Source organism: Gastrolobium bilobum, unplaced genomic scaffold, assembly GCF_033153095.1.
Source record: "Gastrolobium bilobum isolate Gb01-03AN ecotype WA unplaced genomic scaffold, APGP_CSIRO_Gbil_v1 utg1076, whole genome shotgun sequence".
Lineage (NCBI taxonomy): Eukaryota > Viridiplantae > Streptophyta > Magnoliopsida > Fabales > Fabaceae > Gastrolobium > Gastrolobium bilobum.
The window spans coordinates 477,594-549,682 of record NW_026899578.1 but is presented as its reverse complement, the minus strand read 5'-3'; the positions used below and the strand labels follow the sequence as shown (position 1 = coordinate 549,682).

Below are 72,089 nucleotides of genomic sequence, written 5' to 3'. Positions count from 1 at the left end.
GAGGATACGCAAATAAAGCATGACCAAAATCACGAGAATGACTTAGCTACTAATTAGGGGTGATAACAAGATCTGTTTACACGATATGAACATAACACAAAAAACTTGCGTTCGGGTTATTTCGTCTACAAAATCGTATTGTATTTGTGTTGATAAAAAAATTAGCACAAAAAAATTTATATTGTGTCACGTGTTAATTTGCTAATTCAAAATTGACCCATTTTAATATTCTTACGTGTTATTTGTTATGTGTCATTTTCAAATTAAGTGTATTTGTATTCGTGCTGTGTAACTTATCTTTTTTATTTTTTTGTAAACTATGTAACTTACCTTTAATAGCAACTGAGTTGTTCTATATGAAAATATATTGCAAGGCAACACATATTCTCCGCGGAGTAACTCATGAATGTCATAAAAAATAAATAAATTTGTCTTATTACTCTATAAGTGCTAAATATGTCTACAATTAGTCTACCAAAAAAAAAAATGTCTACAATTAAAATCTCAAATATTCGTAAAAAATAAAATAAAAAATTGAAACACTAAATCCTAAACACTTTGCTGTAGAAATATTAGTAATATATTACTTAACAATCTTTTCAATACTTTTTATCATTAGGTTCATGCTCGTCTATATAAATAACCTAAACTATCAATATGGGTTTCATCAAGTTATAATTTAAGGTTTGGTTTATATCCCATAAGGGTATGGGTTCAAACTCTGCTGATCGATGTGAGTACTTTGTTGATGGATAATATGTAATTCCTCCCGAAAATTCTTAAAGAGGTTGGAGGTCTTTTATGATCCTGGTGGAATACTGTTATCTAACCTCTCTTAAACTTTTTATTTTCCAAAAAAAAAATAGTTATAATTATATCAAAATGCTGCTACTTATTACTTAACAATCAATTTTAAAAGAATCTTTAATTATAACTACTATCCATTTTTTATCATAATAAAAAATAGAAATACCAATTATTTAGTATGCTAATTGACATCTTATCTAGATGTCACTCAAGTTATTCTATAAATTTTGAACCATATAATATAAATTTTGTGAAAGCCGGCCGGAATTCGAAACCCGGCGAACCAGTTCAAGTTAAGTATCGGACCGGCCATGCATCGGACTCGGTCAAATTCGACCAAATCGGTAACCCAGTTGGGTCATGCATTTTTATATACAAAAAAAAAAAAATCAAAATTGTTTCATCTTGTCAAAAAAAAAATGCAGAACTCATTTTAAATTTTTTTGTAATTTTATTTGCTAGTAATATACTCTTCTACAATGACCTTAAATTTCAGCTTCCAATACTGAAGAAAATTGCGGAACAATAAATCAAGAGAACGTGACATATGTCATTTCAGTGTAGATGAATTTAAAAAATATGAGTTCACAATATCTGGCTTTTTGAATATCGTTGAGACTTGTGAGGTATGCTATGAGGATTCTGAGTTGCAATTTAAGTTGACATAGTAATAACGTGCATTTTTATTTATTTGTGTTTTATGAACTTGTTAAAGTGTGATTAAATAATTTTTGAGCTTGTTTAACTCATTTTAGATATAAAGAATATAATTAAAATATTTATATTTTTATATTTATATATATTTAATTTCGGATCCACCGGTCCAACAAGTGATCAACCGATACGATCAATGACCCAATAATGCAGTACGCCGACCGGGTCAATGTCCGGGTCGAGTTTAATAACACTGATCACAATCACAAGAGTAAACCTCACCATGCTCTAATAATATTTAGAGTATTACCATGCTATATATACATATAAATACATCTTTGTTCTCGAATCTTCCTGCTCATTATTGTTAAAAAATTTAAGCTTTATTCTTGAATCTGCTATTTTTTTAAAAAAATATATAAATGGAAAGTCTTTAATAACTTTATCATTAAATGCACAATTTTGCCCCATACTAATCAAATCAAAAGATTTCAAAATAAATCTTTATTGAACTACTACATCAAGCCTTTTTAATACTATTGTGCTTCATAATAACCGTAGATTTCATACAATCTAAGAAGTATCTTATTTTTTTCTTTTTAAGTTCGCGATATCATATAAATTTTGAACTTTACTATATAATATAAAATCACAAGGGTAAACCCCATTATGCTCTGATAAAATTTAGAGTATCTTAATCTTCTTCCTCTTTATTCTTCAAAAAAGGTGTGATCTTTATTCTTGAATTTACTATTTTTTAATTTCATTCTATAAATGAAATTTTTAATATCTTATGATTGAATGAATGTACCTATTTATCCACAACAATTAAATCCCAAGATTTCGAATTAAATACAAAGATTTCGAATTAAATCTCTTTTGATCTATTACACTCAGCCCTTTGAATACTGTTGGGTCCACACTTTCAAATGTATCTCTATTGGATGCTGGGTTAATTAGTTGTCTGAGGGTTTAAGCTTGTAATTAATTATCCATAAAAAAAACTCCCTTACAAAGAAAATGTGAAACGAAATGTATTTTGGACAGTTGAAATTTAGAACGAAGAGAGGCTTTCAAGATTTAAACACCAATTCCCTTCAATTCAGTTTCAGTTTCCAATCCTCGTTCACTTTCACGTATACTCACTTACTCAGAGCATTGCCAATGGCCACGGCGGAATCCTCCAACGACCAAATCCAATCTCTTCCGCTTATTGACCTCCGCCTCCTCTCTCAATCCGAACTCTACACTCTCTCCCTTTCCACTGCCACTCACCTCCACCGCCACTCCGATGACTACTCCGTTATCCCCAAAATCGATCGTTCAGTCTTCAACGAATCCGCTGGCAGCCGCAAGCAGACCTTCTCTCGTCTCCAACTTGCTCCTCGTAACAAACAAAACTCGTCCTCAGTTCCCGCCTCCTCTTCCATCCACATTGCCGAGCCCGTGGATGAAGAAAACTCCCAAATTATCTCTTCGCTCCAACAACTCTTCGGCGTCGAGTCGCTTCGCAACGAGAAACGCCACGACGATGATGACCGCCTTGTTCCCGTTCAGGTTGAATTTAAACAACCGTCTCCAGAACCCGCGGTCTTCCCCTACCAGAACATTCCGATCGACGTCGTCAACAGTGATCAGAGGAAGCGGAAGCGCGGGCGGCCACGAAAGAAAGAGAATTCGGAAACACGTTTGGTCAGATAATGTTTATTAATTTCTTCGGTGCTCTAGTATAGAGCCATGTTTATTAGTACATCCTGTTGCACAATTTAAATTCAAATACAAAAAAAATTATTATTAATCGCAAGAGTATTTTCCTAGTTGTGGTAAAAATATTATGTCTGCCACAGACATAAAATTATTATAATACGATGTTGTATTTTGATAAAAAAAATATTTAAATTTGTGGGTTCCTTTTTTTTGTCTCTGAGGCAGAATTTTTTTTTGCTGCTGCAGAAAAGTAATACCCAATTATAATTATCATTAATGTTATAATAGAAACACTCGTTAATGCTACAATCATAACTATTATCAATGCTAAAATCGTAATCATCATCAATGCTACTAATACTCCCCTAAGTTGGAGCATGGATAAATAAGATGCATAATTTGGCAAGTAGAAAATGGAACTCATTGCACCCTAATGCCTTGTTGAGGATGTTCACGTTGCATTATAGAAGGAATATACGTTGTAGAGATTATGTTGGCCATTAAACGATCTCGAATGAAGTGACAATTCAATTTTATATGTTTTGTACGCTCATGGTAGACGAGATTAGCAGCAATATGCAAAGTTGCTTAATTGTCACAAAATACTTGCATAGGCTTCATGTGAGAAATGTCAAGAAATGATAAGAAAGACTTTATCCATAATAACTTAAAAGTGGTAGTCGCAATAGACCTATACTCTGTTTCAGCAGATGAGCTAGATATTGTGACTTGCTTCTTTGTTTTCCATGAAATCGAAGATGAACCGAGTGTAATAAAATAACCAGTAAGAGAGCAAAGAGTGATAGGACAACTTGCCTAATTCGAATCACAATAAGCATATAATTTTAAATCACAATTTGAAAACAGAATCAAACCCTGACAGGGGTTTGATTTTAAATAGCGCAAAACCCACATAAGTTCATCAAAATGCTTCTGTTTTGGTGCATGCATAAACTGAGACAATGTGTAAACTGAGTAATTCAATTTTGGTCGCGTAATTGTCAAATACACTAAGCGACCAATGAGACAACACTAGCAAGCACGATACGGGAAAATCATCTCTAATGACAAGAGCTAGCCTATGATATTGTTCTATAGGAAAATCAACTGGTTTACAACCTAACATGCCCGCTTCATTAAGAATATCAAAGTACATTTTCGCTAGCATAAAAACAAGTTGCTCTCAAGTCCTTGATTTGAAAACAAGAATTGAGATAGGCTTTTATCTTAGTGCACACAGAAGAATCATTGCCAGCAAGAATAATGTCATCAACATACACCAATAATGCGATGAACACATCCTCTCGGGTAAAGGTGAGCAAAGTGTAATATGCTCTGGATTGTATGAAATCAAAATGTAATAGAGCATTTTACAACTTAGCAAACCAATTACGTGGTGACTGACGCAGTCCATACAGAGATTTTCGAAGTCGACACACTTGAGATGGAGAACCGGTAGAGTATCCTGGTGGAGGATGCATGTACACCTCCTCATGTAATTCATCATGGAGCAATGAATTCTTAACATCTAACTTATGAAGCTTCCAATGCTTAGCAACTGCAATAGTCAAGAAAGTGTGCACACTCACCATCTTAGCAACTAGAGCAAATGTCTCAAAAAAATCCTCACCTTCATCAGGCAAGGAAACCAAGCAATCACTGGTATCCACAACCTCTGGGTGCTGTGACAAGGCACCATCGATCAAAGAATAGAGCTTATATATGTCATGGAAGAGATCATGAGCATTGGACTAGTGTCATTGCACCACAATCGTGTTGTCGAAATGGAAAGATGTGCTCATGAAAAATTACTTCCCTCGAGACAAAGAGGCGACAAGATTCTATATTGTAGACTTTTTCCAACCTTTAATATTCATCGAATACCCCACAAATACACACCGGATGAAGCGTTCTACGAACTTGCCATATGGGTGAGGCCATGGCTGAACATGGCACAAACATCCAAACACCCTTATGTGGTTATACAAGGCTTAACTTTATACAGCAACTCATAAGGTGTGGAACATTCAGTTGTTGTGAAGGGGTGCAACTAATAAGATGTGTTGCGACAAGTATGCTCCCCCCCCCCCCCCCAAAATTCAGCTAGCAAGTGTCCCAGAAATTTCAATGCTTGTGCTACGTTAAAAAAATGGTGATGTTTCCTCTCAACATAACCATTCCGCTAAGGAGTATCCACACACTAAGTTTGATATATTATACCTTGCTCTTCAAACAATTGAGTCATTTTCTTATTCACAAATTTAGTTCCATTATTAGTTCGTATTTGTTTCAATAAAGTGCCAAAATGTGTACGTATGTACGTACCATAGTGACAAACTTGAGCAAAGCCAACAGAGTATCAGATTTTTCAGCCATAAGATAGATACATATATTTTTACTATGATCATAAGAAATAATGTGCGTCGCTAAAAGAGCACAAGGGATAAGGACCCCACAAATCATAATGAATAAATAAGATCAAAATACGCAATATTATTGGAACTAACAGGAAATACATTTCTTGTTTGCTTAGCCCAAAGATAATATCACAACCATCATCTACTATGCTACAATTATCAAAAAATAACGGAAGAAGAGAAATAATTTGACTAGAAGGATGTTTAAGCCGTTTATGCCACAACTCCGGGAATTCTTTATTTCGCATAGTAAGAGCAACACCATATGGTCGTTGGTCCCACACATACACACCTCCTCAATTTGTAGTCCTACAGAAAACAAATGTCATTAGTGAAACAAAAAGTGGAATTGGTATGTTGCAACAACTGAGCAACAGAGATGAGGTTATATTGCAATGTAGGCATAAATAAAACACCGTGCAAAATTGGCTTAGAACCAAGAGTCACACGTCCTTGTTGAACTGCGTGTATTTTGCTACTATCAGGCAAACCCACATGTACAAGATTAATCATTTCTAGTTTGTCTAACAATCTAGCATCTCTTGATATCATATGAAGGGATGCCCCACTATTAACCAGCCAAGCAGTAGTACCGTTAATCTTACCAATGAATTTTTTAGTCAACGATTTGGAAGTATCAACTAGTTGTAACAAGCGTTGAACCATATCGGGAGTTAAATATGCCACAACTTTAACATGAAACTAAGTTGGTTTCCATATATGTCGCGCTAGAAAATTGTCATGTCTAATGGGATACTTAAAGAAAGTAATTATACAATTATGAGAGGAGAAAGAAAGAACTCACATCATGCTCTTTTAAATTCCTCTCAACTCAACTAACACCTCTTGATGACTACGACAATCAAAGTTTTCACGCTTTTGATAGGAACCACCTGCATTGTTTAAAAAATTTCTAGAAAAATTGCCACATACCTCAGTGAAGGAATAACTACCACATCCTCTAGCATTATAATTCTTTCCTTGTCCATGCTTCACGCTTATTATAAGGGTAAATTTTCTAGTAATCAGAAACATCATGTCCTAATTTCCTGCAATGAATGCATCTCACATTTTCTCATGCATCAGATTGAGATTTTTACGCCACATTTTGTATTGCATACTATTTGAATATTCAAGTGTGAAGAGTCCCACATTAGTTAGTAATGAGCTAAGTGAAGAGTTCCCCCTCAACCGAGTCAACCGAGTACCTAGGGCCCAAGTACTCAACCCGCCTCCTAGCCAATATTCAGGCTAGCTCGAGCCCAACCCAGCTCTGATACCACTGTCAGGGCGGGTTCAGGGTGAAGTCCGTGGCGGGAGACCACTACTAATGAGCTAAGACTACACCAACCGTAGCAAGTGGATCCGACACCATGTCTCAACTCAAAACCTTAAGACATTGGGTTCATAGGTGCTTCCACTTATATCCTCTTCACTTATCCCATTACCAACCAACGTGGGACTCATCACACTTGAATATCTCAACACATACCCAACAACATCATGATCTGGTTGCTTGCGATCAATTGTATTTGTTGTTTCCTCCTGCACCGCGATAGCATACACTTTGTTCAAATTTGACAGGGGTGAGTAATTAAGGATTTGTGTACGCAATGCCCCAAATATTGCACTATCTAGTCCCGTGAGAAATTGATAAACATGCTCTCATTTAATTTCTTGTGCTACATTTTTCAACACAACACATTTGTCTCCTTATGCACAAACATCAATTTTTTGGTTCGCATCCTGCTCATCCCACACCGCTCTGAGTCTGGTGTGATATATAATTATTCACTGTTGACCCTTGTTGCTTAATAGACGACAGGCTACACGTAACTAATATATCCGAGGAATATTCTCCACTAAGTATATTGAGATATATAGTCCCACATTGGTTAGATGTGCAACTAATGTGGAGTTTATAAGGCCTTGGGCACTTCCACCCTTTGAGCTAGCTTTCAGGTGGTGTATCCCAAGGTTCTTAATATGGTATCAGAGCCTCACCGTCCCCCGCTTTAAGAAGTAGAATTAAAAAAAAAAAAAAAGCACCTTTGCGTGAGGGGGCGTGTTGAGATATATAGTCCCACATTGGTTAGATGTGCAACTAATGTGGCCTTTATAAGGCCTTGGGCACTCTCTCACCCTTTGAGCTAGCTTTTGGAGTGGTGTATCCCAAGGTTCTTAACAAAGTATCTCTCATTCAAGTCATCGCACAACTCCTTTGTCGTATCAAAGTAGTGGATATAAGACTGTAGTGATGAGTTATAGTACTGTGGATCCAGCCACTTACCATAGAAGTGCATGTGATCCACCCGTGCCCTTCCTCTAACGTAGGATCTGCAGGTTCTTCAATAGCTCTAATGACAAAGCGAAGTTTATTCTTTGCCAGCAGAGCATTTTGCATAGCTCTAGACGAGCAATCATAGTTACTCTCACCTTTGAGCAACACACTAGTAAGTAGCACACCTGGATTATCCGCAGGTGTCATGTAAAAAGGAGACCTTTGGTTAGTTATCTTGAACTGCACCCATGTACCCCCTTTTGAGTTCATCTAAGAGTGCGCTCTAGCACCTGAGTTGTTTGCTGTCTCCGTCATTCTTCAGTGCAACAAAAATATTTACTCCATGAAGATCAATTTGTCTGATACCATAATAAGTTGAATATCAGATAATTCTTATTAATTTCTTCAGTGCTCTAATATAGAGGCCTGATTGCATGAGTTACACAATTCAAATGTTAAGACCATTACACAGTTAATCCAATCCTAACCTACGATTACACAATTCAAATTCAAATATAAAAAACTATAATTAATGCTTCAATTATAACCATCATTAAATGCTATAATCGTTACACTCATTAATGGTACAATCCTAGAGCCAAGGAAGGTATCATGATAACAACTGTAGCAATGGTTACCTGAGGATTTTTGTGGCGGATGGGTTGGCGGATTCTGGGGATCCGTTTGGGGAGGAGTTGAAAAGGAGGACCTAAGGGTTGGAGATAGAGTTGTAGTTGAAGAGTTTGAATTAATGGAGAGTGGGGGAGTCAGAGGAGGATTATACAGGCAAGTGATCTTGGTGACTTGTTGCCTGCAGGTCGCGAATTCATAGTTTGTCGCCGTTACGTGAGGTTTTCTCATTACTCCTTTCGATATGATCTCTAATTGCATGGAACTATCGTATACTGCCTTTAATTTATCCTTCAAATTCAATGTCTGAATGCGTTTGGCAGATAAGAAATTTTTTTTATCCGAAAATCTCGATTCTCAGAAATATAATAAAAACATTATAATATTCAAAAATTAAAAATTAAAAAAATTTAATTTTCCGAGAATCCTGAAAAATACCAGCTATCAAACGCTCCCTAAAGATTTGCATTTACATTTTCGTTCTAACACTACAACAGAAATGACATTTCACCACGGCAATTTAGCAATGCGTAAAGCACGTTGCAATTAGTTAGCGCGTAGACCCGTTTAAACTGCTGGCCATCACTACCACTGACTTCCCACTCACTACCCCGATTTTCCTGGATGTCTAAATACCCAAATACATTTCGATCACTTATCGTTCCATCTATTTGAAAATATTTTTTAATTTAGAAGGTTTGCTTTCTCTTTCCCCTATCATCTCTCTCTTTTTGAATTTAATCAATATAAGGCGTAGCTCTATAAATTGAGCTGTGATTTTATGTTAATCTTATTGATCTATTTGATAATACAACATTGGTTAATTAGCGCTTCGTCTTCCATTTGTCTTAGTTGCTTCACTACATCATCCCTGTCCACACAACTGCTTCGGTTAATTAATGTTGTGATCTCAAGCTCCTACTCTGCGTTTTGCTATTCTTGCTTCTAGTTTTGCTAAGAATCTCATCGTCGGAGTCGCATGAATCGAAGGTAGGGATTTCTTTTGGTTTGTAATTTTGGATTATCACTGATTTAGCTTTAACTAGTGAAATTTCTGTTCTTAATTCAAATTGATTTAGCTTCAGCTGGTGAAATTGTGTTCTTATCTGAAAATGCTTGTTAAGTGTTTGACAAAAGGTTAATAGAATTGGACACTTGTTGGTTACTTTGGTACTTCTGGTGATTGTGTTGAGACATTGTTTATCTTGATAAATTAGTATGTTAATTCTTCTTGGCACATTATGAGAAAAAAGAAAGGAAAAAAATGTGATTGTAAAAGTTGGGTTGCTAGTTGACTGAACACGATTCTGATTTACAAATGATAGAGCATTGGTTAACCAGGTTTGGAGGACTGCGAGCACATATGCTACAAGGATCTTGTAATAAAGGATCAACAGTGGAGTGCTTATATTGATCGTTCTCCTGGAGCTGCCAGTTATTCAGAGGTATTTTCTATTATCGCCCTTGCTTCTTTTACTCACCATATTATTGATTGCAATCTGCAACTTAACTTGATGATGGTCTGATTTATTCTAACATTAAAGTTATTTTCTAATGATTTCTCTCTCTTAATTACTTTAATGTTTGATTCTGCGACCTTAAAGGAAAGGTTTCTATATGTTGAGTTGTTGTCAGAGAAATGTAGTGTTAGTTCTGAAATGAAGACAATGTTGGGGAAGAATGGAAATTAATTGCAATATGCTTGTAGCTTTTTAAATAGCTTAATTATGGAATGGTTGTCTTTACATGTTAATGATGATTAATCCCTTCCTTTAATGGAACGTTTCTATGCTTGTGTATCTGGCTGCGGTTACAAGGTCAGTATTGAATGGCTAATTTATTTTTCTGTTGTAGCAAGTAGTAACAGCTCGGAAAATCAATAAGCTTGATTTAAAAACATGTAAAGCGCATTGGTTGATAAAGAGTATGAGTATTTAGGAAAGAATTAAAAATATAATATTATTACAGGTATTAATTTCACAAGATATCAATATTCTCTATAAAATAATTTACAAAAAAATAAATAAATTGTAAAATGAACAAGATTAATTTTACAAAATAAAAAAATAATCAATTAAAAGTTTTGTTTACAGTATATATTTTTCCTCGTTCGTTTGGTTTCTGGTATATTGAATTGTACTAGCTTGTACTTCATTAGTCATTACTTGGTTCACTTAGCATTTCCAAAGTGTTTTTTTCTTCTTTATTTTATTTTAATCAAATTTTGGTAGCTTGTAATTCGTTGGGACGTTTTTTTTGTGAGTTAAATATATTTTCCTTCTAAAATATTTTAGATATTTTAAATGGATACTTGGCAACTGCAACTAACCTGAAGAATCCTGTAAACAAGTGGCGATGAGGGGCTGCTCCAATTGCAGTATGTCTATGTTTTTTTTTTTCATGTTTTTGCTTGAAACCCCTGTTTAATGGTTATTTATTATGCTTTTGTATTATATATCAATGCTTTTCATGGTAGAGAATGTTCAGTGTTTTGTCTGTCTATTATGAACTTCAGGCTATGATGACAGTGAAGCGCTGGTCTCCAAATCCAGGATCCACATCAATTGGAAAACCTGCTATTCATCCAGCTACTGTTGACTTGAGAGGAAAAGCATGAGTAAGACTTTTTGTCATGTTGTATGATGTATGTGTATATGCCTGCACATGGATATAAAATATAACTAGAGATTTTCATTTGTACTCTTCTTGGTCAGGTATGTGTATATGTACTTACTCCTTTCCTCTCACTATTTATATACACATTTTGTTTTTTTACCTCAGCTTGCTTGGTCTCATTTATTGGTTGTAAATTCAGGGCATGCTCTAATTCATGATCTTGTTTGCAGCATGTTGAAACTAAATGCAACAAGCTTTCTTATGGACGATATTTATAGAAATCCAGGTCCACTTCAGTTTGATGGTCCTGGTGCAGATGCCAAGCCTATAACTCTTTCTGTTGAAGACCAGGACTACATGGGTCGCATTAAGAAACTTCAGGTGTACCTTGAACAGGTCTTGAAACTTTCTGATATTTTAACAGCACAAGAGCCTTTAAAACATAAATAATAAATAAATATGTTGCATTCACGAGTTAGTTAGAGTTTTGTAAATGCTTATGCTATAGCCTATTTAAATAAAAAATTCTCTTGAAATGTCTAAACTTATTTGTTAAATAAAAAATTATCTTGATATCTGGACCTTATGTCGCACCTTGGTCTACGTTGTTCATGGTCATGATCTGCTGGCATGCTTGGGGTTGGAGGAATGTGGCAATACATAAGAACCAAAATACGAACGAATAACAAAAAATTGAGGCAATAACGAAGTTGGTGAATTGGATATGTATGAAGCGTACTAGAATGGTAATAATACCGGGAAGGACTAAGCTCAATACAAACGACGCTGCTATGGGTAACCCAAGTCTAGTTGAGTGTGGTGGGATAATTACAGATTAGAATGACAGTTGGTTAATTAGCAGGGTTTTCCTATCGAATTGGCCATTGTTTTGCTCTAATGACAGAGTTGGTGAGGATCATCAAGGGACTTGAGTTGGCCTAAAGTCGGGGTTGGAGACACCTTAAAGCGGAGAATGATTCTATAATGAGTTGGCTCAATGAAGATTAATGAGAAAGGAGAATCCATACTACATTATGGGCAAAGGTACTATAATGCCTGTACCAATAAGAACTGTCGTGATCTTGTACCCTCCTTATCTTACCTCCAAAACATATGTAATATAAAATTGTTCGTGTTACCTATCAGTTTAAATTTTTAAGATAATTGATTCGTGATAGACCCAAATCAATTGACCAGTTGATATACGATAGGGACGTGGATGGTAAGATGGCCAAAACGTCCTGGCATTGCTTAACACAGTAGATTTATTCCCTTCATGGACCCCTCTCCCCCTACCCATCCACTACTATTGTTCCAAAACATTATTATCTTTTTTTTCTTTGGTACACTTTATTTTCTTGAGTTATGACTTAAAAATTCCTTCGAAGTTCTTCAATGGTTGCAGATTCTTAACCATCAAACTGACCCAGTAGTCATTTGTAATAGAATCTTGAAAAGCAGCAGAGTCTCATAACAAAGATGTTAATCGCTCCTTTAATTATGTAGCCTAAAAAATAAAATAAAATAATTTTACTTGTTAATTCTGGTGGATATTTCATACATATAAACTAACGACTAACAAGCTTATATTTGCTGTTGTTTTACCTATGCAGGAAAATCATGTGTTTGAAGTTCCAAATGGCTACAAACTGAAGATAATACCAGAAGCCCAGGTCTCTTATACTTTAGAAATATGTTTTAATCACCTAAAGTAATATAAGTTAGTGTTGCTATAATGAATATTATGAGAATGTTAGTCTTGTAACCCCTAGTCAAGTTGTTTTTGTTCTGTTTATTTAAAGAATGTTACTGATTCAAGTTCATGAATCTCAGTTTGGATTAATTCAGGTTTAGCAATCCAATTAGATCTGATTGAACAAGGTATGATGGACAATGGAAGTTTCCTGGAATTACAAGATAAAAGATTCTCACATTCAGCTAAATTTAGTAGAATCATAGACCACTGACCACTTCAGATGTTTCCTGCGTAAATCATGGTTCACAGCTTGTATTGGAGTTCACCTTAATAATTGTGATTACTAAAATGACAGGTTGAAAAAATGTTACAACCTATGTCACATTTAGTTGTTTTAGGCTTTTATTGTATTACGTCGATGGCCTTATAAAATCTGTGTCCCTTCCCCCTCTAATCTTCGAGTTTTCCTTCACCTTTTTTTGACTTTTTTATTGGGATGATGTCCTTGTAATTGACATTGTAACACTGAGAGGAATTCAAGCAATAAATACGGATCTATTTAATTAATTACAAACCTCTTTTGTAATTATATACATATACTGTCCTTTAAGATCCACCAAATATCTATAAGCTTACACCCTTGGCTATATTGTAAAATGTATTTTGTTAAATTGTGTACTCCACTTTATTATTTGATTACTTCCCTTAATTTGGTTCTTGCATCAAATGCAATTTTTATTATTTGTTTTTTATATGATAAGATTAATTTGTAATATTTTTTATTTAAAAAAAATTCCTTATATTTAGCCACGGTTTTGTTTGTGGCAAAATAAAACTTTTTATCATTGAGATCTAAATCATTTAGCCACAAAATAATGTGGCTAACATAAGTGAAACCGTGGCTAATTCAATGTTACCACGCTCGTTTTGCCCGTGCTTACATGCAAAAAACACCGTGGTTAAAATAATGCAACGCCCATTTTAGCCACGGTTTTGCAAACAGTGGACAATTTGTTTAGCCACGGTTTTATTCATATTTTGCCATGATCTTTGTCGTGGCTAAAAAGCATTTCTGTTGTAGTGTAACTTTGTTTTGTATATGCTTGGGAACCAAGAATAGTTGTGTAATGCTTCTACGTATAAAGGATGGGGGGATAACAATTAGTAGGTTTATATACTTCAGCTTTAACTTCACATACTATGAGAGATGATTGCTACATCTTTCAATCAGATGGGTCTAACTTTTAAATCTGGCTAGCTTTGGGAGTGAAAGATTGCGCAAATATCTTTTCTCTGATTTTTTATGTAAATCGTGATGTTTCTTTCCACACGTGCTATGAAAGCGGGAAATAATGGCAATAGGGGTTAAGATTCTTATTTATTTTATTTATTTATTTTTTGGGGTTCAATCACGGCACAGTGCATGAAACTATAAGTCTTTGACCGTATGCAAACTGTGCAACTCCTCATCACAAGTCCACCCTACTATTTTAATGAGAACTTAAAAAGGTTAATTAAATTCTATGAAAAAGCAAAACTTGATATGAGGAATTGATTCATTTGAAAAAGAAACCCACTATGTTTGTGAAGTTTATAAGTGGGTTTAACTTAAATATCAGACATGATGAACAGTGTAGTCAAGGCATGCCTAAAACACTGAGATGATGAGGAGCTAGAAGGGGTCTGCACCTCTTGACGCTTCATGCAGTGCGTGCGTTTTTGGACAATGGTTAATTAATCTCTGAAATATCATCCATCTAACTTGCCAACTATGATATATTAAAGTGGGTAAAATAGTTAGAATGTTAAAAAAAATAACTAGTTGTCGAATTTGGGACTCTTAGCAGCATTGAGTTTAGGGCTTTATAATGGAACAACATATTTTTTTATTTCTTGTGATGAATATATATGTTATGCATGAGTAGTTAATTCATATGGAAAATAAATGCAAAAGATTCAAATATTTAAATATTCTCTTTGTCTAACGTTGGTTTCTTTCTTTTTTTAGTAAGGGTGTGCTTTTTGGCGTCTCTTGTAAAACCCCAAGCTATTAATATATTTTACCAAAAATAAATAACTATATTTATTAAATTTAGACTGGTCATTTACTCGGTGGGGGGATTGGATCATGACTCGTTTGTTCAACTAGTTGTTAGACTGTATAAAATAAAATAAATAATAAATATTTAATTTAAATATATGATACAACGTACAAGAAAGATTAAGATATTTCACTATCATAAGTTCAAATCATAAACGGTGTGGATATTGAACTCTTTCTGGTAGTGCATGCTTGATGATGGCTCCTTCACGAAGACTGTAGGTGGCCGCTTGAGAAGGTGGTGGTGCACTCATGTTAGTTTGTCAAGAGAGTGAATAATGAAGAGTATTAGATGTGTACATGAGGGGTTGGCCCATATATTTATAGTAGGAGCAAGCCATTGGATACCTATGAAGGCTATGATCCCATCCTATATATTGTCGTGATTATGAAAATTAGAACACCTGATATTCCTTAGTTGCCAGTGTTAGCAATTAACCACCATATGATTGGATCATGATATAAATTATGAAATATATATATACATTACAAAAATAAACTAGCATGCTTTAATAAAAATATGACTAATTCACAATGCTCTAAATATAATATTATATATATATGTATATATATTAATTCTCTTGCTCTTTATTTTTTAAAAATTGTTTTTAATCTTGAGCCTGTTATTTTTTTTTAAATTTCATTTTATAAATTTAAAATCTTTACTACGTTTATTATTGAATATACCTTTTTACACCATGCTAATTTAATCCAAATATTTCGTAACGGTCTTTATTGATCTACTATACTTAGCCATTTTAATACTGTTGGCGTGCCTCTCCACGCTTGACATAGCTAGTTAGTAAATAATGGTATCTATTTAAGATTGAATTCATTTGTTTATGAAAGTATTATATTCAAAATTGACATCACATATAAATATTTTAATTTTTATTTATCATGCAATGGGCCGGTCACTGTGATTAAAAGTAGCTGTTTGAAATTTGAACCCCAGATTGTAAGTTCAGTCCTGCAAGAAGCACTTTCGATAGACTTTTGATTTTCATCACACCGGGATGAAATTGTGAAAACAATGTATATATTTAAAAAATTAATTAATTAATTTACCTATAGAAAAAGTTTCCTGTTTTGATAGATGATATTTTAAAAGCCATTACTTTAATTTCAAAATATAATCATAAATTTATAAACACTTATTACTTTCTATTTATAAGATATTATTTTTAAATTACAGATATCAAAATTACAAACACAATTTACTTTATATTTATAATTACTTCAAAATATTCATTAAGTACAATTAATTTCATAAATTCATTTATCATCACCTCTATACATTTTTTTATCTAAATAATAAAAGAGAAGAGTTATACTTACCACCAGACAAATTTATCATATTTACAATCAATTTTATCACTGCTAGATTAGAATTAAATCTAACGGCTCATAATTACCTCTTATAATCCTAATTTTTTCTCTCACATTCCCCTCTCTCCAGGTTTGGGAACTGCACACCTCTCTCTCCAAATTCCTCTCTTCATCGTTATAGCGCTCTATTGAAATTGAAGGTGAGTTTCGGTTGCACGGATTCATGGCAAGATGATCATATTCATGGAAATAAATGAACTCATAATACCCTCCACCATTATCATAAACGGATTCATGAAATCTGTCAAAAAGCACTTTGATCATCTTGGTAATTCACGAATATATAACAGATTCATTAGAGAAAGAATTATCCCACCAAGCGTACATATATCTCACCAAGGCACTGATTGATATTATAGAGAGAATTATCAATCAGTATTAGAGAATATATTTGAAACTGAAAATCAAAGTGTTGTAACGATGAAGAGAGATGTGCAGTTTCAAAACCTACAGAGAAAGGGATGGAAACTTAGAGAGAGAATATGAGAGAAAAAATTAGGATTATAAGTGATAATTATAAGCCATTAGATTTAGTTTTAATCTAACGGTGAAAAAATTAGTCGTAAATGTGATAAACTTACCTGACGGTAAGTATAACACTTCACATAACGAAATGGATTAATATACATACAACACCAATATATCAATACACCTATAATAGTGCAATTAATAAAAGTACATATCATTATAGATAAGATTTTGTTCCCAGAGTTATGTTACATGAACCCTTAAATATAAAATATAAATTATTGCAATAGTGTAACGAATGTTAATCCTTATTTTATATAAGATTTATTTTAATTTTTCTTCTAAATTCAGATGTTAATTTACCTAGATCTCACTCATGTTTTTATATAAATTTTGAACTATATAATATAAATCACAAGGGTAAACGCCATTATGCTCTAATAAAATTTAGAGTATCAAATTTCCCTAAATATGTTAATGTATTTATTCTTAATCTTCTTTCTCTTCATTCTTCAAAGTTCAAAAAGCTGATCTATAATAGGAAAACCAAAGCAAACTCCCTTTGTGTTCACAATGTGTGTTCACACTAGAAACCCTCCAAAATGTGACGTGTCAAGCTCTGATTCGTGTGTTCAACTGTGTGTTCACATTGTGTGTTCACACTTGTTTTAACATTTAAAAAAAAAAATTCGTCATAATGACATTTTATGAAAAACGAAAATCGAAATGGATCATTAATGACCCACCATCATTAATTGTTGTATTGGGAGATGAAAGATTTTTAAAAATTGTATTGGAAGACGAAAAGTCTATTAATGATATTTGAATACTACCTAAAATAAAACTTTTCAGTTCCTCCTCTTTCTCTCTCAATTACTCTTTTAAATACCAAATTCCAAAATGGCATCTTTATTTTTCTCAACGCCATTCTCAGCTCTGATTCTTCACCCAATTCCCATCCTTTCCTTTCCCTACATCCACTCATTCTATTTCTCATTTTCTTGAACATTAGTCACGGAGCCGGTTACCTCTTTCTAGCCAAAGAGGAAGCAAGTTGGGGTCTTTAGCAAAGAAGGGATCAGACTGAAAAATTACTTGAAACAGCTCCAGCAACACCCTTTGAGAACCAAGGTCCCTCTTCTTCATTATTTACTGCATCTACCTCATTTTTTAATTTTCCTTTGCATGGCTTGCTTTCCTTGCTTCTTTTTTCATTCATTTTCATTGACCTGTTGTTTTGTTAGTCCTAAAAGAGCTACCTTTAATGGTTTACGTTATAGATTGTTGTAGGTGGCTAGCGACTAGAATCTTGGAAGATTGTGTTGCTTTACTGTGAAGGGTTCAATTTATTTATGCTTGCATCATTTCAATTGTTTCGATCCACGACTACCAAAAATAGATATTTATTCACAATGCTAATTCATTCTTCTTCCACGACGACGGCAGTGAGGGTCTTTATGCTTCCAGAGTCACCTCTTTCAATGACACTCAACCTTTCGAAGAAAAGTCACCCAATGGTAAATCTTTCATCAGGTATTCCTTCTTATCTCTTTGTTCTTTTTGTTCCATCCACAAAATAGGATTGTTTGATCCATTTTTTTCTTGAGAAACAGATTGACTTTCGTCCTTTTCTCTTGGAAGTGAGTCGAGGAAATTGAATATATGACTTTTCTCTTCATCATAGAAAGAGATGAACATTGTAGAGGACAACACAACCGCACAATAAAAAGAAGACAAGGAACAGCGCAGAACTGAGCAACTCAACAAAGAGACGAGCATTGCACAGCTGTGAAGACTGAAGAAGATATGAGTTACCCTCTTTTGATTTTTCAATTTTGCAGCTTCCCTTTTTTTGTTTCTTCTTTTTATTTTATTTGAATATGCACCATACAATTGTGGCTTCATACTAGCGAAAAGGATATATTATTATATATTTTTTCCTTTTCTTTTTTATTTTTTTATTTTTAATTTTTTAATTTTTTTCTCCACCGACATAATTACTAATATCCTTTTTATATCCAAAAAAATAATGATTTTCCTTTATGTATGACTTTTATGATGTATCCTTTATATATCCTTTTTTTTCTCCAGCGAAATTAAATATTATACAAAACTTATTTCGGTAAAACTTTCAAAAAATTAATATGCTTTAAATGTGAATAAACTATTGAAATTTCAAAAATATCTCATAATAAAGGAAAATAACTTTTTAAATTGTGCAAATTGTGCAAACAACCTAATACATGCAACCCAAAAATACGATCCAAGTAATGCATCATATGAGATATCGTTTGGAATTTCTATTGTAAACTTGATTGAGTTGAAAATTTCAAGAAATTCTTATTCTTATTCTAATTCTGATTGCGTGGAAAATTTCAAAGGTAACTATAGACGTTTTCAAAACACAAAGTAATTATATTACTAGGAGTTTTTTAACAATTAATGAAAATAGCAATAATTAATATACCTATTAGGAATAAGTCATTTACTATGTGTAATTGTTGTAATTGCTTATGTTAATAATGATTTGCCTATTCAATGAATAAAAATGAAAAATTGTTAATGCTAATATGAATGGAATCCTCATAAAAATGGGAGTTGTCAATGCTCATAATAATAAGATGAAAAATGAAAAATAATTATACGAGATATATAATTTTAAAATAAAAGAATGAAAAACAATTATACGAGATATAGAATTTTAAAACAGAAGAATGAAAAATAATTTATTTAATTCGAAATTTAAAATATTTAAACTAAATAGCTAATGCGAAAAGAGTTCAGCATTAAATAGTGGCAGACAGGTGTATTAATATCCCACATCTTTTTTAAAATTCGAAATTTGAAGTTGGTATAGGTGAGAAAAGAATATAACATCTTTTAATGAGAGACAACTTTATTAAATTCTCACTATTTTCTACTTGGGAATTGCTAACCCTCATTTTGAAAAACATTGAATGTTTTTTTTTCCATATTTATCGAAAAACCAAAAGACCTAAAGAAAAGAGTTCAACATTAATTAGTGACAGACAAGTGCATTAATATCTACTTCTTTTTAAAATTTTGAAATTTGATGTTGATATAGGTGGGAAAAAAATTTAACATCTTTTAGTCGAGAACACTGTATTAAATTTTCACTATTTTCTACATGAGAATTGTTAACCCTAATTTTAAAAATCATTGAATACTTTTTTTTCCATATTTATCGAAAAACCAAAAGACCCAAAGAAAAGAGTTCAGCATTAATTAGTGGCAGACAAGTTCATTAATATCCCACTTTTTTTTTGAAATTTTGAAATTTGAAGTTGATATAGGTGGGAAAAGAATTTAACATCTTTTAGTGGGAGACAACTGTATTAAATTTTCTCTATTTTCTACATGGAAATTGTTAACCCTCATTTTAAAAAACATTTAATTTTTTTTCATATTTATCGAAAAATAAAAAGACCAAAAGAAAAGAGTTCATCATTAATTACGCTTTTATACGAGATATAGAATTTAAAATCACAGATGAATGAAAAATATTTTATTTTAATTCTAAATTTAAAATATTTAAACTAAATAGTTAGTACGAAAAGAGTTTAGCATTAATTAGTGGGAAACAAGTTTATTAATATCCTACTTCTTTTTTAAATTTCAAAATTTAAAGTTGATATAGGTGCGAAAAATGGTTTAACATCTTTTAGCAGGAGACAACTGTATTAAATTTTCATCTATTATATACTTAAAAGGAGAACCAAAAAAACTGATGTGTCAAGCTCTCGTGCAGTTTCAGCTTTGTGTTCACACTTGCATGTCAATTTAAAAAAGAATTACATAATAAGTTTTTAATTAAATCAAAAATCGTAATTAAAAAATTAGTGGGAGACATCTAATTAATGACTCACTATCATTTTTACGTTGGAAATGTAAGGTTTTTAATTGTTGCATTGGAAGATGGAAGGTTATTTACTAATGTTACTTAAAAATGGAAAACTCATCATTTGATATTTCTTATAGCCTTCAAATCATTCAGACGCTTAATCTTCTATCTCCTGTGTGTTCTCACTTGCTTGCTAATTTTGAAAATAAATAAATAACTAAAAATTAAGTTTAAGTAAATTAAATTTCAAAATTAAAGTGTTAGTGGCTGACATCAAATTAATGTCCCAATATCATTTCTATATTGGAATTATAAGGTTTTTAATTATTCTGTTGGAAGGTGAAAGGTCATTACCAATGTTACTTGAAAATGGAAAACTCATCATTTCATGCAGAATATACACAACCTTCTATGCATGTTTCCCACTACTTTTAGTATGGAAATTTGTTAAATCTATTAATAATATTTGTTATTATGTCTATTAGGTGGAAAAATATCTAATATTTCAAAATTCAAACTTTTTAAATTTGGATTTTTAACTTGATAGGTGGAAAAAGAATTCCGCATTAATGTTTCTGTAGTGGAAAAAAAAATATATAATAAAATTAAATTTAATATGTTAAATTATAGAATAAAAAAATAATTTAAAATTTATAAAAAAAATATGTATAGTTGATAAAAAATAATTTAAATTTGAAATTTAAATGAAAAAATTAGAAATGACATATTTATACCTTAAAGAAATTAAAAATTTAACTTTAAAAAGTAATACAAAAAGAGAAAGACATTTTCACACAAGTATTTTTTACCTTAAATGTTTTAAATATATATGTATAACGAATATTAAAAAATATAAAAATTATAAATTAAGCGATAAAAAAATTAATTTTTTCAAAAATATGTCTAATTTAAAAAATATAGTTGATACAAAATTAATTTAAAATTTAAGTTTAAATAAAAAAATAAGAAATTATGCATTTATACTTTAAAAGAAAATTTATTAAAATTTTAACTTAAAAAGGTAATACAAAAAGAGAAAAAAAAATAATTCGTACAAGTATTTTTTTAAAAAAAATATTTAACATAAAAATTTTAAATATACATGTATAACAAATTTAAAAAAAGGGTTAAAAATCATAAATTAATAAAAAAAATATTTAACATAAAAATTTTAAATATACATGTATAACAAATTTAAAAAAAGGGTTAAAAATCATAAATTAAAAGAGAAAAAAATTATATAAAAAATGTATATTAATGCAAAAGAATTAAATTTAAAATGAGGAAAAAAAATTAGTGGATAAATATAAAAACCTAGACACAGCTATAAGAGCTTTTTTTTGTGAGTATATATAAAAACCTATTGCATGCTAATAGTTAGAGGTGACAAATTATGCTCGGTCCGGAAGACCGGCCACCAACACATTCTTATAATTAAATTAAAATTTTATTATTCTTTTTTTATAAATAAATTCATAATTCAGATTTCAATTTTTGTAAATACAAATTTGTAAAATTCAAAATACTAATGACACAAATCCTTGCAAAAAAATAATTATTTACTTAAAATGTTGATAGTTAAAAGTTGCAAACTGGGCTTGGCCAAGAGGGCCTGCCCGCCCCGCCTGCCAACACGTTTTAATAATTAAATTAAAATTCCACTATTCTTCTATTATAATCAAATTCCTAATTCATATTTTAATTTTTGTAAATACAAATTTTTAAAATTCCAAATACTAACGAAAAAAATCCTTACAAAAAAGAATTATTTATTATTATTTTGTAAATCTAATTGTAATAAATGAAAGTTCATCTCTGAGATAAAATATAAAATCCTAGACGCAATTATAAGAGCTTTTTTTTGAAAATAAATATAAAGACCTATTACATGTTAATAGTTAGAGGTGGCAAACTGGGCTCGGCCCGGAGGACCGGCCCACCTACACTTTTTTATAATTAAATTAAAATGTCATCATCCTTCTTCTTTTATAATTATATTAAAACTTAATTTCATCCAATATTTTTTTGTAATTAAATTAAAATTTTGCTCTTCTTCTTTTATATTAAGCATAATAACTCAAAAATTAACCTCCAAGGGTAGCTCAGTTGGCAACTGAGCTCCCAAGGGTTTGCTTGAGTCAGGGGTTCAAACCTTGCCTCAAGCAAATTCTTGAAAAATCTTTGGGGGCCAGAGGATGTGCCTCCCTCCTCGATTGGGGGATTAGTCTCATCCTTCCTCCGGTAGCGAAGCTCAATGCACCCGTTGTTCCAATGAGGGGGCTAGCCTACTGGGTCGTACCCCGAGGGCAAGGTGACCGGAGGAGGTTGAATGGGGATACCTCCAAGTTATACCAAAAAAAAAAAAATAGCTCAAAAATTTGCCAGCTCTATATGTACAAAAAGTTGGAGTTAGTTAATTTTTATGATTTAAATAAAATGCAAAAATATATTTTTATGATTTGCATTAACTTTTACGAGACAGGCAAACAGATTTTTTTTTCGTGCATCGCACGAGTTATACTTAATTTTAAAGGAGTTTTTTTTATGTAGGGTGCTGATTTGGAACATTATCCAAGAGAACTTAATGTTCTTAATGGAAAAATCCATGTTATTTAAGGTAAACGTAAAAAAAACAATTTGGAGTCATATAATGAGCCAAGATATCATATAAGGGTTTTATAATTCTCATGTTGAATGAGAATTGAAATCTTATGTTGTAGAGATAAAAAGCATGTGAGACTCATGTGTTAAAAAAAATTATATGTAGACCCATGTCAGCAAGGAAATCGAAGGGTGTGTAGGAAAATTTGAATTCTCATGTTGAATGAGAATTATAAAACCCATCATATAATTATCATTGTGGGTTCTTTATATTGTTACAAGTTTTTAGCATGTGTATTGATTTGATACTGTTTAGACACATTTGTTCCAATGTAAGCAAAAAATATGACTCATACATGACTATTTGGTTAATTTGCTTTCAAATCACTTTCAGACAACGTTTTTTGGATTCTAAAAAAAAATAACCCATTTTTTTAGACTATTACTTCTGGGTGTTAACATATTAGCGTAATTTATTTAATGAGCATTTGCATTTTGTATCGTAGGCATAAATACGATGGTAAAAGAGGATGTCCCTGGTAATACATAAACATATGAAATCACATGTTTGGTATGTGTTGAACTCGTCCCTCCAATGATTGCTACATAATGACACTGAATTAATAGCGTTTTCTTATTATAGGTACAAGCTGATCTTTTATAAAATATTTGTTTGGTGTGTTTGTTACCTTGATTTTATTGGTAGCTGTTATAGTTAGCAATAAGTTGTAAGCATTTTTTCTTTTTTTAGCCATCCTCATTTTAACATAGTCTACTATAGCGTATTTGTTTTTTACATAACTCATCGAGTAGATAACTATATTTGATTTGCATAATATTGATCACTCTATATAGCAGATTTTTGTTTATGGTTGATATTTGTAAAGTCTGTGTTAATGCTGTAGTTTTTTTCACCTTAAATATAGAACAAGATAGCAACACAAGTTTTTGTAAGTATAAGATTTGTAGTGTGATTAACCAACCACGACGGACGACAAATATTTTGATCTTTTTCCTCCGTGCATCGCACAGATAATACACTAGTTAATCTATAAATGAGAAAACCTTAATATCTTATTATTGAATGTACCTATTCGTCCATAACAATTAAATCCAAAGATTTCGAATTAAATCTTTATTGATCTACTATACTAGGTCTTTTTAAGATTGCTGGGCTCCACACTTTTAAATATATCTCTATTGGAAGCTGGGTTAATTGGTGCTGCGAGGGTTTAATCGTGTAATGAACGTGCAATATCCGTGCGATGTACGGAGAAAAAATATCAAAATTTTTGTTAGCATATATCGTTGATTAATCGTTAAAAGAAAGAATTGTGTCAGTATTTTATATTATCTTTGATAATTATTCATAAAAAAAACTACCTCATAAAGAAGGATTTTATTTTCTTGTGTTATTATAAATAAATATTTTTTATTATAAATACATGATATAATAAAGTTTACCACCAATTAAAAAAAAAAAGTAATGGCATAATTTTCAAGAAAAGCACACCAGAATAGTAGAATTTTTTTTTGAAGTGCGAGTATAAAATCCAATTTTCGATGTAAAAATAATATAAAATAAGTTTCTTTTATATAAAATAAGAGAATGATTTCGAATAAAAAAAAATGTGAAATGAAATGTATTTGGACAGTTGAAATTCAGTACAAAGAGAGGCTTGCAAGATTTAACACCAATTTCCTTGAATTCAGATTCAGTTTCCAAATTCCAATCCTCTTTCACGTATACTCACTTCCTCAGAGCAATGCCAATGGCCACTGCGGAATCCTCCAACGACCAAATCCAATCTCTTCCGCTTATCGACCTCCGCCTCCTCTCTCAATCCGAACTCTACACTCTCTCCCTTTCCGCCGCCACTCACCTCCACCGCCGCTCCGACGACGATTCCGTTATCCCCAAAATTGACCGTTCCGTCTTCAACGAATCCGCCGGTAGCCGCAAGCAGACCTTCTCTCGTCTCCGCCTCGCTCCTCGTAACAAACAAAACTCCTCCGTTCCTGCTTCCTCTTCCTTTCACATTCCCCTCCGCATTCCCGAGCCCGTGGACGAAGAAAACTCCCAAATTATCGCTTTGCTCCAACAACTCTTCGGCGTCGAGTCTCTTCGCAACGCGAAACGCCACGACGACGATGACCGCCTTGTTCCCGTTCAGGTTGAATTTAAACAACCGTCTCCTGAATCCGCGGTCTTCCCCTACCAGAACATTCCGATCGACGTCGTCAACAGCGATCAGAGGAAGCGGAAGCGCGGGCGGCCACGGAAGAAAGAGAATTCGGAAACGCTTTTGGAAGAAGAGCCAAGGAAGGTAGACGAGGACGGTGACGGAGATGGGAAGGCTGTTGCAATGGTTAACGAGAGGGGTTTTGTGGCGGATGCTGTTCGGTTGGCGGATTCTGGCGATCCGTTTGGGGAGGAGTTGAAGAGGAGGACCCAAGGGTTGGAGACAGAGTCGCAGTTGTTGGAATTCTTGGAGAGTTTGAATGGAGAGTGGGGGAGTCAGAGAAAGAAGAGGAGGATTATACAGGCAAGTTATCTTGGTGATTTGTTGCCTACAGGGTGGAAAATCGTGCTTTGTCTTATGAGGAGAGCAGGTCGCGCATCCGTAGTTTGTCGCCGTTACGTAAGGTTTTCTCATTACTCCTTTCGATATGACCTCTAATTGCTTGGAATTATCGTATGCTGGCTTTAATTTATCCTTTAAATTCAATGACTGAAGACTTTAAAGAAACGCATTTGCATTTTCGTTCTAGCTTCTTGTTTTGTATATGCTTGAGAACCGGGAAGAGTTGTGCAATGCTTCTATGTATCAAGGATAGGGGGATAAGAATTAGTAGGTTTATATACTTCAGCTTTAACTTCACATACTATGAGAGATGATTGCTACATCTTTCAAACTCAGATGGGTCTAACTTATAAATTTGTCTAGGTTTGGGAGTGAAAGATTGCGCAAATATCTTTTCTCTGATTTTTTATGTAACTCATGATATGTTTCCATGCACATATGCTATGGAAGCAGGAAATAATGGCAATAGGGGTTAAGATTCTTCTTCTTTTTCCTTTTTTTTCCTTTTTCTTTTTTGGTGTTGTGTGGGGTTCAATCACGGCACAGTGCATGAAACTACGACTCTTTGAACTTATGCAAACTATGCAACTCCTCATTACTAGCCCACCCTACTATTTTAAAGAGAGATTAAAAAGGTTAATTTTTTTTTGGTATATTAAAAAGGTTAATTAAATTCTACCATAAAGCAAAAATGGATATGAGGAGCTGATTCAATTGAAAAAGAAACCCACTATGTTTGTGAAGTTTATAATTGAGTTTAACTTAAATATCGGACATGAACAGTGTAGTCAGAGGCATGCCTAAAGCGCTGGGGTGAAGGGGTCTGCACCTATTGGCGCTTCAGGAGTGCCTGCCTTTTTGGGCAATGGTTAATTAATCTCTGAAAGATCAGCCATCTGACTTGCCAACTGTGATACTAAAGTGGGTAAAATAGTCAGAATGTTAAAATAATAACTAGTTGTCGAATTTGGGACTCTTAGCAGCATTCAGCTTAGGATAAATGGAACAACATAATCTTTTATTCTTGTGATGAATGTTATGCATGTGTAGTTAATTCCTATGGAAAATAAGTGCAAAATAGTCAAATATTCTATTTTTTTCTAATGTTGATTTCTTTCTTTAGTAAGGGTGTGCTTTTTGGCGCCTCTCACCTCAAGTTGTAAATCCCTCAAGCCATTAATATATTTTACCAAAAACAAATAACCATATTTATTAAATTTAGACCTGTCATTGACTCGGTCGGGTGATTAGATCATGCCATCATGGCTGATTGGTTCAACCAGCGAGTCACTTGTCAAACCATATAAAATAAATACATAAATATTTAATTTAAATTTAAAATACATAAAAGATTAAGATATACATAAAAGATGAAGATATTTCTCTATCGTAAGTTCAAAACATAAAAAACAACTTTTCAGTCCGGGACACTTGGGATTGAACACGGTGTGGATATTGTACTCTTTCTGCTAGTGCTGGATGATGGCTCCTTCACGAACACTGTAAGTGGCCGCCAGAGAAGGTGGTGGTGCACTCAAGTTAGTTTGTGAAGAGAGTGAGTGAAGAGTATTAGATGTGTACCTGAGGGCTTGGCCCCTATATTTATAGGAGGAGCAAGGCATTAGATCCCTGTGATCTCATCGCAAGGTAATGGGACATAGGCAGTCATGACCATGTTGCCGCCCGTACTGTGGAAGACGGCTGTTATCAAATGCGGATTGCGGCATGTCATGATTATCACAGTATGGGTGTGTCATGTCCGAAATGATGGGACATAGACAGTCATGACTGAAATGATGGTCATTCGAGGAATTCTTTTCCTGTAAACAGCTAGTCACAACCGAAATGAGGAACTCCTGAAGCAAGATAATGGGACATAGGCAGTCATGACCGAAATGATGGGGTGTTAGGCTTGCTGTGCTGATTGGACGTTTTGTTTCTGGACACTGGGCCTTTGGCCCAGAACAACAACTAAACATGTTAAATTTATATTCAATAATCTAAGTTCATTGATGTTGGTTTTCTTTTTAACTTGTTAGTTTAGTATAAGGTGATGTGCATTCATGCATTAGTTGTGATTAAGAATTAAAATGGGACATGCAAGCTTGTTGATGCCTGCTCGAGTGTTTACTGCTTGTTGAGTTGAGTGAAGAGGAAGGGGAATGAGGAGAGACATGGGGAAATCAGAAATGTGTTTGGTTATGGTTTTGCAGAAACAAAAGGTTTTAGTCCTTCAGTATGTTGGGCAATTTTCTATTAGCTTTAATCATGTCACAAAATTTTAATACTCTGAATGCCCACATGACTATGATCATTATTTTGTGAATGTACTGGTACAGAAATATTTTCTATCACTTTAAATGCTCTATTTGAAATTCATTTGGCAGTGTATTGATAAGGTCTCTGAACCTGAGGGTGTTAACTGATAATGGAAGATATAGAATTTAATTGTAATTTATTTTTTCCGTGAGAGTAGAGCCCACATTGAATAAAGGTGCTTAGTTGCCTTGCTTTGCCACCACGAAAGCCCCACATCTGGTAATTTGGGGAGCACAAGCAAAGTGCTTCGCATATGAAAGAAGCTGCTTCTCCATCAAACAATTTGTGTCCCTATGGTGTCTTGCCTTGTAATTGGGTGAGAGAGCATCGAGCCAATTAGGATTAGTTAACAAAATTTCAACTAACTTGACCCATTCAGGAAAATTTGGTCAAGTCATTGAGTTTTTCAAAACCCAGATTGGTTTAACAAGTTTGCGTGCATATCCTATCTAAAAGGTAAATTGGAGCCAGTTCACTGGTATGACCGGTTGTCTAAGTTTACTAACTATGCAAGTAAAAAAGATATTGGACGTGAATTTGAAATTTGTTATATTTTTTGTTTGTTATGAGGTACTCAAAACCTCAATTTTTATTTAGAAAGGGAAATTTAATTGAAATTGAAAGAACAAACTAAAAAAAAAAATTAAATTACGGGATCTTGAAGAGGCAGAATATATGTTGTGACAATCAAAGGATCACAATTGGAAACACAAAGAAACCTAGAGTAAGCTTATTCCATATATGGCAACTCAGCTCCTGTTAACATCTGAGACTTGGCTGACTAACACAAATTTTGGCTGTTGCACATTTTAAACCAATTGTTGGAATATTTTTAAACTGTGTACCAGGATTGAGGCCTTTGATTTTATTGACATACTTGTTGCTATTTTATTACTTTTCTTTGTTAATTTTTTGTCTTCTTTGGAGGAAGTTTCAGCTTCAGTATCGCACTGTATTTGATCTGATATAATTTTGTCCTTTGTTAAGAAAAAAGAATTGATCATATTCCTTGTTTGCTGAAATTATAATTTAGTTGGTTACATCATAATATTTTCCTTATCTTTTTCTTTGGTTTGTCTGTTGGTCCTTTCAATCAATTTAAGAACAATTGAATAAGGAAAAAAGTTAGATGTCAAGAATAGTTGGAGACAGATATTTGAATACTAATGGTTTCTAATGTCTTTCACAATTTTTTTTTCTAACTTATTTTTTTTTTTGCATGAAAAGTTATATGTTATGAAGCTGTAAAAACATAGATTCTTGTGGGTAGAAAAGAGAACATAAAACTTGTGTTTTGCCATCGTTTTTGGGGGTGAGGGGAGATTAGTGGGTTGAATTGTTTGAAAAGGAAGGGGGTGGCGTTAGCATGTCTAATCCTGGATCTAGTCCTGGCTCCTTTATAGGGAGAGTTGTCTGCAACTTCTGTGTGCTTTAATGCTTTAGCTTTAATAAAAAAGGCTTTATTAGCCGTTTTAGAATCCATGGTTCCCTTTTAATTTAGCATCCATGATTCCCTTCTGGAATAGCATCTTAATCATCCATGGTTCACCCTTTTTATGTGACATTGGTATCTGGTCTTTGCACTCTTTCTCATGTTAGTAATGAACCTCAAAATTTTTGTACATACTTATTTTGATGTCCTCTGTATCCAAGTTATGATGTGGATATGTTCTACTTTTGGATCTCAGCCTGCATATGGTCTGTGAGTTATATGGACTGCAGTGCTGTTGCATTTCAGTTTTCCATTCCTGCGGATATTGTAAAACTACTTGTATTCTTGTAATATCTGAGTAATATTTAGAATAATATCACTTTTTTGGTACCTCAGATGCATCTTTTATCAATTTTAGTTATTTATTCAATCAAACATCAAATCCCCAACAATCCCATGCTTCCGTCCATTTCACCATAACTCTGTTAATGTAAAAAGCTCATAATGACACTATTTCATCCTAAACCACTGCATTTTCCGTTAACATAGTTATAATGAAATGGATGGAGGAATGATATTTTTGAGGATTTAAAGTTTGAGAATAATTTGATAAAATTAATCCTCAAGGAACTGAATTTGTTTAAGTATTTATCTGTGACTTGTGAGGGATGAAAAATGGGTTTTACAGTAATATTTATTTTGTGGCAGCTGTAACCTAACTTCTATTGGTACAGTTTAGTGCATATATTGACTATTGCTTTCTTGTGGTTATAACTGTTTTTTATGTTGAATTCTTATGTAATTTCCCTAATTTGATTTCGTCCAGCCCTGATGGACACCAATTTGAGTCGTACAAGGAAGTTTCTGAATACTTGCTCTCTTTTTTCGGAGTTCAAGATATAAGCCATTTAAAATCTAATTATACTGATGGCAGTCAGAAGTTTTCCAGTAATATCAATATGGCATCTGAAAGTGTAAGCTAATATTTATAATGTTTTATTTCTTTTTCTGTTCCAATCACAAAAGGAACATGTTTCATTTTTGTTTTTTAACACATGCAGCAGAGTGTTGGTCGTGTCCCTACAGGAGACATGAAGACTGATGCCAATAGTTCTTTGTGTTTAGCTAGTACATCTATGAACTCTCATGATGAGAAGCAGGCCACCATATCATCATCTATTGGAAGTGAGAAGCTAAACACTGCTGATGGGAATTTGAATAGTGATCTGGCTTTGGGTTTTAAATTAGGAGATACTACTAGTGGAGCCTTTGGAGACCTTGACCATCAAACTGAAGATAAACAACCATTGAATGCTGAAAGGAATGATGCAAATTCAGTTCAGGGGCATTCTCTTGCTGAGGATAGAGTTTGTAATGTAAGTAATGAGAACTTTGTTGGTGCTATTGAGGCCAGTGATGGTGCATGCAATCTATATATTCCTTTGGTTTTCACAACTCCTTTCCCGTATAATAATAGTGGTATTTGTCAATTTTCTGATGAAAGAAATGCTGTCACATGCATAAAAAGTGGCATGAGTAATTTTGCTGGTCAGGATAGAAATAATGGATGCTTTGGAACTGCTCCCTGTGGAAATGAGCAAGCACATCTTGACAACAATGGGCTTGGGATTTCTCAGAGATTTTTGGAAGAGCACATTCATAAAAAAGGGTTTGAAAGCAGCATGCCTGCTCCAAATTCTGAAGGGAAAATATTTGCGGGTAATAATTTAGAGGATAGGCATCTTATTAGCTCACTGAAGGACATGGAGATGGATGATGGAAAGCCTGTTGAGGATGAGAAACAAAAAATTATTTCTAGTAGAGATCAGTCTGAAATTAAAGATATTTCTACTAATGTTAAACTGCAGAGTAGTTCTGAAGGTTGTTCACTTGTCCCATCTCAGAATGAACTTAAATATACATCTATAAATAGTACGGACAGGACAAAGACTTCCATGCTGAAGGACTCAGCTGTGGGAACATGCATTCTCAGTGGTTCCATTAATAATGTTTCTTCAAGTGCTTGCACACAAGATGCATCTGAGTCAGGTGGAGTTGATGTTGCTCCTAATCTTAAAGTAGCTAAGGATGTTTGTGATAATCATATTCCTCCAAATGTGGAAGTTGTGACTAGCTATTTACAGGAAAGGAATTCCTCGAATGACCAAAATTGCAAAATAGACAATCTGCTGCACATAAGTTCTGAAAGTAACTTACTTACTCCAACTGGTAATCAGCACCCTTCTGCTTTTGATGATAATGTGAATAATATCTCTTTTGGAACCTTTGATGCACTCCAAGATGTTGACGCTGGTTGCAAGAAGCCTCTGATAGGCATTGTTTCTTGCAGCAATGGTGTTGCTGTAGATGCATATTCTACTGCAAGCGTTATCCAAGGAAGATCACAAGGATGTCTATCTGTTCCTCTTGGTGGAAGTGTATTAAACCAATTTGACAAGCAAAGTGATGATGGTGTTAATAAAGCAAATAAATCATACTTATCAGAGAAGGCTAAGAGTGAAGTTGAAATATTCCAGACTGACTCTATGGGTATGCCCAAATTTCAATAGCAGTCAGATAGATGCAGATGTGGTGATAGATACAGTGCATGAAACAACTTCAAATAATACATGTATGGCAGTTCTGCAGAGTGCCTCGGTAACCATAATGCTCTGCTTGTATGTTCTCAAATTCCTATCGAGGATGATAACCTAGAAAAGGTAATGATTATATTTATAGTATGGTAAAAAATTATTTTCTGCAGAAAGGCTGGTGTGTTTCTAGGGATCCGTTTATGCCTTTCTGATCAAAGTGATTTTGAAATTCATGATGAGTTGAAAGTTATTTTCTTTTAACCTAAATTTTTGGAAAATTACTCTGAAAGAAGTTTGTGCCATCACAGAACCTTGTTAACAATCTTTATATTATTGTATTTTCTAAGACTAGTTCTATAAAATGTTCCCGTAAAATATTAGGAATAAATATTTTGGACATAGATAGATTTTGTATGTTTAAAAGAACAATTGATTAAGGTTGTTTCCTGAGATAATATCTCAGTGCTTATGAGTGATTGTTGTTACAAAACCAGCCACTTGGAAGGTCTACACCTGTAGGAATATTCCTCAACAACAATAAAAGAGACATTATGAGAGTTATGGTAGCCAATAAGTCAGGAGAAGCAATGGGGCTGTTATTCATTGTCAGGCAACTAGAAATTCATAACAGTGTATCCATAAAAAAGAAAGAAAGTCATAATAGTTATGAAATTAATTTATATATAAGGAGGAACCTCTTAGAGGATAGGCAGGCAATAGTATTGTGAGTGTTTGGCTGAGAACTCATCTTAGATTTAGGGGCTTGTCCCTTGGCAAGAGTGTTTTGTAACAATTGTCGAAACATGCTTTTGCATTTTCAATCTTGTTAATAGTTTTTTGCTTATATACTTTAGTGATTCAAATATAATTCAAGTCAATTATTATGTCTTAGCGTATTGAGAACCTGAATGTAATGATCGAGCAGATATTTAAACTTGTCATAGGATTCCTGTAGCAAATCAATGGACAATAATCAAGAATTAGCCTTAATCCAAAAACTGGGGTTGCATAAATGGAGTTCATATGCAAATACTATTTTGAAAAAGTTCTACTTATGACTAACAAGTAACAAAAACTTCTTTATGATGGCTGTAAGGCGTATTTTCATTTATAATAATATTATGGTAGCTTTTTTGCTTTGATAAGTTTCTTGCGTGTAGCTTTGATTAGTTTCTTGCCTTCTCATTTTTTTTTTTATTGGGAGAACACTGAAGACAGTTAAGCCAGAGATTGGATTTTACTATCACCTAGTTTCTATGTAAATGGGAGAAACGAGTTAAAATATCTTGTGTTGAAATAGCTGTAGAAAAGTTATAGTTATTTGCAAATATCAGTTAAAGACGATTGTGCTCATGAACCTTAACTTGTGTCTTGTTCTTTTGTTAAATGCAGCAAGAAAATGTTCTGTAGAATTTTTCTTATTCTCTAGTTGCATGCTTTATCATTGCGGCTAATTACTTCTCTGGGTTTCCGATTTACTGATTTTACTTTTATTTGGGACAAGACAGACAATTGCTTGAAGGCAGTATTATTTTGTTGATAGATTCAGCAGGTCGTACTGGTGGCTTCTCCATTCCCGAGGTTATTTTGCAGTTCTGGTGTGACACTTTTCCTGCTTTTTGCCAGAACTCAGATGCCATTCTTTTTACTAAAGAAAAGTTTTCATTTAGGTCAATTTCAGTTCAAAACATTTTTTGCCATCTGGTAGACTGGTATACTGACATTGAATTTTAGGTAGGTGTAGGTCCCTCCAATGTAGAAGGAACTACTTTTCCCCCTATTTTTGAAAGAGAAAAGCCAAATTACCTGTTGATTTTCATGTTGTTATTGTTTTGGGCTTCTCTATCTGATTTTTACTGCCTGATTTACTTTTCTTTTTTTACCCTTTCTCTTGTATGCCCGCTTGAGTTTCCATCTCGCTATTACACCACAGTCAAAGTACATCCTTGCATTTAGCAGGAGGATGGTTTTAGATTTTTGACATGGGAGTTCTTGTATTTGAGCTTTATTTTATCCAACTGAAAAAGCGGAAGGGGTGATGGGAAGAATTGAGGTCCCCGTATTTTTCTTGGCAATTAGACTTGGGGGAATCAAAATAATTGATAATAGCAGAACTTTGAATTTTGTTGTGTGTCATACTTGATAACTTTAAGCGAAAACAATTGAACTTTTGTTGACTCATATATTTACACTGGAAATGTTCATGTTCAACTTCGGTTGGCATTTGTAAGTTAATATTTAGTTCTTATGCGCTGGGTTTTGGGTTGTTCAGTACTGATAAGAAGTACCGACTCGACAAAGAAAATTTAAACTATCTTATTTGAATATTATATTTATTGTAATTTAGATAGCACTTTTTTTAAAAAATAAAATAAAATCGAAATGTGCTACTTCATAGTTCATAGTTCTAGTCTTGTGAGTCAGATGACCGAAAAAAAGTCTTGTCAAGGGTTCTTTTGTTCAAAAGTCTCTCACCTTGAACCTTTCAGCTTTGAATAATTGAATTGGTGAATTTATGGATGGAAAAACTTCAAAAAACTCCTTATAAATTTTTTCAGAATTACTTACCCCCTCTTCAAAAAATTTAATCATTTATATTCCTACTTAAAATTTTTTTATCACTTATTCCTCTAACTTGATTTTTCATCCAAATTAAAGTTAACGGTGTTAGTCTTTTAAAGAAATACCAACACTACCATTTTTAAAAAAAAAGAATTAACCCCTCGACACCTTATTGCTAGCAAGAGATAACAAACTATCGTCAATGATCTACTGAAAACTACCATTCAAGTAACATGGATTTTTTTGTTATCTTGTAATTTTTTTTTCAGCCCCACTATATGTTTCACCTTTCGTTTGTCAAAGATGAACCAATTTTTAATGCTTCCATATATTAATTAAAAGACCAAAGGTGTAAATATTTTCAGCAAGTAAAAAAAATGGACAGCAAAAATATTAATTAAAGGATCAATTTCATTAACTATTATCCATAAGATAACATGTCTGGATAGCAAAAAAATGGGTTTCCAAAAAATCTGTAAAATAACAACAAGCTTCAAAAAAATCTCCTTTCAAGCATATTAATCTCAAAAAAAAATAAAAAAAATTGGACAACAACAAGCAGCTTCAAATCAATGAACCTTCATCAGGTGCTAAGGGGTATTTATATGTTTTCCTCCTCTTGTAGCCATCTATCAATATAAGCATATTATATAAGCAGCTAATCAGAAACAAAGGCAGTGGAGTGTCAGAAGATTAGGGCTCCACTTCTCAATGACTATCTCTTGCAGCGGTAAGGTACAGTGTTGTGTGTTACTTTTCTTTAAGGGTAGTTTTGGTGTTTTTTTTTTTTTAAATTAACACCGTTAACTTTGATTTGGATGGAAAATCAAGGTAGGGGGTAAGTGATAAAAAAGTTTTAAGTAAAAGTATAAATGATTAAAATTTTTGAGGAGGGAAGTAAGTGATTCTAAAGGAACTTATAGGGGAGTTTTTGAAGTTTTTCCTTTATCGATTGGATTCACATCGTCTCTTTTACACACGGTATCCTTTTTCTTTAATACATGGGTGCATATTTACATACGAGGTTTGCTATGTTAGATAAACTACTTGTTAATTTAGAACGCAAGATCGATTTCATGCTTTTTCTCATCTACTCGTTTTATATCAATGAATGAAAAAAAAAAGAATAATGTTATTTTTCAGCTTAATGGTATTATTTGTGCTTCCACAAATAAATATGAAAACTGAACTAAAAAGTTGGCTATTTTTAACGGGAAAACTAGTTGGTTATTCTTGATTGGGGTTGTATAAAATAACTCAACCGAATAGAATATTTTTTTGAAGTAATTTGGAGAATTGAACTGATTTTATAAATCAGTTTAAAATTTGAACCGAATCAAAAGAATTGACTTGGAAGAAAGCGCAGATACCCGTCATAAATCATAAATTTGTTTTTAACCATGATCGGTTTTAATTTTAAACCTGTTCCTAAGTCGTTCCGGACTGGTTAAGAAAAAATAAAATTAATTCGGATAAAATAAAAGATTTGTTTCTTTAAACCGATTCCTTTTGGTTTAATAAAATCCAGTTTAGGTCGAACTTTGCCCACCTTTAATCTCGAAATTCATATTTTCTAATATTGAAGCATTGTGTTTTTTTTTTCTTTAAATCATTTTAAGGAGAGGAGAGGGTTTCTCACTTAATTCCTACATATATTTTACAGCATTACCATTTATAATTTATTTTATTTTAATAAATACAAGGTGTTTAAAATTTTTAATTTAATTATATATTTAATTTCAATTATCTTACTTTATTTTAGATAAATTGTTATAATAATTTATTATAATTCGGTACCTATAATGTAAAAGAGATGTTAAATGGGTTCCGATTGTTTAATTTTGTATTAGGGGGTAGCATTAGAGAAGCGAATAGTTCAGAAGCGTGAATTCAATATATCATGATAAAAAAAAAAAAAAAAGGGGAAGAATAAAAGGAAAATAGAATCCAGAAATAATTAATGAATTTATTTGGAGAGAATAAAATAAAAGAGAAGTCAATGAGTGAAAACCAACCATAGTGCTAGTTCTGTTAAACACAAAGGTGATGAAGCAACTAGATAAAGGGTGTATCTCTCCCTGCATAAACTAAATGGTAATGTCATTGCCGCCACCGATTACACTCACACCCACCAACTGATACCTGTAACCTCATCACCTTCCTCTCCTTCCCAATTCCCAAACCAACCGAACCCTCTTCATATTTTTTTATTAAAAAAATCAAAAACAAAAAATACCGTCCACTGAGATTGAGGCACGTCATATCCTGTCATCTCACCCTTGTTCTCGCTCCCCTTTCAAATTCCTGCTTTGGAATTAGGGTTTCCATTTCTTTTTTTCTTTTTTTGCTCGGTTCGGTTGGTCCCAATTTTGTTGCTCCGAGGGAAAGGGAAAGGGGATGAGGATGATGATGATGATGAAGGTTTGGGGATCGGAGATCGTGTTGGCCATGTTGCTCTGTGGGACCCTTTCCTGCACCGCCCAACCGAATAGGGGTTCTCTCTCCACCGCCGTGTGTCCCACGGAGTCCGTTCTCGATTTCATATTAGGGTTTCCAGATTGGACCTGTTCCCTTCCTGATTCTCTTGGATCCATACGTCATATTGGGGTCACCGAGGTAATTTCGCTTTTCCCTTTTGTTTCTCTCTGAAGATTGTAATTTTGGGATTAGAGATTTGGTCGAATTTTGAGATGATGAATATGAGATCGATTGAATTCTCAAGTACTTGGAATTCAACTCGTCTTTTTTGTAGCTCCATGTTGAGCTGGTACACTGTTTATGTTGGTGATAGAAGATTTTCAAGTATGATTTTTATGAAAACTATGCTTTGTAATATGCAGGGAGATGAGGTTTGTTTGCAGAAGGCACTGAATATGGTTCACAAGAATGATCATGAGTATGTAGCTGTACTCTTCTATGCTTCGTGGTGCCCTTTCTCTCGGATATTCAGACCAGTTTTCTCAATCCTCTCTCACCTACATCCTTCCATTCCTCATTTTGCTATTGAAGAGTCATCCGTTAGGCCAAGGTTTGTGTTTTTCAATTTCACACCTTTTTCTTTCATTCAATGGCTTCTTTCGACTGAACGCCAATGTAATTCTTGCAGCACACTATCCAAATACGGTGTCCATGGTTTCCCTACACTGTTCATTTTGAATTCTACCATGCGCGTTCGTTATCATGGATCTCGGACCCTTGGCTCTCTCATAGGCTTCTACAGTGATGTTACTGGTAAGGCCTATTTTTACTCGCCTTACGTTGAGATTTGTGTTTTATTATCTTTTAACAGCAAATTTTACTTGAGGTTCTCATATGTAGCTCATGTAATTTCTAATAGAGTTTAAATTGATTTGAGCGCTTAATCCATTTATAAAGCTTTCAAAACATAAACACAAATACAATTACATTGAAGTCTGATTTCCAAACATGATGGCATGGAAGAAACGGATGGATTTATACAACATTAAAGGAAATATGTTGTATTTAAGGTTTGTTTGTTTGTGTTTTTTTCATAGTTGTTAAATTCGCCTCTATTGGGCGCAATTGTGCTACTGTTGCGCTTTGCGGATCCACTACAACCCGCGACGCAACGTGTTGGTTCATGGTAGCGGCTGTAGCATACGCTTCTGAGGGAAAATTGCAGTCAATTGCGCCCCTACAGAAAAGGGCTTTCAAATTCTGTTTTTGCCCTTCATATAATAGCCCAACAGTCTTTTTTTAAGGATTAAATTGTCTTTTAACCCTTATTTGTATTCTGACTCTACACAAACACTCTCTTACGTCAAACAATTCAAAGAAAAAACCCAAGACAGCAGTGGCCAGCCCTTCCACTTCAGGCCGACGGCGACTTTTCTTTTTCTTTTCTTTTTTTGTAAACTGTTCTCTCTTTTTTTTTTCTACTCTGTTTTCTACCTGTCTCTGTTTTTTTCTTAATATAGATGTGGAGTTTGAACTCTGATATGTCATGCAAGTATCAAAAGTTATACGGATTTTATTTTTTTGTTTTTCACAAAACTCTGGGTAGGCAAAACGTATTTTAACTCTCTTTCTCATTTCTTGTTTTTGGTTCTTTAGTATTTATTTTTGGTTTTCAACTGTGTCTTTTTTTTTCAAAAAAAAAAAAAAAAAAATAAACAGACTTTAATTATTATTTTGATGATGATGCTTTTTCATGAAGATGTTTTTAAATATTTTTTATTCTGTCTTTGATATCTAAGGCTTCCTTTTTCTTTAGTTTTTTATGGTGGTGTTATTTTTCTTTTTCTTTTTTATTCTTAATAATTTGTCATGTTACTTGTATTGAAGAACTGTTGTGTTACTTGTTGATGCTTTTGCCACTTTCCTTATCCTTGTTTTAATAGCATGCTTTGATTTTTTTATTAATAGAAACAGAATATGTGTGGTATATCAAGCTTTTATTGATCTATTCCGCTATTTACGCAACTGCATCCCGCTATAGCGCTATAGCTTTTTCAGGGTTGGCTGCAACAGGCCGTAATTTGCATTTGATAACTTTGGTTTTTTTTTTTTTTGGTTCTTTATAGAAAAAACACCTTTTTGATCAGAAAACATGTTTAAGAAATTTGATAATAATTACATAAGTTTTTTTGAAAAAGAAGAAGCAAAAACCTCATAAAAAGCTTATGTAGTGCTTTTATAGAAGCTAGTAATAGTAGCTTCATAGAAGCTTTTATTTCAAAGCTTATCTAAATGCACCCTAAATTATTTGGTTCATCTGAAGGATTTGTCTCTGGTTTTTCTATAGGATTCATTTTCTTCTAAATAACTTGGTGATTTGTTAAGTTAAATTTTAGTATTTCATCATTGACATGCTTTGGATGTGCCTTAGTTATCCTGTATCGTAATCAAGTGATTACTGTCTTTTACACGACAAAGGGGTAATAGTTGGGGCCTGGGAGGATAAAAAAGGTTGGGTGCTGTCCGTGGGACAATTTGTTGTGTCTTGAATGCATTTGCACGTCATGCTATCCTTATTTTCCTGTATTTAGTTCATCATTTGGTTTTCATTGTAGGGATTAGGATTGATTCACTTGATCAACTATCCCTTGAGAAAATTGGGCGTCCATCAGCTAATGAGAATCATGGTAACACTGAGCCAGAAAGTTGTCCATTTTCATGGGCTAGATCTCCAGAAAATTTACTGCGTCAGGAGACTTATTTGGCTCTGGCCACTACATTTGTGGTTTTGAGACTACTCTACTTATTTTTTCCTACACTGCTTATATGTATTCAATGTGCTTGGAGAAGGGTCATCCAAAATTTTAGATTAGGGAGCTTGTTGGAGCATCCTTTGGTTTATTTGAAGCGAATAATACAATCATTTAACTGTCTCAAAGTGCCATGCAAGAGAAGTAATCTGCAGGAAGGAGCAATGAATGCTAAAGCATGGGCTTCCAAGTCCCTTGCCACAGTTTCAATTGGGGAGGAAAGCACCAGCCGTGGGATGCACCAGTAAGTTGACTGTACCAATCAGTTTTCCCTCGTGAAATTGGAGATTTGGATATACCCTATGAAAGGCTTGGCTGCAAGTTACGCCATGTACTTTTGTGTCAGGATTATCTTCACACCCTTGAGCCTCATGCTTAGTGAGGTCAGTTATTGTACTGAATGATGTAATCGTCCCTTATTTGCCCATATGATCAAGAAATACTTCATTCAGCATTCCATGTGTATAGTTTAAATGTAGCAAACTCGAGCTGAAATCTGTAATTCTTTGACTTGTAGGTTTACTTGAAGGTTAAATCTTTGATCATCCGTTCATAAAATTTATTTTTGTTGGGAATGAAATGATTGTAAATCGTGCTTAGCACTGATTGGATGCCATGTTCATGTACTTGATGCGTGGTTATTTGTAAAAGTTCAAAAATAATAAGATGGTAATATGATTAAAGTATTATATAGAAGTATTTTATATCAAAAGCTAGAGTATTCTGTGGATTCTTTCTTTAGGAGAGATTATTGATTTTCCTTTTCTTCAGAAATCCCGGTTTGTAACGGTGAGTTCCGTTGCTTGTGCTGGTGTGAAAATTTGATCTTTCTAAATTCTAAACATTATGATAAGAGGTCTTTGCACCCTTTTTTTTATTGGTTGGGATGAAAAGAAAGTCTCTGCACTAAATGTGCTTTAGAAAGACTGGGATGACACCGTTAAAACAAAATTAATTGGATGCCTTGACCACACAAGGTTGACTTATTTGCCTTTACATGCTTAAATGTGAAGGCATCCTGATGAAATTAAACTAGTTGCAATTATTATTATTTTTAATGTGTATTGCTTTCTTAGTTTTATCTGCTTTTGTTGCAGAATTTTTTTTTGCCATATTCACGTAAAAGTGAGTGAGTTTTATTAATTTTTTTTTCTCTTTACAATGAGACTCACTCACTTTTACATGAGTGTGACAAAAAAAAAATTCGCAACAAAAACAAATATTTTCACCATAATAATAACTGTTATTTTTTAGGTAACTTTTCATTCCGAAATTAATATTAGTAATTCTTCAAAATCAACCATTATATAGTGCGATGTGTGGAATTTTTTAACTGTAGAGGAATTAAGCTTATGAGTCATACTATAAAGTTGTGGGACAGAGTTATTGAACATCGTTTGCAGAAGGAGATTAATGTTTCTATAAATCAAATTGGGTTTATGCAAGAATGATGTACCATGGATGCCATTTTTTTGATACGACAGTTAATGTAAAGTTATAGAGAAAAGAAGAAGGATTATGGTGTTTATAAATTTTGAGAAGCGTATGATAGGGTTTCGAGAAAGGTTCTATTATGGGTTCTTGAGAAGAAAAGAATATCATAAATGATATGTATGATGGTATTACTCTAGGTTGTCAGTACCGACCCGTAACGCCACTAAATCGCTACAGTAGCGGCATGTTCATTTGATGCAATGCGATGCTGCCCGCTGTTTGACATTGATTGTGGAATTATGTGTTTGAATTTGTGCAATTCATTGTTCATTTGTGTTTAATTGTGAATCTTTCATTTATGTTCCTTGTATTTGACATCGATTGTGGAATTATGTTTTTGATTTTGTTTGACTTCTTATGTTTGAGCATTTATATTTGTGTAGTATTAGGTTGTTAGTATAATATATGTGGAATTAATACTTCACCGTAGCGGCAATACCACTACCCGCTACATCGCTACACATTTTCGGGATCGACCGCTAACTACTATTGACAAGTATGATAATACTACATGTATGAAAGTTTTTAATAGAACATTAAGTTATTTTTCTATCACAGTAAGTGTACACCAAGGCTCTGCTTTGAGTCTTTATCTCTTTGGTCTAGTTATGGATGAACTAACAAAAGATATTTAAGAGGAAGTGTCATGGTGTATGCTTTTTGCTAATGATATTGTGTTTATTGATAAGACCAAGGCTAGTGTATACAGAAAAACTAGGATTGTGGAGAAGCACATTGGATTCTAAAGGTTTTACACTGAGTCGAAGCAAGACAGATTATATAATGTGAGTTTGCATCGACAAGAGATAAAGATCTAGACTCTGTGTATCTATTTGGGCAAGAGGTACTCAAGAAAGATGCTCTCAGATATTTGGGATCTATTTTGCAAAAAGATGGACAAATTGATGTGGATGTGAATCACAGAATCAGAGCAAGATGGATGAAATGACGTAGTGTATAAAGGTTTTTGTGTGACCAGAAGATTTTCCTTAGGCTAATAAGAAAATTCTATAGAACAGTAGTAAGGCCTACAATGTTATATAGAGCATATTGTTGGCCAGCTCATAAGCAACATGAGCATAAAATGAGAGTAGCGAAAATGAGGATGTTAAGATGGATGTGTGGTCAATAAGATAAGAAATTAAAATATTTGAAAAAGAGTAAGAGTAGCACCGGAGGTTGAAAATATGAGAGAGAGCATATATTGAGGTGTTTTGGGCAAATAATGCAAAGACCCTAGATGCTCCCCCAAGAACAAAAGTGTGTTACCAAGAACTCGATACAAAGAGGGGAAGAGACCAGCTGAAAATTAGTCGAGGGAAGGTAGTAAATCAAGACTTAATGGAGTGGGATATAGATTGCAGGACGATGTGTCATAAAACTAATTGAGGGAAAAAAGATATTAGCATTGTCGAGGGTTAGACTCGTTTTTACTTTCTATGTTACATATGGTCTCTTTTTAGTCATTTTCCCTTATTTCTCTCTTTATTTCTTCCTTTACCACTCCTTTCTTTCATTTCACTTTTTCCCATCTCTATCTTTCTTCTCTTATTAATTTATTTATTTTCTTCTTTTTCTTTATTTTTACCCCTTTATTTCTTAAAAAAAAAATTGTTTTCTAATATATCTTTACTTTTACTTTCCTATTTTTTCTCTCTCTCTTATGTATCTTTATTTTCATATAAATTTTTTTATCTTTATTAAAATTGTGGAGAAGCACGTTGGAGTCTAAAGATTTTACACTAAGCCGAAGCAAGACTGAGCAAATGAAGTCTGAGTTTGCGCCAGTGAGAAATGAAGATTAAGATTTTGTGTATCTACTTGGACAAGAGGTACTTAAGAAATATGCTCTTGGATATTTGGGATCTATTTTGCAAAAGGGTGGAGAGATTGATGAGGATGTGAATCACAAAATCAGAGCAGGATGAATGAAATGATGCAGTGCATCAGGATTTTTATGCGACCATAAAATTTCCCTTAGGCTAAAAGGAAAATTCTATACAATAGTAATAAGGCCTGTAAGTTGTATGGAGATGAATGTTGGCTAGCTCGTAGGCAACATGAATGTAAAATGGGAGTAGTAGCAAAAATGAGGATGTTAAGGTGGACATGTGATTATACAAGGATGAATAATATAAGAAAATGAAGATATTCAAAAAAGGTTGGAGTAGTACTGGTGGTTGAAAATGAGAGAGCATAAATTGAGATGGTTTAGGCACATAATGCGAAGACCCCAAGATGCTATCGTAAGAACGAAAATGTGTTACCAAGAACTCGATACAAAGAAGGAAGAGGACGACCGAAACTTGGGGAAATGTAGTAAAACAAGACTTAATAAAGTGAGATATAAATTGACAGACGATGTGTCTTAGGATGGATTGGAGGAAAGATATTATTAGCATTATGGAGGGTTAGACTCGTTTTGACTTCCTATATTCCAAATGATCCATTTTTAGTCATTTTTTCCAATTTCTCCTTTTATTTCTTCCTTTACCACTCCTTTCTTTCAATTTCACTTTTTCCCCTCTCTTTCTTTTCTTATTAATTAATTTATTTTTTTCTTTTTCTTTATTTTTGTCCCTCTATTTCTTTAAAAAAAAAATTTTGTATGTATCTTTACTTTTACTGCCCTATTTTTTTCCTTTTTATCTTATATATCTTTATTTTTACTTTATTTTATCTTATTCTTCTTCGGAATTGTTTATTGTTATATATTAATTTCTAATGTTATTTCTCAAATTTTTTCATAAATATTAATTTCTAATGTTATTTCTCAATTTTTTCATAAATTCATTTAGGTTCATCTGTCACCGACCCCCACTAGTTTCAGATAAAGATGATGTTGATGTTGAACTTTTATATGGTGTGATAAATATTTTTTAAGCACTAAGCTCGTATTCCTGCCTCACCAAAGTATATTACAAAAAAGGGTTTAATATTTCGCAGTTACTGCAGAAAAGGTTGCCTCCCACTCTCACAAAATAAAAAATGGGTCCCACAAATATAGAATTTATTTCAAAAGTTACATTACGTATTTTCGGAGTACATCGTGTGTGGCAAATAAACATTTCTGTAGCAAGTGCAAAAATGTTTTTACGTTTCAAAAATTACTAAAGCCTTTACCAAAGCTTGTAAAATTACTATATAATTCCAGAAAGGCTTATTTTTTGTAACGATATTTACCAAAGCCTTTGAAATATTCATGTCCCGTAGTAATAATCTCAGATTTTTGGGTTCATTGTGTTTATGATTTGTGGGTTACAGCTCCTCTCATGTAACTCTCATTCAATGAAATGTCCTTCAGTCAGGTCGAAAAATATAAACAAGAAATTGTGCTACAGTTTCATTCTGCTCTGAGAGTCAAAGATGCTTTTGATCATTTCATTTGTGTGTAAAAAATATTCTTACTGTACCAAAAGCTTGTGTGGAAAAGTTCTGAAAGTCCCAACTTGGGTATCTCCTCCAATTTGGAAAATGGAACCAAATAAAAGAGGGTCCTTACCTATCAAATAACGCGGTATACAATCGTGGATAGGACCAATCTCGGTCCAAACACTATCTATACTCCAATCAATAACACAAGCATATTCTCTTTTACACAGCCGCCTGGTCTCTTGTGAAGAATAAAAAGACAACAATATACAGCAGATTCTGTGTTGTTACACTTGACAGAAAGAAATCAAATATTCTCAAACAACAAAATCTATTCAAGAAAGCAATTTTACAGCTTGACAAACCCTTCTTTTCTTCGGTAAATTTACCTATTCAGAAGAATTCAGTCAGATTAACCCAAACAAGTATGTATTATATGTTGTATGTTTCAATCCATAAGTTGGCATGCTCTATAGAGATATACCCTTATTGTTGCTATAAACTGCACCCATCAAGACACATGATTTAAAAGATATCATCACCTGAATTGAACCACAATGCAAGATATATCATCTTTACTGTCTCTTTTTAATGCTTCAGCCGTTAGTTGCTTAGCTGCTTTCTGTGGATCTCTCATTCTTGTAGCAACATCCACTGCCTCTTGATTAGCCATTACCTGGTTTACCACATGCAAAGGGAATTTTTCTTTTCTTTTTAAATTAGCCAAAAAGCAAGATCCATGAAAACAACAATACACTTTATTTCACCTTCCAAAGTCCATCACTTGCAAGGATAAGAATATCAGTATCAACATCTATATCAGTATTCTGTACATCAGGGTCTGACCGCAAATGTGACTTGAGGCTCTTGTCTCCAAATGCACGAGAAACAGCAAGTTGCCCATTTACTCTAGGCACATCACCTTGCAGCATCATCATTAATGTTACTGTAAGTATCTATACAATACCAATTTTATCCTGTCGTAAAAATGATCTCACTAATACCACGAGCATGCAATAATCGTTATATTACTATACAAACGAGATGTGTCAGTTGTTTCATCACTAGTTAAACAAATGTGATTTCACACTCTGTAAAAACAACCCAAGTTCATCATTATTGTTGCAACTCTTTGATATTAGCATATGAATAAAGTTAAGCTCCATTAATAAAAATAACATGATTTTTTTTTAAACATAGGGTTTCAGTAAAATAAAGAAAAGGAAATTTTCTACTGGACCTTAATTTTATGGATTGTTGAAAAAATTATAATCAACTACTTTTCGTTTGGATACTTCAGGAATTACTCCCATACCCCTCTCCCTGCCCCCTAAAAAGAAAAGTAGATCACAAACATGGTACACACTTTAAGTTAAAAACAAAACCAAAATCAAAACTTTTCAAAGAAAACACAATCGCAAAGAAGTATGCAATGTATTAAATAATAAAGGGCAAACCCTAGTTCATTGGGTGAGCCTTCCCCTTATATTTTTGCAAATAAATCATTTCCTAGACTCGAATCCATGACTTTTCAGTTATTAAAGAGTAACTTTACCATTGCTGCAAAGTTTGCCATCCAATGTATTAAACAATATTAGATGAAATTTCCACATGTGAATTTAGTTATGATTTATAAAACAAGGCACATGAATTCATTTACTTTCAAATTCATTCAATGGCAGATTAAATGACTAAACTTTGGAAGAGCATCACAACTAACAAAAGAATATTCCTTGTGCAAGAAACAGATGCATCATTAATATGATTTGTCTTATTTGACCTCGAAACAGAATAGATTCCAGATGCTTCAATATAGAATTATAGCATTGAAATTTACGTAAGCAATTTGAACATATTCTCTTTCCACCAAATGGTAGCTACAGATTAAACAAAATGAGGAGATCCATAAAAGAAATTAGAACCTGAAGGCACACAAACTCCATAAATTGGAATCGTGGAAGCTTTAAAGTACCTGGTAAGTTGGAGACAAAACCACCTTTAGTCTCAATGCTGCCTCGTTCTGTGTTGGGCTCATGATCTGTAGTCATTTGAACTGCTTGGCCTTTTCTTGAAAGAACAGCTCGTGAGTCTCCAACATTAGCTACCCATAACCTTCGGCCATTGATCAATATTGCAGTTACAGCCGTTGATCCACCACGCCCCAAATCAGAACTATTAGATAGAATTGCCTGATCTGTGCTCTCATATGCTTTTGAGATAGAAAGAGTGGGGTCATCCCAAAATTCCTCCTGAATTATTAAATGAAGAAGTACAAGAATGTAACATTTCCAATCTGAATTTTGATCAAACTAGCATAGAACATGTATAATTATTTTTTACAACTCTTAAGAGTAACAACCCACCTCCCTTAAAATGTTGGTAAACAAATGTTTCTGTAAGTAGGCAGGTACACGGTCTCCCAGGTGACCATCATAAATAGCAAATAAACCCAATTCTTTATCCTGTATCTGCACAAACTTGGCAACATGATAATCCTCCATTGGATGATTAGCTCTCCCTTTCACTAGGCTGAAACCATACTTTATTGAGCCTTCATGACATTTCCCCTTACCAGTGCTGGATGAAGAACGTGATCCTACAAGCTGTAAAATCAACCAAAATAGAGAAATAGAATAGTCCTTCCAGTTAAAGGGACATATAGAAGCCAGCAAAAGCATTTGATTGCTCAACAAAGCCACATTTATTTCCTTAACAATGCCCTATCAAACAAACAACCTTGCAGAGTTCTAGGAGCCATCTACTAAATGGTCATGGATGCCTAAAAGCTAAACGTTTTATTTGATTAATGTAAACCTAAAGTTACAGGCTTGCAAAATACAAACTTCGTGGCTTAGGTTGATTGTCTTCTAGTAATTATTAAAACAGTTTATTTCCCGGTCCCCCTTGAGACAGATTTCTAAATCCCAGTAAACATGAGGATTCAGACAAAACAAGCATTCTATAACAAATTAAAATATTAACCAAGCAAGTGTAATGCATTAAAATTCTAGATTTAGACAGGATACAGTCACAGGAAGAGAGAACCATGCCCCCTTCCAAAGATAACAATAATGGAGTCCAAGATAAATTATAAGGTGTATTATTGATGATTCCATACCACTCAAACTTGGTAATTTATCGAGATATGAATCCCAGAAACAGAGTTCGAGTTTTCCCCCAAAGCCAGTGATCAATAACAAATGAGAATATAGACACATAAATTCAAGTCAATCATGCAAAGAGTCGCCACAGAAAATTGAAATATCTATCAAACTTAATAGACAGTAGATAATATTTCGTGTAAAATCATCAGATAAAAGAGACATCTAGGGGATATGTTTCAATCTTACCTGAGAGTAGGAAGACTTAAAACAGCATAGCTTATCCATGAAGATAGAAAAGCACCTTGTTCAATGTTTTCAAATAATTCTCAGCATAGACCACTTGGCTGGCACCTTGAATTCAAATTTGGAAAGAAACCCACTTCCGGAAATCACAGGCTTTGTCTGTGTGATCGAAAACTGAAAGCCAATTGTCAAAAACAGGATTTTCAAAAACAACCCCAAAACCCCAGAAAGAACTTATAAGCCAGAATGACACAAGAAAAAGCCTAAAGCGAGGTGTGAAATGAATCTCAGCTCACCGGTCCAATCAAAATTCAGAAGGGGTTCAACTTGGACAGTTCATGCTCTTTCCCTTCCTCTTTTATGCTTCCCAATTCGCGGAAGCTATATTACATAAGCAAATGATGATAAAGGACCAAAGAAAAACGATAGAGCGATAACATTTTGTAAAAAAAGAAAAAACAACAAAAGTGATAATTACAAAGATTGTGTGAGACAGAAAGGAATCGTAGGATGCTTATGTTTCTCTGTTATGATATTATTATGTAACCGTTTCGGGAACCTTAAGCTTCACAAAGACAGAAAAAAAAAAAATTTATTTCTGCCATATGAAGGAAAAAGAGTGCCCACAAAGCATATCAACGACTTCTTTCCTGTTGACTTTCTAGTTTTCTACTGTTTCTCTGGCTCTTTTAAATTTTTTATTATTATTTTTTTAGATTTTAACTTTTCCTTTTTTTATTTATATTTTTCTTGACTTTTTTTTATCTTTTCCAACTTTTTTAATCTTTTATTTTTAAAGAGAACAATCAATGTATATTTATTTTTAAAAAATTAAAAATTCATTATAAATCTATATTAATAAAAATATCTTTGAAGTATTATTTGTTTTACATATTTATAATTTTTTTTTAATTTTAAACGCACAAGTTCTAATAATAAAAATATTTGAATAAATTTTGGTGAAACAATTTTGTATAGAGTTGATCTTTGATTAATAAAATTCCTTTCTCATCCCCTTTACTTCGCCACACCTAAGGTTCCTTGTGTGTTTTTCCAGTACCCACCTCTATGGTTGGTTTCCCTTAAACAAAAAATATATTTAAATAATATTATAATTTTATTTAATTGATGTATATTTTACTAATCACATAGTTTATTTTATTTTATTTATGTTAATAATATTAATATAAAATGCACTAAATTTTTTATAGTTATTATATAAGAAAATATGGTAAATAGAGATTTTGATTAACATGTGATGAAATTAATACTATCAAAATGTAATTAAAATTGAGTTAAAAATTATTTTGTAAAATAATAAAAAATGAATAATTTTTGCATTCTAAAATATTTTAATTAACATGTAGATAAAAATAAATGACCTTTTGTTTTCTCGGACACAACGCTAAGATTGAGATATCATTTCACTCTAATGATAGCTGGCAACCCATTTCGTCTCTGTTTGTGAAATTAAACAAAGATGAGACCTCAAAGGGTCAATCGGCTTTAGCAACTTGTGGCAATCTTCTGTGTGACCCAAAGGGTGCTTGGCTAAAGGGGTTTGTTTTAAGATTAGGCCATTTCTCTGCTTTACAGGCGGAATTGAAAGGGTTGGAAGGAGACGGAATGGAGAAATATTTTAGTTTATTGTATTGTTTTTTAAGGGAGGCAATGAAGTTTATGAGTCTCACTCACCTGATGACTCGAATATGAGCATTTTTGGGTCACCAATTGAATATTTGGTTTATGCATATTCTCAGATAAAAGTAACTAGTGTGCAAATTGGTTAGCAAATTATTTGTTGATGTATTTGGAGTTACCTGATAAGAGTCACTTTTCTGATTCTCCCCTAGAGATCTGATGTCATGTACAGATTGATTGGAGGGAATAAATAATCTTTGGTATTACTGCTGTACCAAAGATTCAGGACATTTCATCAATGAAAATATTACATGTTAGCTAAAATTCTATTTTTTCTGTCAGATTTTTTCTCTCTCCTCTAATATGTAATGGTCTCGTTGATGATATGCACTGAATCTAGGTACAGCAGTAGTACCAAAAATTTATTCGATTGGAGGGGTGTGGTGTTCGCTACCCCAGATCCGCTAAGAGCTTTATTTTTCTACTCATTTTTGTTTTTTTTTTTTTTTGGTTTAGGTGTTGGAATACTCATTTTTGTTTTTCTATTTTCCTGTTTTTTATTTCATAAAAATGCCATTCTTATTTAAATTATGTATATTAAATTAAAAAGTGCATCTAAATATTATTGTAAATAAAAAAGTATAACTATTAAATTTAAATATAAATATTTTTATTATAAGTGTGTTTAACACTTTTATCCAAACAGTTTTTTTAAAAATATTTTAACTATAATATTTTCTCAAGGCAGAATAAATTAATTGAAACATGGACTAAATATTTATCTGTTAAACAAAAAATAAATAATAATAGATATTTGATTTAATACATATTTGGTTGGGATTATTTTTGGGAAAGTAATTTTTTTTCTTAAGTTCTATCAGGTAATTACCAAAAAGAGAAATATTTTTTCAAAATAAACCAATCAAAACACGTATGTAAACACATTGCACTGTAGGATTACTAGTTATAAAATGGGTTTCTATTTTCTCATATATGTCACCTGAGATAATATCTCTTATGCTATAGACACAACAAGTGGTAGGTCTCACCACTTGTTAAAAAAATAAAAAATAAAAGAAGATAGCACGAATTTCGATACCTCACAACATGAGAAAACAATCTCCAACAACATGAGAAAATGATTTCCCTTATAAAACATCATTCTTATCAAATGATAGTAGCTCAGTTGACTCATGAGAGTTGAGCAGGTAGAGATATCTCTGTACTATCATTTTTGGGAGGTGTTTAAAACCTTAATCTTAGATCCACTTTACACAGTATTGTCTCTTATGCAGTGGCTGACTAAGAAAAAAAATTTATGTGTGCATATTTAGTTCGAATATTTAGTGGAGGGGATTGGGGGGCAGCGCCCCTGAAAAAAATATAAACAAAAAGAGATTTATATCCCTCATGTTACATGAATCAAATTTTTTTTGTCATGTTAAGAAAAAGATAAGACCAATTCATTAAATAATGTGTCATCTCATTTTTTTTAATATTATATAACTTGTCTTTTTTATTTTAACATTATAAAAAGTTTCTTTAATATAATATGAGAGATATAATCCTTAAACAAAAAAACACTTCGACTTAACATAAAAAAATAGTAATCAACTTAATGATATAAAACCACTAAAACATAAACAGTAAATAAAAGATGTGTTTCTTTCTTAATACATGTGCTTGTATTCCTGATAATGCAGGCATTAAATTATTTTATGAGTGACATTCCTAATTAATTAAAAAATATATCTTTTTTTTACTAAAAAAATATCTTTTTTTTTACTAAAAAAATATATGACTAAATTTATATATGCACTTGTACACATTAGCACCTAAATAGGTCTCTCGTAGAGGATACGTGGTTTATCAAAAAAAAAAAATATATATCTTCTTCGTTTACTTCTTTAGGTACGTGTCACTAGAATCCAAACTAATTTTTAACAGAATTGTAGAGTGGTTGCTGGTAATTTCTGATTATAATATCTAGGACTCTTATTTTATAAAGGCAAAAATACATTATAACGCAATACAACGCAATTTCACGTTACTATAAGTGATTTGCGAACTGAGTTCCTCATTTGGGAGTTGTTGCGAGTGTTTGGCATATTTAGTGCCTTAATTGCAATGAAGTTTGTAGTACCAGGCCATTGACCTTCTATTAGTTCACAAATCATAATCAGTATTAATGGAAGTTTAATTGAAAATGACCCAATTTTCCTAATCCTTCATCAAGTGTTTGAAAGTTTTCGCTGATTGCAGCCATCAAACTATAGGATCATTGACCAACGAATTGAATTGGTCCAAAATTTGACCATCTGATTATTATAACTTTCCACTCAATATACACAACGTAGTAAGTAGGGTGCATCCATGATAAATTATACCAGTCAAGATTTAAATGATTTTTTTTATTTTAAATATTAAATATATCATTATCATACTTTTTTTGGTGGGTAATCGTGATCGTACATTTATTAAAGTTGAACATAGTATTATTGTATTTCATACATTGCAATTATGGTTGAGTTAATGGTAAATTCTTTAACAAAAATAGAAAATAATTTTGTACTATATATATATGATCGCTAAATTCTCGAACCCCCGTCTTAAATTATTTAATATACTGTATATCCATCTAAGTTTATATAAAAAAAAATTCTTTTTCATTATTGTAAATTTAGTGAAGCTTTTTTTTTTTAATTTATTTTCAGTTTCTTACTTTAAAAATAAAAATAATGTTTTAAACTATCAACCTATAGAATACAAACTTAATTATTATTGGAGAGACGTCTATATATATAGACGAACAAATATAAACTAAGTAACTAACAAATTAAAAGATAGAAACAGAAATTGTTTATATAATTCAAATATTATCTTATCTTTATCTTTATCTTTAATTCTCATCCCTAATATTCTTTCTCAAGTTGGAGCATGGAGGTTACGAATGCTCAACTTGTAAGCTAGAAAGACTAAAAAAAAAAAATCGTACTCAATAATATTTTACTAAATAATGCTTACAAAACATTGCTAAAAAGACAGCTCAAGAATACCTCAGACATTGAAGAGATAAACATTGTTGGAAAATTACCTTAGTAAAATGGTTGGAACGACTATCAGCTTGAAAAACTAGTTGACATATTACTGGACCAAATAAGAAGACTTTGCTAGAATAACATCAACAAAAATGTCCTTTGCTGGAACAACCATCCACAATAATGTCATGAGTAGCTGATATAGGAAACAACTAAAACTTCTACTCTAAATTCGTCAAGAACGACACTTGGAAACTTATAAAGTAGGCAACAACATGAAAAAATCTTACATACATCCGATGTATGGTACATCTGTCCAAGAAAAGAAAATTTTTGGGGACTTACATCGGAATAAAAATAAAGAAAAGGAGTAGAATGGAAAGAATTTTTCCAAAATTGGAAAAAATGAGTACCCAATAGCATACTACGGTTGTACTGAAGTTTTTCTCCAACAACAGGGACAAATGGGCTATACTGAAAGAGGGAAAATTAAAGGAGTTGCTAGAAAACAATTGGGATGTCAGGAATTGGAAAATGATGGCATAGAGCTCCCAACTTTAGGGAACTCCGTAACAGAAAAATATCAGAAATGTCACGGAAAATGATATCACTCTAATATCATATTGGAAATTCTATGAAATCAAAATTGTTTTCATTATTAAAGATGCGTCAATATATAGACAAACAAATATAACTATGTAACTAACAAATAAAAAAATATAAACATAAGTTTGTTAGAGAATAATATAAATTATTAAAAAGACCATCATTCCTTAAGGTTTTGAGTTGTAGTGGTTCTTTACATGCTATCAGAGCTCAATCCTTACCGCCCCCACTTTCTAGTAGAATTAAAATAAAACACAAGGTAAATCAAAAAAAAAAATTGGGTCTGGGTAATATCCACACTTCAAGCCCAAAGGGCTCTTGTGTGAGGAGGTATGTTAGAAAATAATATAAATCATTAAAAAGGCTCTCACCTAACACCTTAAGGGCCTGTGTGGTGTGATGTATAAGGCTTGATAGTATAAGCTTATATTATACGTTATGACATTTTCAGTTGTTTGGTGTGACCATCGTATAGTATAAGCTTATACAGCAGGATCTCCTTATACATCAAAATGATGTATAACTTAATCAAGCCTAGAAGTGATGGATTAAGCATGATAAGGGGTTGATGTATTAATGTTGCTTACGAGTACAATTTCCAAGAACAATATATCATTTCAATATTTATATATTAAAATAATTTTTTTTAATATATTAATTTTTAAAATATTGGAGGATATTATTTTATACAATACCGTATTTAACGCCGGATAGTATTAAAATTTAATCAGGTCTTATATTATCAGGTCTTATACTATCATGCCTTATACTATACTATGCACCAAGCATGACCTAAGATTTTGGATTGTAGTAGTTGTTTACATAATTCAAATACTATCTTATCCTTATCCCTAATCTTTATCCCTAATAATTACTAACCCAATTAATGTTTTGATCTTTAGAATAATATGAGCTAACAAAAATAATAACAATAATTAAAGGATTTTATATTTCTTTTACATAAAACTTATGCTATATATATTAGAAAATATAACCAAAGTTAGGCAAATTTAGGAAAATATAAGACTCCTGAATGTCTCTACACCAAGTTATTTGTCTAGCAAATAAGCTAACAACATAATTTGTTTTCAACATTGACAAGTTGCTAATTCAGTGTCATAAGCTTGCTCCATTAACCATTGGCTTTCGATAAATTAATTCACCTCTTTCAGTTAGTGCTGAAGTTTGCAACCCCAAGCATCTTCCTGTGTATTTTCCCTACCCTTTTCAAATCGGCTGGTTGTGAAGCACCTGATATGGTATGCAGTTTAAAAAAAAACTTTCCTTTCTGTTTTCAACTTGAGTTAATTCAGAAACAGCATAAATTCAACCACCGCCTTAATAGGACAGTGGCTCTATATCTAACGTGGAATCCAATGCTTTTTCTAGGAAAGAAAGAAAAAATAAATAAATAGGAAATAATTCCTCCTAGGATTCTTTTAAGAAACAAAGTACACGGCAAACCCCGAAATACGCCGATTGGCCTATTGATTCATGAATAAAGATAGGCTTTATGCCTGATTTCTAGGTTCCCTATCCTATGATTCTCATTCTCTTGTACTAAAATATTTTTACTACTCTCGTTTTATTGAGAATTGGGTGCATTATTTATTAAATGGATTTTATTAATCTCCTTTTACATAAGATAGGTATCTTATGTTGTAGAGAGAAACTAGGTGGGTCTCACCATCACAAGAAAAAAAAGTAAGGTGCGGAAATCGAAGTAAGAGAAAATGAGATAAGCTAGCTCATGTAAAATGAGACTAATATTTCCCTTATTAAATATGATAAAATAACAATATTTTTATATTTTTGGTTATTTTCATTCATATATATATATATATATATATATATATATATATGCGGGAGGATATTCTTACTACTAAAATTTTCTACTACTAACTTACTACCTATTTAATCACCATTAAATCAAAGAGAGAGAATGCTAAAAAGTTTTTGAAAAAAGAGAAAATGTTGATCCAACAGTGATTAGATAGGTAGTGAGTTGGTAGTAGAAAATTTTGGTAGTAAAAATATCACTCTTCTATATATATATATAAGAAAAGTGTGTATCATTTTAAAGGATGTAAAGTTGTGTCATTTTATGAAAGAGAAAGATAGATAAAGGAGGAAAGAGAATGGACAAAAAAATATAAAGGTGTTGGTCTCACCTCTTTGTGAGGGTGAAATGACATAAGTTATGTCATTTAAAAGGACAAACACTTTTCTCCATATATATATATATATATATATATATATATATATATATATATATATATATATATATATATATATGAGGTAAGATCCTTTGATACCAGCGTCAAATTTGAAATTTGACACCTAATCTGAGAGCCGTTAGATCTGTTGAGATATATAGTCCCATATTGGTTATATGTGCAACTAATGTGGAGTTTATAAGGTCTTGGGCACTCCCACCCTTTGAGCTAGCTTTTGGAGTGGTGTATCCCAAGGTTTTTTACATGGTATCAGAGTCTCGCCGCCCCCCACTTTCTCTTGTGGCGTTTCTTAGCACAGGTAGACTGGGCCTGTTGCATTGTCAACTCTTCAAGCCCAATGGGCTCTCGTGTGAGGGGGCGTGTTGAGATATATAGTCCCACATTGGTTGTATGTGCAACTAATGTGGAGTTTATAAGGTCTTGGGCACTCCCACCTCTTTGAGCTAGCTTTTGGGGTGGTGACCTCAAGGTTCTTTACATGGTATCAGAGCCTCGTTGCCCCCCACTTTCTCTTGTGGAGTTTCTTAGCACAGGAAGGTTGGGCCTGTTGCATTGTCCACTCTTCAAGCCTAATGGGCTCTCGTGTGAGGGGGCGTGTTGAGATATATAGTCCCACATTGGTTGTATGTGCAACTAATGTGGAGTTTATAAGGTCTTAGGCACTCCCACCCTTTGAGCTAGCTTTTGGGGTGGTGTATCCCAAGGTTCTTTACAAGATCAAAAAAGATCAATTGTGTCACATGCTTACAAATCAGAGTCGTTGATTTTTTTTATCTAACTGCTCTCAGATGAGGTGTCAAACTTCAAATTTGACACTAGTGTCAAAAGATACTATATATATATAACAAAAAAATATGTATTCCTGCTCTGAACCGAAAATAAGCTTTGTACCGTTAGGATTTGTAAGCCCACTATGTTCCCTTTGGGGATGGAGTCACTATTTGGATGATACCCTTAGCACAGGTAGAGACCAAGCTAATAGGCACTGTTCCAAGTATGAAACAAACAATCAACAATGGAGTTAGGTGTGTGTATGTGTGACTCAATGTAAATGGACAGAATAACGATACATAAGATAAGATCTTGGTGTGCCCAGGGGGCTATTTATAGGGGAAGGTGATGTGCATCTTGTGTGGGTTGGTGAGGAGGGGGTCAACTCTCCTTGGGATCTGCTAAGGGTGGCAGTGCTGGGCATGGCAGACTCTGTTGTGATAGCAGCGCTACACCCCCTACGCCTGGCGGTGTCAGCGTGGGACAAATGGCAGTTTTCCTTTTGGCATATAGGGCGGTCACCTTTTGGGGTTGGGGTCCCAAAACGGAACATTTTGGTGTTTCCCCTAGGAAGAGTCGTCGCGTTGGGAGTTGAGGGGTCTTGACAGCTAGGGGTGTTCGCGGTCTGGATTGGATCGGTTTTGGAAGCAAAAATCATCCGATCCAATCTCTTCGGTTTGATCATGTCACCATCCATTCGGTTTGATTGTTTTTCAAATCTGATCTGATCCAATCCAATTTTTTTCGGTTTGGATTGGATCAGTTTTCGATTTTTTGAAAATCTTAAAATTTGTTTTATGGTTATTGTGCAAATAACATTTTTTGTATAATAGGCTTTGTAAAAAAAAAATTAAACAGAAAAGTAAATGATTATATAGTTTTTTTTTTTGGCAATGAGATATGAAGCTTTACACAAATAAATTTTTGTTGATGAGATGTGACTAGGTTTTTTTTTTTTGGTTTAGTTGATGGGTTAATAGGTCTTGGGTTTAAAAAAATTTGGGCTATGATGGGAGGAAAGACCAGAGTAGGTAGAGGGGAATTAATATATTGGATCGGTTTGGATTGGATCGATTTTCATCAACCCATCCGAAAACCGATCCAATCCAATTAAAATTTGCGATTTTTATTCGGTTCTCGATTTTTCAGTTTTCGGTTTATTCGATTATCGATTTTTCAGTTCGATTACCGCGGTTTGAATCGGTTTGGATCGGTTGATGAACATCCCTATTGACAGCTGGTAAGGCTGACGTGGATAGGGGGTTGAGGTTGGACTTGGACCTTTGAGCCGCTGTGTTGTTGGGCATCCAAAAGAAGCTCTTTAAGGCATCAAGAATCACTTATTGCCCACTAAACTCATAGAATATATGAGTACCGTTTGTGCTTCTAAAAGCATTAATTAAGTAGTGTTTATAAAATTGTGTATCCACATTTATGAAGTTAATAATACGATCTTGGTGGCTTACTAATGCCCAAGTTATTTTTTGACACTGATGATAATAAGCCCAATCAGACAGTAAAAAAAAAACTTTTAAAAACTAACATATTGGTAGAGTTTATACAAGAAATATGATATCAACTGCGGGCTCCTGCTTCAATAGAATGTCAAGTTAGTTGATGACTTTCTTCGCTTGTCTTTTTAGTTGCTCGGAAGTTGGAAGGCCTTGCCCAATGACTCGAATGCACAACTTACATATATATATATATATATATATATATAGATATAGGATCCTTTGACACCAGTGTCAAATTTAAAATTTGACACCTCATCTGATAGCCATTAGATCAAAAAAGATCAACGGCTCTGATTTGTAAGCACGTGACACCATTGATCTTTTTTTATCTAACGGCTCTCAGATGAGGTGTCAAACTTCAAATTTGACACCGGTGTCAAATTTGAAGTTTGACACCTCATATGAGAGCCGTTAGATAAAAAAATATAAAAGACATCTGATTTGTAAGCATGTGACAACATTGATCTTTTTTTATCTAGTGACTATCAGATGAGGTGTCAAATTTCAAATTTGACACTAGTGTCAAAGAATCCTACCTCTATATATATATATATATATATATATATATATATATATATATATATATATATATATATGAATGTCTTCATATGGTTAGTCATATGGCTTGTCATGAGTAATTCCAAACATACATTTTTTGTATGGTTACTTGGTAAGTCACATGTCTTTTTCTTTTTTCTAAATTCAAATTTATGGTCATACGTTTATATGAAAAGGCAAATTTGGTATTATGGTATAGAAATATTTAAAAAATAATAATGAATGTCTTCGTTGATAATTTTGGCAGTTTGTATAAATATCCTAAACCTTCAAATTCTAAATTTCAAATCCCTTGAGATTTGTTGATACTTTAATAGATTTAATAAATTTAAAACAGCAGGTCGATGTCAACGCTTCAATAATTATTTAATAAAAAGACTATTAAATTTGGAAATGGATCCTCTGACGTGGAAAAAAACATGATAGGGTCATGTGAAAAATCACAGGGTCATGTGAAAAATCACAACCATACAAAAGTAAATCAATGGTTATGATTTCGTAACTATTTATTCTAATATTTTTTTTCTCTCTTTCATTATTATTATTGATCCACCTTTGTATGGTTATGATTCCTCACATTATTTTTTTTTTTTGTAAATAAAGAGGGGCTAAGCCCTAGGTCATGTGAATTTTCACATGAGAGGATCCAGATCCATTAAATTCACAGTCGTGTTAGGTATTTTAAATCCAATTTATAAATAAAGAAATAAAAGAATAGTGTGATGATGAAGATTCAAACTATAAACAGAAAGGCTTAACGTTACAAAGCATTTTTAACGAAATTGTTTACGGAAGAACTTGGCCGCTGAATGCATATACATGTGCAATGTACTTACTATTTAGTGATTGGTTGCAGTAAAACTAAATTATAACTTGTATAAACTTTACCTGTGTACAAAAAAAAACTTATGTAGTCTCATGTTGTATGAGAGAAGAAATTTTATGTTATAGACACATAATGATGAGATCACTACCTAAAAATAAAAATAAAAAAAAAAGAAAAATGTTGCACGGTTATCGAAAGGTGTGTAGAAAGAAAACTTACCTAATGTGACATAAAAATAATTTTTCCCATAAAAAAATAGATAAATAAATTTTACCTGTAGTGCGAAAAGTTTGAATCTTGGAGTCGCTAGGGATTTTACCTACTTAGTTAAAGAGAAAAAATAAAAAAATAATATATATATATATATATATATATATATATGTTAAAATCATTTCTCCAGCCGCTTGACGTCCTCATAAGTGTATAGTTATGATTCCTCACATTTAATAATTTCACCTATATATATGGTAACTATTTAACTGTTAGACATCAAGCAGCCGGAGAAACGTAAATCGATACACACACACACATATATATGGCTTATCGTTTCTTAAGCTGCTTGAGATAATTTTATCTGCGACTACTAAATCGTAATCGTATAAAGAAGGATTAATAGTGATAAAAGAAGAGGAAAAAAAAGAGAATCATAACCATTCAAATGTGAATCAATTAATATAAGAAAATAAATAAACAAAACGACGTAGTTTTGGGGTGGACAGAGATAAATATATCTCAAGCTGTTTGAGAAATATTTTTCTCATATATATATGTGTGTGTGAGAGAGAGAGAGCTATGATCCTTTGACACAAAATGCTAACCTAATTTGAATAACATATAGACCCATAAGGTTTAAAGTTCAGAAAAGGCCCATAAAGGCACAATGATCCCAGTGCACAGAATATACACACAAGCATTGCACAGACTACCATGTAAAGCTGGGCAAAAAAAATTAAAATATTGAACTTTTAATAATTAATAATGAATTGGTAGCAGTTTGGAAACTAATTTCGGATCTATTGCAGTCATTCACGCGGGAGAATTCACGCCCAAGTGAGGCAGGAATTGCAGGAAATTCACGCCCAAAGTAGGCGTGACAACTCACGCCCAATCCAGGCATGAATTTCTTGGCCTATAAAAACCCTCATCCAGGCGTGTACTTCGCTAATTGTTGAGTTCCGCATGATATGTGTTGGCCTTTTCTCGCCTTCAAAAATAACACCACGTCGACCTTCCATTTTTCTACCATTATAATATAAAACAACACGAACAAAATCAGAATGTGAACTCATTCTTAACTATATTAATAAAGAAAAACACAAAACAGAGTATGCATAAGCAAGTGAGAATGTATCGAAGACTAAGAAGTTAAGATGAAGAAGAGTTGTGATGAATGTGGAGATGAGAGGTGTTTATATAGGAAAAATAGGTGTCATTCACGCCGAAATTGGGCTGGAAAGGGGGCTGAGTCACGCCTAGAATGGGCTGGAATATCCAGTGATTCACGCTTGCATGGGGCGTGACTAATCACACCTATGTTGGGCGTGAATGACGTGGAATTCACGCCTAACATGGGCGTGAATTCTCCCGCCCATTTTGGACGTGAATGACTGCAATAGATCCGAAAATAGTTTCCAAACTGCAACCTATTCGTAATTAATTATTAAAAGTGTAATATTTTAATTTTTTTTCCTGTAAAGTTGCCTTATATATCTCAAAGACTAAGGAAAGTCATGGTAACGAGCTGAGTTCTACCGCGCATAAGGGCCAACACAAGTAAGACAGCTCCAGCTTGCCACTGCTCTAAGAAGACAAGATATTGTATAGACTTGATCACCAAGAAAATAGCCAGAAAGACACAAATTGAGACAGAGAGGCAGCAATCCACAACAACCAATAAGAAGGTACGCCGCTTACAAAAAGGCGGCACAAAACTTACTATAAATATAAAGAGAACAAATCCAGGTATGATCCTGATTCCAATAAACTATAACATATATCTAACATTGATACTAACTTGAGCGTCAGAGTGTCTTTACATGTACTCTTAATCACTTTCATTGCGCCAGAATCGCATTATAGCCCTTACAAGGAGAAGCACATACCACTATAGATTCGAGCCTACTTGTTATAATTCTAAGGCCCAAAGTCTTCAACCTTCAACTGTGTGTGGTTTGGCCCATCTTATCTTGAACCGACCATATCATAACCGTTGATTTTTGCTAATCAATGATTATTATTTATTAGGAATTAATAATTAATTAATAAATTTTATTGGCAAAAATTAACGCATAAGATTTGATGTCAAATTTTAAAATTTAACGCTAGTATTAAAGAATTCTATGCTATATATATATTTGTCAACTTTGTGTACCTCAATATTTTTGGCAAAACGACCTATGATCCCAATAAAATATATTATGTATTACAAAAAAAATAAATAAATAAATAAATAAATATATTACGTAATAGGTCCTGCATTTCATTCATACAAGATTAGACACGTTTTTTCGAAAGTTACATTAATTTTTATTCAAAATAAACTCGGATCAATTTAGCTTGGGACATGTGGCACATGAATAGGGTGCCAAACATAATGTATTAGATTGTTTTTTGATACATCATTATGTATTAGATTAATATTATGTTTGACATCGACTTAATTGAATTTTATTTTTTCAAATTTCATCACAACGGTCGTTCTTCCCAATATTTTTTCTCCAAGTTTGTCTAGTTACATATACGGGCCCTGTGGAATGTTCTCAGCGCAATTTTAGAAATTGCCGGCCAAGGGTTTGTTACACTAGCCCGAATTTCCTTTCCTTTCTCCCTGTGGAGAACCATTTTTAACCTTAATTAGGCGACTTTATTATTTTAATAGACTCCGTACATATGCAACACATATTAACTCTACGCATGATGGTAGTTAAAATCTCAATTTATTATTATGATTTTACGTTCTTACACAAAAATTATTTATTATTATGATTTTATGATTTTTTTATTAAAATGTGTTTATTAATATTCTAAACGTTTTTACGATTTTGTTAATATTCCAAACTATTTTTTATCTCCCTCTTAATTTTACTTAAAATCTCAATTTTAACCATCTTAAGCATAGATTCCATGACATCGATACCCGTAAATTTTTGCTATAACCTCCAAATCATTTAAGCAGTTTCTTTTAGTAGATTATGTGTATAAAAAACCAAAGCTCATCCATCTACCTTAGTCAGGTTTTCAGCGGTAACGCCTTTGTTTTATTATTGCTGATTCGCTGTCAGTTATAGTTGATTAAATATCTCCACGGAAGCATCAATAGTCCGTAAACAACCGCATAAAAAGCAGGCCCAAATAGCTACCCAGTAAGCTGGACCCTTTCTATCTAACTTAGGTATAGAGCATAATGTATGGATTTATTGTTTCGTAGAAAATAAATCATGTTCTAGGAGATTTTATTATGTAAAATTCACATTTTTTTTTTCTTCTCTTGGACTCATAAACTCCACACACTTTTATGTGTGTAAAAGATAAATTTATCTTCTACATCATAAAAAAACATTAAACCATGTAAATATATCATAAATACCGTTATAGCAATTTTCTCTAGGACCAAGTTCTATTTCATTCTCCTCTTTTATTTGTGTAGGACATACTCTAACCTGTAATCCAATGTATTTTGTCTAATTCCATCTTGCTTGTGATAGTAGGTACATAAATTTTTACATTTGCTTGCTGTGGGGCTGTTCTTGTTAAAGAGGTGCAGCTGGTTGCTATAATCGACATCGCAATCGTTTAGGGTCTAGCTCGGTGGCTAACTATATATTCAGTATGTAGCAATGTGCTGAAGATTCAGAAATGTTAGCACCGAGATGAGGTGCACTCTACATACAGGGGTCAACAGAAATGTACAGCATATAAAATGTAAATAAAGCGTGGATCATAAAAAAGTAATATATCTGCCTTAAATGAAAGCACAAACCTGAGTTTATTAGTGGACCAAAGATACTATGGGGGCTCTTTTTCCCTCACTACACAAAGTATACTATACAGCAGGCCTAAAAACATTGTACAAGAAAACAAAAGGGACTGCGGATGAATTGAAATTTTCATACACATTGGAGGTCAGCCGTTAATCATTTATCAAGACTGGTAAAAGGAGTAGGAAATTAACACATGTATGTCCAATGCAGGTTTCTCTCAAGATAAGCTGATGATAGTGTATTTTCCACCTCCCTGATTCTAGTCTGATTGCTCTAGCCTTTAGACATGAATTACCTGTAATTAAAATTCCATTGAGATAACATAATAAGGAATCAACAAAAATAAAGGATCATAATCATTAAATAAATATAAAACATAAAATTTAGCCAGAACATTGGCAATTCATTGGGTAATCCTCAAATGGTTAGAAGAGGCAGTATACTATAAGGTATATATGTTTTTGAGTGCTTTCAAAAATCTCACCCGGTCTGAGGTAGCCCTCTCCAATTCAGCAATTGGTGAGATTGAGGATGCCTTTGCAAGTAAGATGAACTGCTTGCTATACCATTTTCATCTCCTACAAATTGTTCCGAGTAACTGGAAGCTGGCGGAGACCATACCGGAACTATGCCTCCGTCCCTTTCTCTCCTAATACTACTTGAAGATTCTACAGTGGAATCTTCAGCTGCATTGCTCATCTCCATTGCAATATTGTATTGTAGCCGTGCATTGGTATGAACAGTCTGCAACATCCTGTCGTTCAATGTGTCTCTTTCATTTTGTTGTGCACTAACATTTACTGGCACTTCAGCTCTGCTATCTTGTCCTGAGTTTCGAAGATCCGAAGAAGTTTCTTCCTCTTCCACTCTCACCAGGGAAGCAGTGATGCTTGGAACCATCTGATCCTGGTAGCGCCGGGTAACAGGTGCGGGATTGTGCCTAATGGGTTCATGACTTTCCTCCATTTGTATGTCTTGAGGAAAAGCAAGAGGGACTGATTCAGAAGAGTCTCCAAGCCCTTCCTCAGTTCCATTTTCAATTGCAGCTCTTGAAGCTGCATCTTGTTGCCACATTTCTGAGAGTGCTTCTTGTAATCTGGCTTTTGCTTCATCTATTCCCACGATTGGAAGAGGATAATTTGATCCTAGCTCAATTCCAGCAGCTTGAAGTACTGATTCTGGTGCATTCCATGGATGATGTATCCACTCAGTTGGTAATCTAGCGAGTTCTGGAAGCCAGCGCCGTACATATTCTCCATTTGGGTCAAATTTGTATCCCTCAAACTATAAAATCCAACAACTGAAATGAGTGTATCTATTACTAGAAAATCTATCAGTTTTGACCATTCAAATAGCTTACAGTAGGCATAACTCAAAACGTCAATACCGATGTTAATAGTCAAAATTTCACAAACTCAAAATTCTATGATTGATCATATATATTTGACCAAATTCACAGGTTAAAAAAAGTGAAGATATCTTTCAATGGGGAAAAGTTGAGAGTAAGTAAAAGAAGCCAGAATATTGCCATGCCCCACACCAAGCAATGAAGCACCTCCGCTATCTGAAATCCAGTAACCATAGTGGGATGGTGTTTTGGCTTCATTCAAAATTGATATTCAAACAGGCAACAGGAATATAAATATAACCACTGGCTTGTATGCTGTACATACATTGTAACCTTTGGGGCAGTCAAGAGATGAGGCCGGAAACACTTATTGTTTTATTTCACTCTGGAAAAACTCTCAATGGTGGATAGAATTATCACCATGTGCACAAAATATAAAAACCAAAGAGTATATATAGATGGATTATGCAACACTTCGTATGGTTTTCCAGATTAAGACATAAAAGACATGCACATGCAAACAGATGATGATACATCCAAAAGGTCAACATAAGCTGGATTATGTAGCTTTTACAAAAAAGTAACAGAACCTGTGGATTATCAATTCGGTCAAATTCACGACTATCCGGGAGAGAACCAGATATGTACTGCCAACCAAGAGCATCACTCTCAAGATCTGCATCCAAGAGGGTATCCCAGAAATATTTCATTCCCCATCTCCAAGGAAGTTGCAGAACCTTCACAAAGAAACTGGAAACTACAACACGTATCCGATCATGCAGCCAACCAGTGGCCCACAACTCCCTCATGCCAGCATCCACCAAAGGGTACCCAGTTCTGCCTTGTCTCCATGCTTTAAAATAGCCTTCATTTACTACCCAAGGAAAGAACTTAAGGTGGCCTAGAAGAGGCCTTTCATGACTATTGGGATGGTTGAAACTAATGTACCTTGAATATTCTCTAAGACCAATAGACTTAAGGAACAAGTTCACGCTTTCTTCACCGGCATTGTTTCCTTCGTTGGCCCACAAAACTTGCTTAATGCGAACAAGATGGAATACTTTTTTTACACTCACCTCACCAAAATGCAAACAGGGTGAGAGAAATGAGGTAGTGGCACTGTCAGCCTTCCTGCGATTTTTTGAGTACTCAATCAGTGGACCGTTTATGAATGTCGTCAATGCCTTATTAGCATTGCTCCACCCAGGTGACCATGCTCTAGCAAGAAGTGCATTGCTTGCCTTCTCTGATTCATCTTCAAACACCAATGTATCACAAGGGCACCTTGATACATCACCTGAAGGAGGGCAAGAGTTGTCAACAAGTGCAAATTAAAGTAAAGCTTGACGGGTCACTAAAAATGAACAATTCCTAACAGAACAAGTATGTACTAAGAACACATGTACACATGGAGAGATTCTAAAAGCAACGCGATAAAGATTTTGCAGACAAAGCAAATTTTGACATCAGAAATCAGAATTGAACAATTCAAAAGAAGTTTTCTTGAATCCTTGTACATTTTAATTTCTGGACAACCATATTTGGATGCCTATCAGTTTATTAGGCACAATTAACTATAAATTTGTGCTTCTAAAATGAACTCTTGTTAAATATTATGCTCATTGCTTATACTTTGTACCATTTTGGTATGTTAAATAGAAACTTAGCAAGTGATTTAAATAGAGCATAGGTGTTTCCTCTCCAATTTAGATCATTAGTTAAGTAATGAAAAGGAAGCACAAAAGCTTAATGAATTATGCAGTTGGCAACTAATGAACATTATCAATAAAATAAAAGAAAGCTGAGACTAAGGAAAGAACAGAACAAAAGTAGACCTTGAATAATCCTTTTAGGTGGGAGAAGAGGTGACTCCGGGTCATAAGGCATGCTAAGACATCTTTCCCAAAACGCAGCAAAAGTTGTGAATGGTTGGCCATGGGCATCATTGACTTCCCATGGTTCATATAATAAATCCGCGTTGAAGGAACGTACTGTTATGCCCTGAGCAGTAAGAACCTCCTTTGCTCGTTGATCCCTGATAAGTGACAGTGGATCTGCAACATAGAAAACCATGAGTAACATACAGACAGAGCCTTCTCTCCTGCACTTTCGTAAGCAAAAGAATTGATGAATGTAAAATATTATCAACAAACAGAAATAGACCATTTCACTATACTTTTAAGACTATCATAAAGCAAATCCGAAAAGATGAATAGAGATCACAAAGTAGTTTGTATGAAGAAGTGACCACAGACAACCACAGTATTAACTGATAAGCGGTCGGAAAAATCAATCAAACAATGGTAATATCCTGTTCTGTAAATTGCCACCTGACTAGGAAACAACACACTTTACCAAACAATCAAAGAAACAATTCCAAATGATATAATCAAGGATCGTACAATCCCCAATGATGTTTATAACTGTAAAGAACTAATTACACCCAAAAGCTTAAGCTAACGGGTGAGACTACGGTTTTATATATCTCAACACGCTACTTCACACGAGAGTCCACTGGGCTTGAAGAAAGAAATTCCACTAAAAAGAAAGTGAGGGCGGTGAGGATCGAATCCGGTACACCGAGACTCTGATACCATATAAAGAACCAATTCAACCCAAAAGCTTAAGTTATTGGATGAGGTTACATTAATGATTTTATATATTTCAATAATAACTGAGCAACGAACTTCCCAAAATCTGGGTATCATATTTGCAGACAACAACAGATGAAATGCATTGAACAAAACAAAAAGTAGAACACTAATTATAGGAAATGAAAATGGGAAAATAAAATAAAATTCCCTGAAACTGCAAAGAGTACAATCATACAGACATATAAGAAGTAAAACACACTAAAATAGGATAAAATGATTAGAAACTGACCATATAAGTGGTTAAAAAAGAGTTGAGAAGCTCCGGTGGACTTAACAACCTCCAGTAGTGAAGAAACACTATCAGTGGACCTCTTAGTGATGAGAGGAGTGCCAAGACTTCTCAAAGAGGAATCAAGGTGAGCCAAACTGTGTTTGAGCCACCACCTAGAGACCCTGCCAGGGTAGTATTGACCCTCTTCTTCAGGTGCCCATATGAAAACTGCAACCACAGCTCCAGCTCTCACTCCTGCAATCAGTGCTGGGTTATCCTCTACTCTCAGATCTCTTCTTAACCACACTATGCTGCATCCACCACCTGACATATCTAGAAAACTTCACCCACCCCACAACCTCAAACTATTCACACACACACAACCCTCTCTATCAAGTTTTAACCATTTAAGGTAACTTGTATCTTTTCTTCCTTTCTTTTGAGTGCTGAAGAAAACCAGGCAAGAAAATTTAAGCCATAAATAGGTAAAAATCACAATTTGATTGATGATTTGGGTGGACAGCTTTTTGAGTTTGGTACTTATGTTTTATTTGTATTTCTCCTTTTTTTTGGGGGGTGAAATTATTTTCCTTGCAACAAATTCGTATTTTTTTTTTTCCTTTCACTCCCTAGTTGTACGAAAAAATAGCCTTTGGGTTTGACAGAATCGACCCGATGAGAGAGATAGATTGGAAAGAAGGGGAAGTGAAGAGGATTGGTTAACTGAGTGGGGAAGATACAATGACTTAGATAGACAAATTGCAGCCACAACTTTTTGTTCCGTAGATTTTTCGTTTTTTCTCTGCTCTTATCCTATACACTATGCAATAAATAAAACAAATCCAACACAGTCTCTTGTTTCTTCTATTTTCTATAAAAGTTAGGACTCACATGATGGATAATCGGATAAATCATGCAACTCCTTCAGCTTCAGATCTCTCAAATTTAATTTTCATTTTTTCATGCAATTTTTTTTTTCTCCAATTCCTATCAAACAAGTCACGACTCAGGTCGTATCACACTCACAGTGATACGATGGGAGCTGCTAGCAATTTAAGCACACGTTGCTTAATTTAATGAGATAAGAGTATTTAATTTGAACATAACTGGCACATTGCGATTGAATGCGAATATTCATGATAGTAAGCTACATTTACCTCAATTATTTTATTTGCACGTGCTTTCTTTTTATATGAAATGAAAAATCCATCATGTAATATTTTTATCGCACATATTAATTAATGGCAACCGATTGACGTTAACTGTTACTATAGCTAATGCTTACGAGCTTAATTTCCAATTTATTTATGGGTTTTATAAGTGTTATGTTGTAGGAAAAATGGTTGTGTTATGTTATACAGATTCATTTTGCTTGCTGGAGTTTTTTTTTTTTTTTGCTGCGGATCCCACAAAATATTGTGTGTGTAGAAAAAATTTTGTAATCATGTTAAATGATAGATGATAAACCCTTTATTTATACATGTTTTTTTAATTTCTGTCCTTAAAACAACAAAACGTACCTAGCTAGTTGCCCTCGTTATGTTCTTAAGCTTTACGCAGATGCCTAAACTGAAAATATTAGTTAATGATAATTAATATTCATTGATTATACTTAATTATTAGAATATTTGTTAACGCTTCGCTATCAAATTGCTTCTGTAGTTTTATCACGATTATTGAAACAGTAATCAGCCTATTATATGCCTCGTTTTTTATTTTATTTTATTTTTTAAAATAAAGAGTTTACTGTAAGAGGATATTCTTCCTATTATAAAATCAAGGTGAATCATAAACTTCAGTGAAAATTAACATTATTTTGAGTTTGTGGGCTATTGCCCTCAAACTGCAAAGTAAAAAAAAAAAAAGTTGGTCATGTGCACCATGTCAACTTGAAATTCTTGAATTCAAATCCATCTTATGCAATTATTATGAACTAAATGTCAAGCAAATAAATCGACCTCTTTGAAAATGTCATACTACCTTTTACATTATTCATAATTATCTCATTCACTGCCAATTTTTTTTCCGACTCAATTAACATATACTTACTTGTACATGTGGTTACGATATCAAACCATCACGCAAGGAAAGAAAGTCTGAATTGATTCTTTACTTTTCTGACATCTACAGAAGCAGAATTCACAATAGGGGTGTTAAGTAAACGTTTTTAACAATAGAAATATAGTACAACTAATCTGAGGTTTATAAAGTCTTGGATATTCTCATCCTTTGAGCTAGCTTTTGGGGTGGTGACCTCAGAGAGTGGGAGTGCTCAATGCCTTATAAACCTCACATTAGTTGCCCATACAACCACTGTGGGACTATATTTCTCAACACGCCTCCTCACACGAGAGCCACTGGGCTTGAAGGGGGTGGACAACATACAAGCCTACCTACATGTGAAAATTCAACTAAAAAGAAAGTGTCCCCTCACACGAGAGCCTAGAGCCCACTGTGTTTGAAGGGTGGACAACATACAATCCCCCTCATCTACATGTGGAAATTCAACTACAAAGAAAGTGTCCCCTCACACGAGAGCCCACTGGACTTGAAGGGTAGACAACATACAAGCCCCACCTACATGTGGAAATTCAACTACAAAGAAAGTGCCCCCTCACACGAGAGCCCACTGGACTTGAAGGGTGGACAATATATAAGCCCCACCTACATGTGAAAATTCCACTACAAAAAAAGTGGGAGGCCATGGAATTTAGAATGCTCTAAATTCCACTACAATCACTGTGGGACTATATTTTTCAACAAGAACATAATTTAGAATTAAACTCATGAGAGTGGGGGAAAATCTTTTGCCGAATCGCCTCAGTTGCGAAAATGAACTCTCATAATTTTTTTTCTTGTAATCCATCCGTGTTGAAACTTGTAACATGTTTAAATCACATAATGGAATATATCTTATCTTAATTTTTTAACCAAAAGGGGGGGGGGGGGGGGGGGGGGGGGGGGGGTGGGGAAGCTTTCAATTCTCTTTCAAGCTTCAACTTTAAACTGGATTTAAATTTTAGGCACTGGGAAAGCAGGAAAAGAGAATAGGGGTCATAAGGCTTGGACACAAGTTTATTTTGTACGCTTAAAATGGGGCACATTTTTTTGTTTGGTTCGGTTTTTACTTGTTAGCACAGTTCATTGGTAGTTCAAAGCTTACTAATATATTATCAATGACATAACGTGTATTTGTATTTTATTTTATTAAAAAAACTATATTACTGCTGTTTGGATAGTGTCAATAAAAACAAATTTTAGAGGTATAGTTATCAAGAGGGTTGAAGACAACGTTTGATGTTGAAGCTAATGTTTGAAAAAATGAAATTGGACACATTAGTTGAACCGGTCAAATTGTAAACTTGTTATATCTCTAAATATAATTTTGTTTTTGAACTTTCTATTGGTTTAATTTTCGATTCAGTTTTAAAAATATTTTTAGAAGAATTAGAGATGTCATCAATATATTATAATCATAATCAATCATTTAGCGGCATCTGATTCTGGGGTCATTTTCCATTTAACTAGTTGAGGTCCCTCTTTAAGTGAACAAAGATCACGGAATTTTTTCTTTATATCTCAACTTGGGATTTGCATTGGAAGGTAGGGTTTTAAGAGGGAACGACAAGTCGGCAAGGATGGGAGATTTCAGATGTGGGTAAGTCCTCTGCTTCGTTTAGGCCTTTGTCCCCTTCTGGTGGGCCTTTCCTCTTTTTTACTCAGATTCCTTTCACACACACAAAAACATATGTCACAACCAGCTTTGATGTTGTATTTGGTGTCTTTCTAAAATTGACAATTCAAATTTTAATTTTTTTAATTAAATAGACATTAAGCTTATTTAGATGGCACAAGAGAAAAATTATGAGGATTAATTTCTATCCTAAAATCATTATTTTTTTTACCTGTACTTTCCTAAAAAATAGTAATAATAATTAATTAGGCATCATTTTCCTGTAATTTTCAAATTTAGGCATTATACATATATATATAATAATAATGTTCTATTTTATTTTATTTTCCTTGACTTGGTTGTACTAGGAAACAGAGACTAATCCATTTGGTCCGAATAAACCAATTCACCAAATTGAATTTTATAGGCCGATAATAAAACTGATATGTCTCAGAGAAAATCAGGCCTGCGAGAAACTGTTTGATTAGACCGTATTTTCACTCTCTCAATTGTTGTTGGGCCACGTATTAGGAAAGCTAAATGGACAATTTAATACATCTCTAGCACTTGCTTCAAGGGTTGATAAAAAACAAAAATGTCAAACTTCTACACGCATATTTGTATTTAAATGATAGGAAAACATTTTCTCCTTTTAAAAGAAATTTTTTTTCTCATGTTAATGACTCATAGCATAAGTGGGTCCCACAAAATAGTAGAAAGAGAAAAAATTCAAGGTGGGACCCACTTATGCTTTGAGTCACTAACATGAGAAAAAATTTCTCCTTTAAAAGGAGAAAATATTTTCCCTTAAATGATATATATCTCTAATGTTCCTCCCATTCTCTCTTTTAAAATTTTAAAAAATACTTA

General features: G+C 33.4%; 4 protein-coding genes across 10 annotated transcripts; 2 read left to right on the top strand and 2 right to left on the bottom strand.

Moving 5' to 3' along the window:
* The first annotated feature begins 24,953 nt into the window (after nt 1-24,953).
* Nucleotides 24,954-31,873, top strand: LOC133291657 (uncharacterized). The gene is made up of 4 exons (XM_061489958.1): nt 24,954-25,876; nt 30,392-30,539; nt 30,627-31,801; nt 31,867-31,873. Exons 1-4 carry the CDS (start codon nt 24,996-24,998, stop codon nt 31,871-31,873), a joined length of 2,211 nt encoding a protein of 736 aa, XP_061345942.1. The 5' UTR covers nt 24,954-24,995.
* A 4,859-nt stretch (nt 31,874-36,732) lies between these two features.
* LOC133291637 (5'-adenylylsulfate reductase-like 4) lies at nt 36,733-40,614 on the top strand. 2 transcript variants are annotated; one of them, XR_009748823.1, is made up of 5 exons: nt 36,733-37,337; nt 37,562-37,749; nt 37,828-37,952; nt 39,755-40,332; nt 40,467-40,614. XR_009748823.1 is itself a non-coding variant. In XM_061489934.1 (4 exons), exons 1-4 carry the CDS (start codon nt 37,119-37,121, stop codon nt 40,195-40,197), a joined length of 975 nt encoding a protein of 324 aa, XP_061345918.1. In that variant the 5' UTR covers nt 36,733-37,118; the 3' UTR covers nt 40,198-40,614. The 2 variants fall into 2 exon arrangements, 1 of the variants encoding a protein (XP_061345918.1); XM_061489934.1 differs by having other exon boundaries at nt 39,755-40,614.
* A 4,337-nt stretch (nt 40,615-44,951) lies between these two features.
* Nucleotides 44,952-57,023, bottom strand: LOC133291628 (probable protein phosphatase 2C 10). Of its 5 annotated transcripts, none has more exons than XM_061489914.1 (7): nt 48,459-48,726; nt 48,166-48,336; nt 47,179-47,418; nt 46,788-47,064; nt 45,583-45,737; nt 45,358-45,491; nt 44,952-45,204 (listed from the first exon to the last, which is right to left on the bottom strand). In XM_061489914.1, the coding sequence occupies exons 2-7, from the start codon at nt 48,202-48,204 to the stop codon at nt 45,201-45,203; spliced, it is 849 nt and encodes a 282-aa protein (XP_061345898.1). In that variant the 5' UTR covers nt 48,205-48,336; nt 48,459-48,726; the 3' UTR covers nt 44,952-45,200. The 5 variants fall into 5 exon arrangements, with proteins under 5 accessions (XP_061345898.1, XP_061345901.1, XP_061345900.1 ...); XM_061489917.1 differs by having other exon boundaries at nt 44,953-45,204; nt 47,179-47,411; XM_061489916.1 differs by lacking the exon at nt 44,952-45,204 and having other exon boundaries at nt 45,213-45,491; nt 46,788-47,061.
* Nucleotides 57,024-63,214: 6,191 nt separating this feature from the next.
* LOC133291632 (cryptochrome-1) lies at nt 63,215-68,121 on the bottom strand. 2 transcript variants are annotated; one of them, XM_061489921.1, is made up of 5 exons: nt 67,565-68,119; nt 66,517-66,735; nt 65,272-65,978; nt 63,818-64,617; nt 63,215-63,628 (listed from the first exon to the last, which is right to left on the bottom strand). In XM_061489921.1, the coding sequence occupies exons 1-5, from the start codon at nt 67,875-67,877 to the stop codon at nt 63,625-63,627; spliced, it is 2,043 nt and encodes a 680-aa protein (XP_061345905.1). In that variant the 5' UTR covers nt 67,878-68,119; the 3' UTR covers nt 63,215-63,624. The 2 variants fall into 2 exon arrangements, with proteins under 2 accessions (XP_061345905.1, XP_061345906.1); XM_061489922.1 differs by lacking the exon at nt 63,215-63,628 and having other exon boundaries at nt 63,814-64,617; nt 67,565-68,121.
* Between the last annotated feature and the right edge of the window lie 3,968 nt (nt 68,122-72,089).

Bases quoted from the DNA above. Each gene is read 5' to 3' on its own strand.
- LOC133291632 (XM_061489922.1), bottom strand. From the start codon at position 67,877: ATGTCAGGTGGTGGATGCAGCATAGTGTGGTTAAGAAGAGATCTGAGA. The intron at 65,979-66,516 runs GTCTACTTTTGT...GCCCTCCTTCAG, and splicing joins ACCTAAAAGGATTATTCAAG to GTGATGTATCAAGGTGCCCT. The intron at 64,618-65,271 runs GTTCTGTTACTT...TGGATTTTATAG, and splicing joins ACCGAATTGATAATCCACAG to TTTGAGGGATACAAATTTGA.
- LOC133291657 (XM_061489958.1), top strand. From the start codon at position 24,996: ATGCCAATGGCCACTGCGGAATCCTCCAACGACCAAATCCAATCTCTT. The intron at 25,877-30,391 runs GTTTTCTCATTA...GATTTCGTCCAG, and splicing joins GTTTGTCGCCGTTACGTAAG to CCCTGATGGACACCAATTTG. The intron at 30,540-30,626 runs GTAAGCTAATAT...TAACACATGCAG, and splicing joins TCAATATGGCATCTGAAAGT to CAGAGTGTTGGTCGTGTCCC.
- LOC133291628 (XM_061489914.1), bottom strand. From the start codon at position 48,204: ATGGATAAGCTATGCTGTTTTAAGTCTTCCTACTCTCAG. The intron at 47,419-48,165 runs GTAAGATTGAAA...TTGATTTTACAG, and splicing joins TTAAGTCTTCCTACTCTCAG to CTTGTAGGATCACGTTCTTC. The intron at 45,492-45,582 runs GTGAAATAAAGT...GTGGTAAACCAG, and splicing joins CAAGTGATGGACTTTGGAAG to GTAATGGCTAATCAAGAGGC.
- LOC133291637 (XM_061489934.1), top strand. From the start codon at position 37,119: ATGAGGATGATGATGATGATGAAGGTTTGGGGATCGGAGATCGTGTTG. The intron at 37,338-37,561 runs GTAATTTCGCTT...TGTAATATGCAG, and splicing joins GTCATATTGGGGTCACCGAG to GGAGATGAGGTTTGTTTGCA. The intron at 37,953-39,754 runs GTAAGGCCTATT...TTTTCATTGTAG, and splicing joins CTTCTACAGTGATGTTACTG to GGATTAGGATTGATTCACTT.